Genomic DNA, 72,089 nt, shown 5'->3' with positions numbered 1-72,089 from the left:
ACCCCTTACTGGGGATGAGCCCGTAACCAAGGCACATGCCCCTGACCGGAATGGAACCTGGGATCCCTCAGTCCGCAGACTGACGCTCTATCCACTGAGCCAAACCAATTAGGGCATCATACTGAAAGTTCTTAACTGCTCTATAAAAAGTCTTGAAATTCAGTAGTATAAGACCTTCAGGTTTGTTTTTCTTCTGCAATATCATCTTAATTATTCCTGGATTTTTGAAAATAGCCTTTTATATACAGGCTTTTGAAACTTCAAATATCCTTAAGTTAACTCTTCTATTATGTGCTAAATATTGGGAAAGCAAAGATGAGTCAGAAACAGTCACCTATTTCTCTTGAGGCTATCAGAGTATAAGCTGATAATTACAATGTGAGAGATGAAAAACACCATGATAAAATAAGTCATCAGGGAGACCATTTATCAAGAACTGAGGATCTGAGGTTTTACCTTCCTTGTAAGCTATGACTTTGTCTAGCATAGTTTAATGGAAACTGGCAGAAGATACCATACTCCTGGATCAATGACAAGAACTCTATTACTCATGACACAAACATGAGTTCCTGTTTGCATCAGCTCCTGCTACCCAGCAATCTTCACAAGGTTGAGTTGAAGAGAACCTGTTGGAGGCTGCTCGAGCAGTGGACTTGCTTCACAGCTGAGGCCTGTGAAGATTTAGGGAACCTGAATCTTTTATACTACCAAGAAAACAAACTTGCCATGTCCTTCAGATGGAGGCATTAAATCTATTTCCAAGGCTGCTCTCTGTATAGACATCATTGAAAAGACAGCCAGAAACCAAAGGACAGTTAGTGCCTCACTCACAAGACGTGAAATCAAGGAGGACTTCCTAGAGGAGTTGCCTAATTTTAAGAAGAAATCAAATACCAGGTACAGAAGTAAGAGGAGCGATACTTGAGAGTGGGATCTGAGTGAGTGAGTGAAGAACTGGAAATAGAAGGAGAAAAGCACAGGACAATTTGGAATTACTACAGAGTAAAGTATTGTGCTCAGCTGCAAAGACTTAACCAAATTTTGATCATCATTTAAATTTATTTATGCTATAGTTCATGTCATTGTGGTCACAGATGTTTGTGAGACAAATCATTGGGACATAGATCAGGATCCAATTCTGCGGGGATGAGTACTAGTATGTTGTGTCTTCTGGACCCACACAGAATGAATGCCCCTCCACCCACCCCAGATTATGACAGCTGTGCTGCAGCTGTGTGAAGACAGCCCCTTTCCCATGGCCTGCAGAGCCTTCACTTCTTTCAGCCGCTCCACACATGCCATGGTTTTTAAACCCATCATCATCTTGAGCTTCTTCTTCTGGACCTCTCCGGTAACACTCTAAAAGTGCATTATCTAGAATTGGACAGAATTTTGGGGGTCTTGAGTTAATCTTTTTTTTTTTAATTTATTTTCCCAAAAAATTGCACCCAGGTAAAGCAGAGTTCTAGTCAATACGAATGTGTTCTTTAGGCATCAACAGTACTGCCCTCACTATGTGCTCATTGGACAGTAGCACAACCCCAAGAAAAGGAAGGTGAGTTCATCTTTTAAATTGCTGAGAATTTATTTTATTTTCTAAAACCTTTATTGTTGAAAGTATTGCATAGGTCCTCCCCCCCCCCATTAACCTCTTCCAGCCCACTCCTGTTTCCCCCCTCCCCAAGCCCTCACTGCTGCCTTGTCTGTGTCCACAGGTTATGCATACTAGAATACCAGTATGCATACAAGTTCATTGGTTGATCTCTTTCCACCCACCCTCTCCTGCCTTACCTCTGAGGTTCAACAGTCTGTTCATACGTCTATGATTCTGGGTCTATTTTTTTGGCTTATGTGAAGCACCGAGTTTATTTATTTATTTATTGTTTAAAGTATTACATGTTTTTTCCCCCCGATTAACCCCCCAACACCACCACTCACACCCCCTAGAGCAAGCCCCCACCACCCTAGTGTCTGTGTCCATTGGTCATGCTAATATGCATGCATACAAGTCCTTTGGTTTATCTCTAACCCCCCCACCCCCTCCCCTGCCTTCTCCCCGAGGTTGGACGGTCTGCTCAGTGCCACCTTGTCTCTGGATCTATTTTTGTTCATTGGTTTATGTTGATCATTATATCCCACATATGAGTGAGACTCTGGGTCTATTTTGGATCATCAGTTTATTTGGTTCATTAGATTCCACATATGAGTGAGATCATGTGATACTTATGTTTCTCTGACTGCCTTATTTTGCTCAGCATAGTACTCTCCAGGTCCATCTATGCTATTTTATTGCTGAGAATTTAAATGACTATACCTATTTATTGCTTCTGGTTCTGCTAGAATTCGTGTTGCCAAAGCAGTAAAGGTATCATCCTACCAGCTTAATCAATGCTATATGTGGCTTTGGACTGACATGGCTCTGCCAAGGAAGGTGCTACCAATTTAGAGAAAATAATTCTTGATAGCCTATTAATCCTTCCTGAATTAGGGCCAGAGGATCACTTGCATCAGCATAATGGGAGGAGGAGAACCATGACTGTTAAATGCAGATTCCTGGACACTACCCATGACAAATCAGTCTCCTAGTAGGTGGGGCCTGGGAAATCTGCATTTTACACAAACCCATTCTGTGATTTTTATGCACTCAAATATTAGAAAACTCCTGCTTAAGAAGGTCCTTATAAAATGAGTCCTTTTGTCCTGAAGGAGTTAATAGACATCCCGAGGAGCCAATGCACTTGCCAACCCATGGGAGGAATTTCCCACCTATTCCGGCCAGTCTTCCTCCAACACCCCTCAGAGGAAAGCACCCCTCATAGTACATTCTCCTTATCTCACTATTAGGATGGAGTGGGAGCTGAGATTGTTTCCTGTTGTCCTGAGCTGACTAGCACAAGTGGCTCAGGAGCACAGCCTACATTGATGCAGCTCGAATGTGATAATCCTCAGAAGAAGGTCCAAATGGGTTGTCGGGCTCAATGTGGGTGCACGTGGGCCAGAGAGATGAATGACACACCATGGGCTTGGATGTCCAGAGAAGGATACTAACAATAAAGCGGTGGACACACCAAAAAGTATGCATCACAGTAAGTGCCATAAGAGAAATAAATGAGGTACAGGGAGAGAAGGAATAGATGAATTGGGTTATTTTCCTTCGAAGACAAAGACAAAGATGTCTTAAGAATCCAAATAAAGAAAACACTATATCTGAGAGAAACAAAAAGGCAGGCATATGCCAATATGTCCTGAAATAAGCATTTTATATTATACTAGAAGCCCAATGCAGGAAGATTTGTGCTAGAATGGGCCTTCCTTTCCCTGGCTGCCGGCACCGCCTTTCCACTCTGGCCCAGCCCCGGAGCCGCCTCTTTCCACTCTGGCCCCGCCTTCCCACGCTGCCCAGAGGCCCTGAGAGACCAGGGGTGGGGCGAAAGCCTGTGTTATCGCCATGGTGATGATGCAAGCGTCCCGCCCGCCTCTGGTCACTCAGCGCCTGTGTATGCAAATTAACCGCCATCTTTGTTGGGTTAATTTGCATATCACTCCTGATTGGCTGCTGGTTGTAGCAGAGGTACAATCAATTTACATGTTTGTCTATTATTAGGTAAGACTAGAGGCCCGGTGCATGAAATTTGTGCACGGTGGGGGGCAGAGTGGGTACCTCAGCCCAGCCTGTACCCTCTCATAGTCTGGGACCCCTCGGGGGATGTCTGTACATCATAGTGACTGGTCGTTCTGCCGTATGGTCACTTAGGCTTTTATTATATAGATAATAGAGGCCCAATGCACGAAATTCATGCACAGGGGTGTGTGTCCCTCAGCCCAGCTTGCACCCTCTCCAATCTGGGACCCCTTGAGGGATGTCTGGCTGCCCGTTTAGGCCCGATCCCAGTAGGCTCAGTCCTAAACGGGCATCCAGACATCCCTCTCACAATCCAGGACTGCTGGCTCCCAACTACTCACCTGCCTGCCTTCCTGATTGCCCCTAATTGCTTCTGCCTGCCAGCCTGATCACCCCCTAACCACTCCCCTGACAACCTGATCACCCCCTAACTGCTCCCCTGCCAGCCTTATTGCCCCTAACTGCCCTCCCCTGCAGGCCCGGTCACCCCCAACTTCCCTCCTCTGCCGACCTGGTCACCCCTAACTGCCCTCCCCTGCAGTCTTGATTGCCCCCAACTGCCCTCCCTTGCAGGCCTGGTCCCTCCCAAATGCCCTTCCCTGCTGGTCATCTTGTGGCGGCCATCTTGTGTCCACATGGGAGCATCCATCTTTGACCACATGGGGGCAGCCATCTTGTGTGTTGGAGTGATGGTTAATTTGCATATTACTCTTTTATTAGATAGGATGATTATGTTTAATACATTGCATCATATAGTCCTCACAATATTCCTCTTGGTTAGATTTAATTACACCTGTTTAATAGACAAAGAAACTGAGAGTAGGAGGGTGTCAGTTATTTATTCATTTACTTCAGAAACATTTCAGGATGCAGACTTCCTATGATCTCTGCTGTCAACTTGCTTATACAGCGTGGGGTAAAAGAAAGTTCACAGTTGTGAGTAAGTGAAACACAGAGTTTATTCTTGTATTATTATTTACTATGTAAGCACAATGCACTCCATAAAGGAAAATATAAGCGTTATCTCCAAACTTTCCAAATGAACTGTATGAATTAAAAATGTCAATGTCGGAGAAACCAAAATGGCGGCATAGATAAACACCTATACTGCTGCCTTGCACAACAATTTCAAAACTGCAACTAGAAGACAGAGCAGACATCGTCCAGAACCACTGGAAATCTGGCTGAGTGGAAATTCTACAACTAGAAGGAAAGAGAAAAGAACACTGAGACTCAGAGGAGCTGTGGAGGACAGAGGTGCAGAGACCCGTGCACGCGGAAAGTGTGGGCGGCTGAATACATGGCTGGCTTACTCACGGTGCTTGGAGAGAAAGGGCAGCAAGCATGTGGCTAGCTTTCTCGTTTGGGAGGGAAACAAAACCTCCCAACTGCACTGAACTCCAATTCCGGGTGACACTTTGGGTACCAGACTCATTCAGGGAGAAACTGGACTGTCTGGCAGCGGGCGAAACTCGAGAGCAGCCTTCTCTCAGAGGTGCGTACAGCCATTGCCATGGGACACTGAGACACAGGGGCCTCTTAGGGTGGGGCTGATGGGAAACCAAGGCTGTCTGCTCCACCCTGAGACTCCGCCCCATCCAAGTTGAGCACAGAAGCTCTCCCAGCAGAGACACAGCTGATCCTCACAGATAAGAAAAAGCTAAAGGAGTTCATCACCACCAAACCAGAATTATATGAAATGCTGAAAGGTATTCTTTAAGAAGAGGAAGAAGAAGAAAAAGATAAAGATAAAAATTATAAACAACAAATACATATCTATCAACAAGTGAATCTAAAAACCAAGGGAATAAAAAATCTGATGAACAGTATTAACTGGTAAATATAATAGAATCAGGGGCATAGAAAGGGAGTGGACTGACAATTCTTGGGGGAAAAGGGGAGTGGTGGGTGCGGGAAGAGACTGGACAACAAGCGTACACCTATGGATGAGGACAGTGGGTGGGGTAGGAACCTGGAGGAGGGGAGCTATTGGGGGAAAAAAGAAGAACAATTGTAATAATCTGAACAATAAAGATTTATTAAATTAAAAAAATAAAAAAATAAAAGTAGTAACCTTGCAAAAAATAAAAATAAAAATAATAAAAATGTCAATGTCTGCAGATTGGAGGACTGAAAGCCTTCTTACAGAAGCATGGACTTGAGATGGGCTTTTAAAAATTAATATAATTTAGTGATGGTCTTGGGGAGAGAACGCATTTACTCTGAGTTAATGCAGGAAGGTGAAAAATGCAAAAATATTCTTAATTACAAACATTAAAAATACCAATTTATCCAATCAAGCAACAAGTATTTATTGAAGATTTACAATGTGCACAACATCTCCATTCACTGAGCACTGGGGCTCTAAAATCACACTAACACCCAGGTCTTATTAGAAAATTTACAACCCAGTTGAAGGGATCAGATATAAAATTATAAATGACTAGTGGCCCGGTGAACAAAATTCGTGCATGGGGGGTGGGTGTCCCCCTCAGCCCGGCCTGCACCCTCTCCAATCTGGGACCCCTCGAAGGATGTCCTACTGCTGGTTTACAGGGATCGGGCCTAAACTGGCAGTTGGACATTCCTCTTGCAATCTGGGACTGCTGGCTTCTAACCGCTCACCTGCCTGCCTGTCTGATTGCCCCTAACCACTCTGCCTGCCGGCCTGCTCACCCCCAACTGCCCCCCACTGCCGGCCTGCTTGTCCTCAAATGCCCCCTACCAGCCTGATCACCCCCAACTGCCCCCCGTGCCAGTGTGCTCATCCCCAATTGCCCCCCTGCTGGCCTGCTCACCCCAAACTGCGCCCCTGTTTTCCTGATCACCCCCAACTGACCCCCACTGACAGCCTGCTCAGCCCCAACTGTCCCCCCACCAGCCTGATCACCCCCAATGGCACCACCCCACCGGCCTGATCACCCACAACTGCCGTCCCATCCTGGCCTGATCACCCACAGCTGCCCTTCCCTCTTGTCCTCTAACCACCTCTACCTTGGCCCCGTCACCATGGCTTTGTCTAGAAGAACATCCGGAAAATCTCCTGGAAGGTCTCCCAGTCTAATTAGTATATTACCCTTTTATTAGTATAGATAGAGGCCTGGTGCATGGGTGGGGGCCGGCTGGTTTGCCCTGAAGGGTGTCCTGGATCAGGGTGGGGGTTCTCTTGGAGCATGGGGCAGCCTGGGTGACGGGCTGATGGCTGTTTGCAGACTGGCCATGCCCCCCAGCAGGAGCTCTTACTCCATGGGGGCATGGCCAGCTTGGGTAAGGGGCTGAGGGCTGTTTTCAGGCTGGCCACACCCCCTTCAGGGTCAGGGGGGATCCCTCTGGGGTACCTGGCAAGCCTGGGTGAGGGGCTGATGGCTGTTTGCAGGCTAGCCAAGCCCCCCAGTGGGGACTCTCACCCCATGGGGGTGTGGCCAGCCTGGGTAAGGAGCTGAGGGCCGTTTTCAGGTTGGCCATGACCCTGGTGACCCAGGCTCCCAGCCCCTCCTTAAGCAGAGGCCAGGGCAGGCTGGAAGCCTGGGTCACCCCCGTCAACCCAGGCCCCCAGCCACTTCTTCAGTGGTGGCCAGGGCAGGTGGGAAGCTTGGCTTCCTCTGTCACCTGGGCAACCCAAGCCTCCTGCTCGCTCCTGGCCACCACCATCTTTGTTGGGTTAATTTGCATACTCACTCCTGATTGGCTGGTGGGTATATTGGAGGGATGGTCAATTTGCATGTTTCTCTTTTATTAGTGTAGATTAGTGATAAGACTTAATAGCACTAAGGAGTTATGTAATAGAATATTCAACCATCTTAAAAAAATGATAGTAAATGATAAGGTGATGTTTAGATAGTAAGAGCCAAAGAAATCAGAAGTAAAGTAAATTTGGCCTTTCAGTGACTTTGGAAATTCCATGAAGAAAAAAATACTGGGCAAATTAGCATGTGTGTGTGTATGATTGTATTTTTCCAGGAAACATAGAGGTGTGGTTTAGTCTTTCCATATATTTTTGAAGTAAATTACTTCCTGAAACTCTAAGAGGAAACTCATGATATTTTCCCCTCCTCTTAAGAGTACAGATTTTTCATAATTTCCTATTTCTCAGGAATAGGAAATTATGAAAATTTGAATTATAATTATTTTAGTTTTCTTTTCCTAAGGCTGTGCATCTTAGCTTCCTACTTGATTCAATGTACAAAATTGCATTCAATTCTTAGAATGCAATTTTTCAGTGTGAATATTTTTGTAGTGTGTTTGTTCTGGGTGTATATTTAACATGTTTTCTTTTATTAAAATATCTGAGACACATATGACAAACTGATGATATTTGATACTTGGATAGTGAGTACATGGATGTTTTATTGTGTCATATTCTATAATGTGGTATTATATTACTACTAGGGGTCCAGTGCACGAATTTGTGCACCTTGAAAGGAACTGTGGACCGTGAGGCTGCGGTGGGCACAGGGGTGGATCTTGGCCCATCCCCTGTGCCCCCACCCAGCCCCTCCCGCCATGGCCCCCAGCATCCTGTCTGCCAGCAGCCTGGCTCCCACTGCTGCCACTCCCATGTGCTGATGGTGCCAGCCCCGCTTGCACCGCTGACGGTGTGGAGTGATTTGGGTTAGCACCAACACCAGGTGCGAGTGGGGCCAGTGCCATCAGTGGGTGTGAGCAGTGGCTGCTTCCCCAATCACCCTTCAGGAAAAGGGGGAGGTGGAGAAGCCCTCAGGGGTGATCAGGGGCCAGCAGCCGCTGACAGCACCAAGTGATCAGGGCTGGAGCTGGGTGCCGGCAGTAGGTGCAAACGGTGGCTCCAGTGCCAGCTGCGGGTGCGAGCAGGGCTGGTGCTGGCAGCAGGTGTGAGCACCGGGCAGGATCGCGGCACACTGGAGCAAAGAATTTTCAGTAACCACCAGCGGCTCACCCCAATGACAGCGACCGTGCCCTGCCTTGGTCTGGCACCCCCACTCACCTGCTCCACCATCCCACCATGGCTAACACCCGCCATGTTCCACGCTCTGCTGCCTCCTGCCCATGCCCACCAAGTTCTGAGTGCACCCCTTGGTGGTTAGTGCATGTATTAGTGACCAGTTGTTCGGTTGTTCTGCCATTCTGTCTATTTGCATATTAGCCTTTTATTATATAGGATGGACTAGATATATCCTATATAATAAAAGCCCAGCTACCGAATGGCAGAACCATCAAAATGACCGGTTGACCAGTCACTATGATGCGCACTGAGCACCAGGGGGCAGATGCTCAAAGCATGAGCTGCCCCTTGGTAGTCAGTGCGCTTCCACAGTGGGAGCGCTGCTCTGCTGACTGGGATGAGCGGAGCTCCCACAGCGGGATGAGCCCCACAGGTCATGCCCCCACACCAGTGCACAAATCATAGCACGAAAAGGTGGCAGTTACTAAGCACCGTCCTTGTGGCGGGAGATGGCCCTGTACTCTCCATGGAACCCACCTCATAGGGTTGATCTAAGGTTTTCTATTCAGAGCTTTAAGAATGGAATGAGATCATCAGCTTTTAAGTAGGTGAGGGAAAATATACACTGCTCCTTTTTCATTCTCTTTATCCCGCCTTCTTGCGGGAGAAGGAATACCTGGCTCCCATGGCCCACCCTGAACGCTATGCTGAGAGCTCACTGGCCCTTGGCAACTAGTGAGTCTGCCTTCCAATTGCCTTTACACATAGCGCCGCTGCCTGAGCATCTTACTCAACCCGTATCACTGACTGAGCACCCGCTGGTATGTCCCAGGCGTGCCCCAGGCAGTGTCTGGGTGCTCGCACAGCAGGAAACCAGCTGCCTTGAGCATACGTTCTGCCAGGAGAGGATGGGGGTGTGGGGAGGAAGCAGCCTGGGACAGACGTGAGGTGCAGCCATTAAAGGGCACGGGCACCATGAAAACATGGGAATGAAGCCGCGTGGGGCTCACTGAGGGAAAGTGGACGGATGGAGGAGAGCCAGGCGGAAGCCTGGAGAAGGGCATCGGGTAGAGGGAACAGCCCACAGAGGGGCAGCAGGACAAGCAAGAAGCTGAGTGGAAGGGGGTCAAGGCTGGGTCAGGGGTCACATCCTGCAGGGATTGAGGGTCTGTGAGAACCTGGCGTCCCCTGAGTGCAGGGGGAGGCACCGGGGCTGTAGGTGAGGACCCGCTGGGCTGATGCAGTGGGGACAGACCCTCCGGTTTCTGTGTCAGGAGCAGACTGAGGGGGAAGAGGAAGCAGGGAGACAGCAGAAGGTGACAGCTCCCTCCCCGAGGGCGATGTGGAGATGGTGGAAATTGTGGAAGCTGAAGAGAAGAGGTGGCTTTGGGGTGTGCTAGAGGGAAGGCAGAGTGTGAGGAATGATGAGGGGGGAAGGTGTGTGTGGGGGGCGGGGGTAGGAGGCCCCATGCTCTGCTAGGCCCCTGGGAAGGCAGGGTCTCTGGAAGCTGCCTGTGGGAGATCTGGGGTCAGATCCCGTCCGTTTTGAGGGTCTGACTGTAAAACCTATTAGCAGACCTTAGTTTGAGCTCCACACATGGGACATGGAATGTTCACGACCAGTCTCCCATGGAGACATCCAGGCGGCGGATCATTCCCGTCTAGCTGCACTAATCCCTTCATGTCTCTCCCCGCTTCCCAGTTCAATAATAAAAATACATATAAGTCATTTAAAATATGAGAGCTGGATTTGAATAAACATATGGTCCATAAGCACTGATGTCCAACATCAGTCATTGGGAAGATGCAAATCAAAACCACCATGAGATATCATGTCACATCCACTTAGGCTGACTATATAATAAAAAAAGACAGATAGTAACAAGTGATGGGGAGAATGTGCAGAAATTGGAACTTGCCTTTGTTGCTGCTAGGAATGTAAAGTGGTGAGGTCACTCTGCAAAATGTTGACAGTTCATCAAAATGTGAGACAGTTCCTCATATCACCCACTGGAGCTGAAGAAATAGGAAAAGCCTTTGATGGCACTTCCCTTTCTGCCTGTGCAGTAATTAAAATCTGCAGCGTCACTTGAAGGTTCTTAGTGCTAAGAAATGCACTTTCATGAAAGAAGCCAGGCATAGAAAACCACATGTTACATGGTTTCATTTAGATGAGATATCTAAAACTAGAGGCCAGTGCACAAAATTTGTGCACGGGGGGTGTCCCTCAGCCCCTCCTGCACCCTCTCCAATCTTGGATTCCTCTCACAATCCAGGACTGCTGGCTCCCAACTGCTCACCTGCCTGCCTGCCTGATCACCCCCTAACCACTCCCCTGCCAGCCTGATTGATGCCTGATTGCTCCCCTGCCAGCCTGATTGCCCCTAACTGCCCTCTCCTGCTGGCCTGGTTGCCTTCAACTGCCCTCCCCTGCCATCCCAGTCACCCTTAACTTCTCTCCCTTGCCAGCCAGGTTGCCCCTAACTTCCCTCCCCTGCCAGTCCGGTCACCCCTAACAGCCCTCCCCTGCCGGCCTGGTCTCCCCCAACTGCCCTCCCCTGCTGGCCTGGTTGCCCCCAACTTCCCTCCCCTGCTGGCCTGATCCCCTCAACTGTCCTCCCCTGCAGGCCTGGTTGCCCCCAACTGCCCTCCCCTGCAGGCCATCTTGTGGTGGCCATCTTGTATCCACATGGGAGCGGCCATCTTTGACCACATGCGGGTGGCTATCTTGTGTGTTAGAGTGACGGTCAATTTGCATATTACCTCTTTATTATATAGGATAGTTAAACCCACAGAGACAGACAGCAGATGGGTGGTTTCCTGGGGCTGGAGGGAGAGGAGAGTGAGAAGTGACCGCTAATGGAAACCTGGTTGACTTTGGGAGTGATGAAAATGTTTGGAACTAGATAGAGATGCTGATTGCACAATGTTGTAAGTCTATTAAACCACTGAATTGTGCACTTTGTGTAAATCACTTGTCCATTCAAACCACACAGGGAGCAAGGGACTTTCCAAATTCCAAGTGCTTAAGAAAGTCCTTTCGCAGTGAAAGGATGAGTAAGGTGTGATGCATAGCTCCATCCCTGGAAAAGTCAGGGCTGGCAGAGTGGAGAGAAAGCCCACGGGCAGATGTGCTCTGCACAGGAAGGATTTGGCAGGGTGGGTGTAGAAAGCACTGCATGGAGCTTCCCCTCCCACCCCACCCCGTCACTTACTGACTCAGAGTTCAGCTAATTCAACCAATGGCCTTGTAGACCCTCCAAAGGGCAATTAAGTCCATTTATTGTTTATTGTCTGTCTCCTGATGCTAGACTCTCAGTTTCATTAAGGGCAGTTTTTGGATTATTAACATTTCAGTAAAAAACCTAGAAGGGTGCCTGGCTCAAAAAAATAGCAGTTGTTCAATAAATGTTTGCTGAAAGACTAATAATCCTGCGATTCCATTTAAACACCTTCCTTTCTCTATTGGCGTGACGTTTGAACACAGCCCAAGTGAAGCAAGTTTCTGCAGCCGTTTCTGAAAGCTTTGCTGACAGCACTGTATGCTGTTACCTCAGACGAGAGCGGAACGCCCACGTCTGAGAAAGACATAGTGATGGAGAGCTCCTGAGGGTTCATGCACTTTCCTTGCTAACCCTGCACAGCCACCTGTCTTAGCAGGCCGAAGCCCATGACTCAGTCATTGCCAGAACGCACGAGGTCACTTATTTTGGTAGCAAAAATGAGCTCATTGAGGAACAAAGGCAAACCTCAGGACAATTCTGTTGAGTCTGCCAAGTCCTATTGCCCAAACATACCCATAAATGAGGTGAAATGTCTAGAGATGCTCTGCAGACTGCCCCAGCTCTGGCTGTCACCCAAGAAATATTTCCAAGTACTTGCTGTGAATGAAGAGGGTGAGCAGAATATAGATGTCTGTCCTCTTAATTAATTGAGTAGTGGAGCTCTGGCCAGTGTGGCTGAGTGGCAGAGCATCGGTCAGTGCACCGAAGGGTTGTGGGTTGGATTCCCGGTCAAGGGCACATACCTAGGTTGTAGATTCGTTCCCCAGTCCTGAGGAATGAGTTCAGGAGGCAATCATTGTGTCTCTCTCACATCGGATGTCTCTCTCTCTCTTTCTCTCTCTCTCCCCTGCTTCTCCCTCCATCCCTTCTACTCTCTCTCTAAAGAAAAAAAAAAGAGTAGTGGAAAATTTGTAACATTTTTATTCAAAAGAGAATAGGATAAATTCCAATATAAGGGAAGCTAAGAATCACTTCTGTGCTTTAACCTCTCTCCTTCCAGTGAAATGCATTTGCTCTTAAACTGTGATCCAAGGGCCTTCAGCAAGACAGTTATCAAGAGTGCTGGGTTACATGTGGAGTCCAAGGCAGAGTGCTAGACTTACTGAAACATCTCAAGGAGCAGGGCCTGGGGACATGCATTTTAAAAATGTCCTCAGGCGAGTCTTGCACACGGTAGTGGTTAAGGACCAATGTCATCATGCATTATAATCTATACATTGGCACTAGTAGTTTTTCTTGTTCTTCACAATTATAAGAAGGGGCAGGTGACATTTGTCTTCATTGTTTATATGGAAACCAAAACCTAAGAGATGTGGAGGAGGAGAAGGAGGAGGAGTAAAGAATGGAAATCCGAATATATCTGACAGGGATACAGTGCCATGGGGACAAGTTTAACACAAGCAGGAGAAACACTGCCACCTTGTGGCCACCTGAAAGCAAAGTGTAGCCTTGTTCCTGAACAAGGGCTCATTTCTTTTTGCCTCACCTTGGTGCCTTTCATGAATGGATTTGTGTTGAGTCACCCTCAGTCTCCAATGATGCAGGTGACTGGTCCTTTAGCTTTGGACTTCGGTTTTGTAGCTGAGATTTTTTCCGAGCTGACGTTAATTTACTCATCTAGGTCAGCGACCCGACCACAAGATCATTAGTGCCATAAAATAGCCAGCAGACCCAAGGACCCTGCTGAAATACTTTCTGGAACCAATCTATTCTAGATCTCTAGATCCTTAGTCTTTATTTTTTAACTTTAATGTTAAAAGTTTTTGTTTTCTATGGTCACAAAATATTCCTGACGAAACCAACGTGTGATCTCGGTTTGGGGAGTAGAACCTTCACCCCTTTCTCTTCTCCTCCCTTGAACTCCAGCATCCTGACCTCTGCAAACTCCTATGGAAATCACCACAGGGGCTGTCACAGGGCAGCTACATTATGCAGACCCCAGAACCATCTGGACAGCCCCCAGACAGCTAGTGTTATCTGGTCAGGTAGATATGACCCAATCAGCCTCCCAGATAACCACAAATCTGCTTAAGCCACCCCAGGCATCCATGCAAATTGTCAGTTACAGCTCAGCCCTCAGTTTTAGAAACCCACACATGTGCATCCCCTGTCTCATAAGGCAAACTTCCCCAGCTGCTGCATAGTGGAACCATGGTCTAAACCCCTCTGCCCCTCCCCCGGCTCCAGGCCTTTCTTGATCCCCCTGCTCTACAACTGCTCTTCCTTCCATCTCTCCACTCCTCTTGCTCACTCCTGTCACTGGAGCCTTTAGCACGCTATTCCTTCCTGCAGATTTCAAATCATTAGTTGTTTTTCTGACCTCACACACACTAGGTCAAAACCTCCTATTCTGCTATCCCTTTAACTTTTTCTTCTAATGGCATCTGTCAAAGTTATAATTTAGCACTTGCCTGCGTCACTATCCCATTTATGTCTTCATCTAGACTGAAGCCTCCAGGAGGTAAGTGTTTATAGGCCAGGGCCTAGCACAGTGCCTGGCACCGAGTAGATGAGCAATAAGCATTTATTGAATGAACAAATGAATGAATGAACATATAAGGGAGGTCAGTCCTGGTCCAACAATCTCACCCTAAATCTCCTCAAATCATATCTCCCAAACCATCTTTGTGAGATTGCTGCCAAATATCTCAAAGTTGCTGCTGAACTCTGTTTTCTAAATCCAAATTTCAAAGTCAGGAGAAGTTAGACACCATTTTAGAGTCCTCGCAAGACCTTAAGAGATGACAATCCTGCTTTGACAACAGCCTGGTAATTTCTTAGAATATTCTGGTTCTTATTGCTTGTGTGACTTTGCATGAGTTTACCAACCTTATCAACCCTGATCTCCTTCATCTGTAAAATGGGGGTAACAAAGCCATTGGAAGGAGTCACCAGATAACCTACATTTAAACATTCCACATTAAGTGTTATTTTAGTCACTGGTTTTTCCCAGACATCCTCGCCAGGTGAAAATTTCATCAGGAATAGATGTGGAATTTTGTCAAATGCTGTTTCTCATAAGCATAGAGCATGATTCATAGTACGCACTCAATCAAGCTAGTGCCTCCCTATTTTTTCTTTTCCTCCTTGTAACTTGCTCATTGACTGATTGACCTGCGTTGAGGAATAAGGAAACAATCTCCTGCTCAGAGCAGCTCCAGGTTTGGCAGCTTTGAACTTGGCTAAGTCTTGTATTGGGGCTTGAGAGTGAGAGTGAGAGAGGCCCGAGACGTCAGGCAGGGCTGACCTGAATATGTCTACTTAGAAACCTGTTCTCCTTTAGTCCTACTCCAGGGTCACCCCATTCCTCAGCCACCTCTAGGCACCATGCTTACCTGGGCCTGAACCCTAGCAGTGCCCAGGTTCTGGGCCATTGCTTCCTTGAACTTCCCCACTAAGTCTTCAGTTTAAGGTTAAACAAGTCCAGGAAAAGCTGAAGTGTCAATGGCCATAGTGGTTAAATGTTTTTGCATTCCTATGTAACATTTATATTTTAGCAAAATAAATGATAACATTTGTATTTTAACAAAGCATGATAGCTCAGAATAGTGGGATACTATTCATCCAAATAGGATATTATATTGTAAAGGAATATTAAAAAGTAATTATCTATGTTTGTTTATCAATATGGGAAAGCACCTGTGACCCATTGTTGAGTAAAAAGCAGGTTATAAGCATATTTGGTGTGATCACTTTTATTTAACTGTGTGTGTGTGTGTGTGTGTGTGTATGTATGAGTACCTAGAAATTCATTAGTGTGGTTACCTCTGTTCTGTGAGACTGGTTTAATTGACACTTTATTCTTTAAACCTTTCTGTATTATTTGAACTTTCTAAGTGACTATGCTTTGGCTTCATAATTAGGGAGGAAAAACAATGAATGTATTTGCTGGGTTGTACTTGAGAATCACAATCACAAAAGCACAGGGAGTCATATGCTTTCAAGTTGTTTCAGGAATGAGTTAGGAATTGACTAGCTCACTAGTTTTTGTGGTCATTCATGTAGCAAGCTTTTCATGAATGCTTACACCTGCAACATGAGTCCAACATACCTCCTACCCTCTGCTTTTAGGGCAATAAGCTTCATATATAACTAAGTGCAATGAGAATGATCATTATGACACAGTAACAGGTTCCATGTTTGTGTGAACCAGGCACTGTGCTAGTTCACACAAGCACACTTCTCTCTAATCCACAGTACACAAGTGGAGGGGGCACATGAGCCCTGATACACAAATGGGTATTGGGTGCCACTTTACACAAACGGGTGCCCGATACACTCCACAAATGCTAGAGAAAGAAAGGTGTCTTTGGCCTGAGGTACTAGAGAAGGCTTCATAATTAGAACAAAAGGTGGCCTTCAGCTAAGCCTGGAAAGAGGTTGGCATTTGACCTTTGTTGACGGGGAGAAGAGAATTCCAGGTCAAAAGTAATCCAAGAAAAGGTGCAGAGCAGAGGCAATCACTAAGTCTGGTGGCTGGACCATTTGTTAGAATCGTTGGGGAGAGTTTCCAATGAGATGTGCTTGACTGGGAGCCCCCTGAAGAGAGGGCTTTGGGTGCCAGGTTTAGAAGACAAATCTAAATCCTTGCAATCCCTAGTCTGAGCTGTATACTTCAGACAGCGGGGTTTGTGACAGGAGGTGGGAGGTTGCCACCCAGAAAAGAAACACTTTCTGGCTACTCTCACTTCAGTGGCTAGAACTGGTGGTCCTTCTTTCTTCAAAGTGTTCTTGTTATCTTATTGGCCGGGATTGACTAGTGTGGAAACAATCTCATTCCTTTTACCACAGCATCCTCATTGAGAAGAGAATGAAGGGAAAGCAGTCTTAACCTTTTACTTGGTACCATGTCATCCGTCATAGTGTTTGACTGCCCTCTCGTGGCCATTTCACTGCATTCTACTGCAGAATCCTGTTTATTTCTTTGGGAGGGGGGGTATTTTTACAAAATTATTATCAAATGTACACTTAATGCATCATGGTGCCACTTTACCATGTTTTCTTTTATATCTTTATTATTGAAAGTATGACAGATGTTCCTCCCCTTCTCCCTCCATTGCCTTCCTCCACCCGGATCCTGCCTGCCCCATTGTCTATGTCCATGGGTAATGCATATATGCATGTAAGTTCTTTGGTTAATCTCTTCCCACTCCCTCCCTACTTCCCTCTGAGATTCATCAGTCTGTTTCATGTTCCCATGCCTCTGGTTTTATTTTGTTCATTATTTAATTTAGTTTACTTTGTTCATTAGATTCCATGTTTGTTATTTTGATAGATTCAATTATTGATAGATATGTATTTATTTCTATTTTATTGTTCATATTGCCTCCCTCCTCCTCCTTCTCCTCCTCCTTCTTTTCAAGAAGACCCTTTAACATTTCTTGTGATACTGATTTGGTGGTAATGAGCTCCTTTAGTTTTTTTCTTGTCTGTGAAGCCCTTTATCTGACCTTCAATTCTTTATGAAGCTTTGCTGGGTAGAATAATCTTGGTTGTAGGTCCTTGCTTTTTATCACTTTGAATATTCCTTGCCACTTCGTTTTGGCCTGCAAAGTTTCTGTTAAGAAATCAGTTTGTTTATTTCTAAAGCAGGTAGCCAGAGCTTTATGTAAAAGCTGATGTATATCCAAACATCATCACCTCTTTCTGTGGTCTTTTCAAACATCCATCTTCATGGATGACATATCACTATCCCTTTTGGGCCTGTGGGGTGCTGGAGATGAGTGTAATTATAGGAAAGCTATATTCAACACTACCCCATGTGCTGCAGGTGGATATCTCCTTTAACCCCAGAGCAGCTCTACATAGCAGCTTCTATTATTATCCTCCTAGAAGTGAAGAAACTGAGGTCTAGGGAGGTTAAGTGATTTCCACAAGGTGGCAAGGTCTAAAATCTCCAAATATACTATTTTTGGAGCCAGCCCTTTTAATCACTTGAAGGACCTTACAGTATATCCTACCTAATAATAGACAAATATGCAAATTGACCATACCTCCGACACGCCCACAAGCCGTGCCCACAAACCACGTCCACCATCCAATCAGAGCGAGTATGAAAATTAACCCAAACCAAGATGGCTACAGCCACAGAGAGCAAGGTTTCCTAGGTAACAGAGGAAGCCTAGCTTTCTGCCTGCCCTTGCCAGGCCTAAGCCTCCACTCAAGCTACAAAGTTTCAATTATAACCCCAACACAAATGGCTGCCGCCGCGGAGGGAACCCCAGGCTTGGCTCCGCTCCAGGCTACAAAGTTTCAATTGTAGAAGGAAAATAAATTCCAGATACCAGGGCCTCCGCTTGCATTGCCAGGGGGCGTGGCCCACCTGCAAACCACCACAGGCCCCTCGCTCAGGCCGCCCCAGGCCCCAAGGGAACCCCCACCTGATCCGGGACACCCTTAAGGGCAAACCAGCTGGCCCCCACCCCTGTACCAGGCCTCTATCCTATCTAATAAAAGAGTAATATGCAGATTGATCATCACTGCAACACACAATATAACTGCCCCCATGTGGTAAAGATCCTGCCCCCATGTGGACACAAGATGGCCACCACAAGATGGCCAGCAGGGGAGGGCAATTGGGAGGCACCCGGCCTGCAAGGGAGGGCAGTTGAGAAGGACCAGGCCTGCAAGGGAGGGCAGTTGGAGGTGATCAACCCTGCAGGAGAGGGCAGTTAGGGGTGACCAGGCCGGCAGAGGAGGGAAGTTGGGGGCAAACAGGCTGGCAGCAGAGTGGTTAGGGGGTGATCAGGCTGGCAGGCAGAAGCGGTTAGGGGCAATCAGGAAGGCAGGCAGGCAAGCAGTTGGGAGCCAGCAGTCCTGGATTGTGAGAGCGATGTCTGACTGCCCGTTTACTTGGGCAGTCGGACATCCCTTGAGGGGTCCCATATTGGAGAGGGTACAGGCTGGGCTGAGGGACAACCCCCCTCCGTGCACGAATTTCGTGCACCGGGCCTCTAGTTAGTATATAAGCGGACTATACACACACACACACACACACACACACACACACACACACACACACAAAATAAAATCAAATAATACAGAGTGCTTACTGAAATGAAACTATTCCAGGGGAGGTCCTGAAGACGGTCACAAATAACTTCAGAAGAGACTCGAGGCTTTCAGAGAGTTGGTAATGGCTTCTTGGGGGAGCCAGTGGAATTTAGTGGAATTTGGGGTCGGGGAGTACAGGATGCAAGTAGTCAAGGACAAGATTTGGACTCAGAATAATAGTGTGAGAAACAAGGAGTGTGGGGCAGCAAAGAAGCAGTGGGAAAAGAGGCTGGGATACTACAGAGGGAGAGGAAACATCCTGAAAGGCCTTGGATACATGTGATAAATTTAATGACATGATCATTGTTCATGAAAAAGACAAAGCTCCCCATATAATCAGTTACTCACTATTAACTTTCCTACCAAAAGGCAGCCAACACAAAAGACTAGTGCGTACACTTGTTCCTTAATTAACTGGCTCATTCAAGCAATATTGATTGAATGAGCATCGATTCTGTGAATCATGACTTCTGCCCTCGGGTGGCTTACGGCCTAGCAAGGAAGAGACAAACAACTATATACAAAATGGCATAATATGTGAACACATTAGAGGTCCATGTTTCAGACATCAGGGTGGCATTCCATTGGAAATGGCATTAAAGCTGAGACCTGATAAATTGGAAGTAACAAGACAAAATGGGGGAAGAATCAAGAAAGCAAAAATTCAGTGGCAAGGACGAACAGGATAGCAGTGTTGACGAACAAAGAGTAATTTGACATGGCTTTAGAATAGGTGAGGGGAAAGTGTTGAGAGAAGATGCTAGAAAGGTACATACTAGTAAGCCCGTGGCTCAGAGGGCCTCTTAAACTGAGTGTAGACTCTATTCTAAGATCAATGGGAAACCACAGAGGATTTTAAGCAAAGAAGCAACACAATGAAGTTTGCCATTTGGAAAGATCATGGAGGCTGCTGTTGGGAGTATGGATTGGAGGGGCAAGAGTGAAAAGATAGAAGGCCAGTTAAGAACCTCAAACTCCGGAACATGGCTATGATTGTGGACATGGGAGCGGTCTCACTCAGGTGAAACAATGAGGGACGGAGCCATACCACCGAGTACAAGGACCTTCCCAACTTCTGTCCTCCTCCCAAAGGAACCCCAAGTTCTTCGCTGGGACTCACAGAGTGAGCACATCATGCTCTCTAACCCGACTTCGCCTTGCAAAGTAGGACTTCTGCGTCTGACCATGAAGAATAACCAGTGCCAGACTTGCCCCGTGCTGTCTACCGCTAGCAAACAGGACAGCAGGTAGCACAGACTGTGACCCTTCAGAGAAGAAAAACTAATGAGGTGAGTCCAATCATCACTCAGACTTTCTGCTTAGAGGCACTTTCCAGACCCTGGCCCAGGAGGGGACCCTAAGCAGAGCACTGTCACCTTGTTGAGTGGAGGCACAGAGGTTTGAGTTTAGGAGACAGAGGCTGCCAGACTTTTCAGAAACCAGGAGCTGAAAAGAAGGAAGCTATGCAGAGTGAGAGCTCCAGGAATCTGTACAGAGGTTCCCTGGAGCCTTTGACTGAATACCATGCACAGGGAGGACACCAAGAGTCAGGCAAAGAACTGTAGGGCGCTGTCGGTGAGAGATATTGACTTTCGCACCAACCAGGGTGAAGAGACCTCATTGAACAGACCTAGGAAGTAGCAGGCCTGACCAGCCAGCACAGTCAAGGCTGCCGAACCTGTCCTGACAAAGATATAGACCTGAACCATCTAATGTGCTGGCCACCAGCCACATGAAGCTATTGAACCTTTGAAATGCGGCCAGTCCAAACCGAAACGTGCTTGTGAGTATAAATAAAATACAATCCAGATGTTGAAGACTTTAATATAAAAAAAAAAGAATGCAAACTATCTCATTAATGGTTTTATACTGATTAAATGTTGAAATGATAATACTTTGGGAATAATGGGTTAAATAAATATATTACTAAAATTAAATTTTTAAAAAGAGAGATAGTCAGTGGTCACCAAGTAACCACTATGGAAAGTATGCAGGAAAGAATATTTCAAAATCCCTATTGAGCTTTCTTATGAATAAAACCTACCTTTTGAAATATTTACTTTCTGATCCACATTTCCATTGCCTTACTTATAATCCTATCATAATAAATCCTCACATAATAAAGAATAATGTGGTTTGGGGGAAGGGTTTTTGGGGCAGTAATGGCCTATGAAGGAAATTATTTAATTACCAAAAGGAGTTTAAAAGGTAAATACTCCTTGAGAGACCAAAGAAAGCATTTAAGACTCCTGAACAGGTTACAGTTAGCTGTAGTTAGAGAAATGGAAACAAGCAAGCAAGCAAACAAACAAAAGGCAAGGTCTTAACAAAAAAAGATAACCAGAAATACCAAAAAATGATTTTAATTAAACATTTTTACCTACACTTTACATTTCCAAACATAAGGAGGGGGGAGATTTTCCTTCAGTGGAAGCTATTTAGGTATTTTGAGATATCTGTTTCAGTTTATAACTACCTTCAGTTTACATCTATACAAATATAAATACAATTTGTTAAAATTCACATTAACTTACATTTTCTAAAGTGTCTAAATGTAGAAGTAAGGAAGTGGCGGGGGGGGGGGGAGCGCGGTGCGAGGGGCTTGCTTGTCTAAGATGCTGCAGGAAATAACAAGTCCTAAAACCTGGGTATAAGCTGCATTTGTAGCAAGAGAATATACGGGGAGTCATTTTGAGGGGGACAGGGCAAGATAAGAAACTACCTCATCAGCTTTGGTGGTCCGTGAGTACCACAGAGCTACCTCTTATAAGAGCAGTGAATCTCTCCAAACCAGGCTAGACATTTCTAAGAGCAGCATAACTTACAATGGCTCATCGTGTTTCACAGATAGTGCTTCCAGGTTTGGGTTTGGGAGTATAGAGGCTATGAAGACACACATCAAGGAAAAAAGCGAAGAGGATGCTCTAGGAATACTTCCTGATGGAAATGTTTTGGCACCTGAGAAAGTGGTCGATTATTTTGATCCAGTACGCTGGCATACAAATATAAAATTTCAAGCATAACTGAGTTGGCATTTTCTATGTGAATTCAAAATTGAAATGTTTCACAATGAAATGCCAATAATCTATGTAAACATCTTTGAAGTAGAACCTTATTTAAATTCTGCATTCAGAGGTATACACAAGCTTTCCCTGAAAATGCTCAGAGTTTCAAACAAAGTTGACAAGTATTGTAAAATCTCTAGAATCATCCTGGAACTGGGGAGGTAAATTAAAGGCAAAGTTGCTTTTTCCAGTGATTGTGACACTGCATCAAGAGGTCATAGCTTCTGTTGATTCAGGGATGGGTTCAGCCTGTAGGTAGACCTTTGTATTCTCATACAGTAATTATATTCACATCTACAGAATTATACATTAGATAATAGAGCGTGACCCCAATGTTTTGTCTTTGCAAACACACCTATGTGCATACTTAACATGCCATTGCATTTATTCTTAACCAGGCCTGTCTAGACTTTAAATATTCTTGAAGACAGAATCATGAGGTCCTTGAAACACATAAATATATAGCTCTGCAAGTATAATAAATGTAAAAAGGAAAATATGCCCAGTAAAAAGTTAAGCAATATTTACAGCCCTCACTTAACTTATTCAAACACTAATTTTTTTATCGATTGTCTATACTCAAAACTGAGTTAGTTGTTTTTCACTTTAGACCAAGTTTTGGCTTTCATTTTTATTTGTGAAATTAGTATTTTCATGTTTACTAGCAATGTCCTTTTGGACTATATCTAGAATTTTATCTGCGTGAGTACAAAGTTGGATTTTTCTGAGACCTGTAATCAAAGTGGCAAATGCGTCTTTCTTCCCGTGAACTTGATACCAATTACGGAGCAGCTGGACTTTCTGTTCAGCTGTATTTTGGAGATTGTCATTCTTGATTTCATCTATTTTGGCTTCTTTGAGACCATTCTTCCGAACAAAATCTCTAACTTCACTTATTGTCATTAGCTCAGCAATAGTGCTAATGTAGTCAGTCAAGTCAACGTCTGAAAAAAAGAGAATAGTCTCTGAAAATCGGTTCTGGTAAACAAAATTGCCATGACTGGAAACCATTTACTTCTCCTCTTATAGCACTTAAGAATACAGGTTAGTCCTAGAGATCTAAAGAGCTGATAGGGAAACGCAAAAACAGAAATAACCTTGCCTTCTAATTCCAAGATCTCCTATATCCCCAGTAACTTGCTCTATGACCTGAACAAGATATATAACATCTCTATGTCTTCTTTTCTCATCTATCAATAGGTTGGAAAAGAGCATCCCTAAAATCCCCTATGGGTCTGATGTTCAATGACCTACAAACCTAATAGATATGCAAAGAACTTATGATCATCATATCTCTGAATCACAGCTCAAAAAAGAGAACTGAGTAGAATAATAATTTGTTGTTCCAGAGCTGGGACACACCAATAATAATGAGTCTACAATTCAGATTAACCTCTAAGTCAATTTAGGCAGAAGTTCTATAATACATCTAAATGTTTCTAAGGGAAAAATTTCCAAGGCCTCAGAATATAGTGTTTTATTGCTACCTCATTTATTTTTAACTAGGAATATTAGTTATAAATTTAAACAAACTGCCTGAAAAGCCCTGGGTGGTGAATGGGAAGAACTGTAAGTTCAAAGAATAGTGAAACCCCACAATATGTCACTGAAATTATCTTACTCTAAAATTGGCCTGCTACTCCTATGGAAGCCAGCTCTATGAAATAAAATGATAACAGCCTTACCTGGAGCAATCACTGGGGGTATTTCCTGGATAGAAAAAACCAAACAAACATGAACATAAAGAGAAAAAATAACAATATATACTTAGAATAGTCTAAATGTAATCTTTAAATTTTTCCTTAATACTGAAGGAAATACAGTCAGTTGCTTGATATATAAAATTAGCTAGACGAAGTGATTAAGAAGGATTCTTTCATCATTCAAATTTTTATTCTGAAAGGTTCCAGCATTTCCAGAAACTAAAGAATACTGGCTCTCAAGGAACCTAGGGAATTCAAGGAATGTATTGAGATTATGTTTCAGATAGACTCACGAAAACAAACATAATCATTCAAAAACTCTGTTTATAGTAACTGTTCTTTTGACATGAGAAAATGGTTTAAATTGAAATTATTTTGTACTATATTGATTTAAAAAATGCTTACTCCCACTGAGCCCTAGCCCCAAATGAGAAAAAGTATTATTCATGAAGTGAACTGGTTCATCTTCCCTGTGTAACTTTTGCTATTTGAAATGCTTTGATTCCGTGTTGGAAAAGAAATATAGTGGGAGCTATGGTAACAAGTGGCTGGAGAAAGTTGAGCTGTGCCCTTATAGTGGGCAGTAAGAGCTATGTCTGTTCGGGCTTGGATACCGAATCCATGCTCTGGTAAAGGATGTCTCTGTAGTTTCTCTGCAAGAATAACACAAACGTGGGACATGTTGCTTGGCCGCATCCTTTTTCCAACTCACCTTGAGCAGCCTCCCACTTAAGTCCTGTGTTAACGCTTGTGTTGTATGGAGCTTACTTATAAACTGGGCCTCAGATCTTAATTACTTTTTGATGCCTTCTAACCCATGCACACACAGACACAATAAATGCTTGTTTTTAAAAAAGTAGCGAATAAAAAGTTGAATTACTACTCTGTCTATGTTTTTAAGAAAGCTGATGCATGTTTCAACACTTACAGTATCTGGAGGTGTAGGTTCATAGGAACGATTATTATTCCGGCGCCATCTTTTCACCACTAAAAGATGAAAGAAATTTCTATCAGACTCTGGTCTCAGCCTTGGAGGAAACACTACTGTCACACTAGAGAAGTGTGAGAAAGAAGCAGAAATTCATTGAAACATAAGGTGACCCTAAAAGACAGTACTGTCCTGATTTTGGACAACCTCACCCCACCAGGTCAAGTGTTCTGGAGATATGCCACATCTTTTAAAATATATATATTTTTATTGACTTCAGAGAAGAATGGGGAGAGAAAGAGAGAGAGAGAGAGAGAGAGAGAGAGAGAGAGAGAGAGAAACATCAGTGATGAGAGAGAATCATTGATCAGCTGCCTCCTGCATCCCCTCATTGCAGATCGAGCCCACAACCAGGAATCAAAACATGACCTCCTGGTTTATAGGTTGAGGCTCAACCACTGAGCCATGCCTGCGGGCAATATTCTACACCTTAATTGAGAGGTCCAGTTACCTCACAGTGGCCTAGCCTAAAGCTGGCTTTTGACTTATTGAATGACATCAACATTTCCTCTCATCAACCTAGAGCTACATGTCATGGCTACAGCAGGGTATAGAAGTGCAGGATATAGAAAGCTGACATCAGCTTGCCATGGAGTGGCATTTAATGGCCAGAAATTCAAGTACATGCCCTCACAAATAACTCAAGTATACACACTCAATGAATATATGCCTTGAAGTCAGTATCGGATGGGAGAAAGGAATGTGTAAGTCTGCAAGAATGGTTATGGTATTTGAACATAGAATACTGCATGTATTTTTAGCTGAGCAACCTCTATCTTCAGCTACACTGAAGAAACAGCCTATTCCAATTGCATGCTTCAGAGTGATTGAAAGTTGCATCGCCCTGTGTTTTAGGAATGATTAAAAGGGATTTTTCTGGTGTAATTATGATTACCCTCAATTTGGGCTTATTTGGCTTATCTGCTGATTTACTAGGTAACCCTTGCATAAAATGTATTGCACAATATTTTAAATTATGGTGGATAAATAATAAAATCATAGAGTTTGAGCAAGAATGAGGAGGCACAGAGAGGGACGAATTTACCATGTGTCCCCTGAATGCCTTTCCCAGCAAGACCCTTGCTTCTCGTGTTATCTTAATGCACGGGACAATCTCGATGGACGGTGAAATATTACTTCTGATTCTTGGCAAACTTGGCTGCTGCCAGGATGAAAACACAGTGAGGATGGGAATAGCCACTCAGTGCTCCAAAAACGGTTGCTCAAAAACTGTAGCTGAGGGATAATATAATCTATTCTTTCAGCGTTCATGAGTGCATTTGCATTTGGTGGCAGGAATTAAAAGTTCCTGGGGCTAGCTACCCACCCGGTGGAAGCTTTCTTATAGGTCGGAGACAGAGGGGAATTCTTTGAACAAGTCCTTTCCAAGTTATTTCAATGTGCAATTTGAAACAAGTAAGAACTTACGCCAAAATATTAGTGCAGCTATCGGAACCAGGAGCAGGAGCCACGCCCAGTGTGAATGAGATATGGATCCTGTAGATTGGAACATTGGACATTTTACATGAAAATGAGCGGTCTTTAAGATTAAACAAGGTACTCTCAAAAAATCAAAGGGATTGGCTTTTCTTCATATTTTACTGTGGGAATAGGAGAAAGGAGAGTCTAACTCATTAAAAAAAGTAATAACCTTCTTTACATCTGGTGTCATTGGTTGGTGTGCAATCCTCAATGATTCCATGTTCACACCTAAAAAAATATACAGAGAAAATGTAAAAAGCCTGGTGGGCTAATTCCTTGATCATTTTCAATGACACACTATACATCTCGGGTCATTGTAGTCATTTTTGCATCTCTGGCAAACATATTCCCTCAACTATTTCTAGAGTAGCATGGTAGAGCTGGTAAAAATCTGTAGCATAATTTGGATGTTTGGATGAACAAAGAATGACTATGTTTTAAAATAGCCAGAGTTAAAAGAAGGTAGTAAAGTATTGGCAGAAAAGAAGAAGAATGAAATAGACCCTGACATAAACTTAAAATTGGTCATAAGCTGTGCTCTTAAAATATTAGGAGACAATGATAAACTACCAAAAGCAATTTCAAAGCAGTCCCATAGAACAATAAAAATGGCCAGACAATAGCCACTGCCCATGATGCTCCTGAGGGAGCCTACTCCGCGGGGCCTTAGAGGTTTCGCTCTTTAACACCAAGTGGCCATTAGGATACTCAAGAGGCTTCTGTATTTTTTTTTTTTCAGACAATCAAACACTGACCCAGTCTGAATTAAAGCTTGGCTCTGCCCATTACCTAACTCGGTGAGTTTGAGCAAGTTACTTAACCACCACAAGCCTGTTTTCTCACCAAAAACAAGGAGACAGTATTACCTGCTTGAGAGGGTATGGTGAGAGGAAAATTAAATCAAGATTATTAAGTATTTAGAACTGCTATTGTTGTTATTATTTGACTTATATTAGTCCCACCTCCCAACCCCAATCTCTGCTTCTGTCATCATGAGGGCTGTCTCAGATACTTGGGGCTAGAAAGGAGAGGCTAGGTTAAGTGCACATACCTTACATTTTTTCCAGTAAATAAGAGACATCAAGCATAATGTTCCTACTTTTCATGCCTACTAGGTGAACTCCTAAGTGACTCCTAAGATGATTACAAGTTTAAGGAGAGGTGCATTGATATAATCTTAATTATATTTATATGTATGCAAAACAGTGTCTTACAAAGTACAAGCTATTTTTATAATACATGTTACCCAATCTGATCTTCACAAATATGAGACCCATGAGACAAGTGATGGTTGTCTGCATCCTAATGTGTGAGGAAACTGAAGCTCAGAGAGGTTAAGTGGTCTGCTTACACTTACTCCGTTAATCAGAAGAAAAGTGACATGGCCCTAGCCAGCTTAGCTCAGTGGAGCGTCGGCTGTGGACCAAAAGGTCCCAGGTTCCATTCTGGTCAAGAGCACATACCTTGGTTACAGGCTCCTCCCTGGCCTAGGCCCTGGTCGGGGCACGTGCAGGAGGCAACCAATTGATGTGTTTCTCTCACATCGATATTTCTCTCTGTCCTTCCTTCCCTTTTCCACTCTCCTTAAAAATCAATGGAAAAATATCCTCGGGTAAGGATTAACAACAACAACAACAACAACAAATAATAATAATAATAATAATAATAATAATAATAAAAGTGACATGCACAGTCAGGTGTTCTAACTGTGGGTCAAAACCAAGCTCTTTAGCATGAAAGACAAGACCCTTCATGATCTGGCCCTGGCTCCTTTTCAGTCTTTCCTACATTCCAGCCAGGTACCCTGTTCTCTGGAGCTTCCCCTGTCTCTTTGCACCTGCTGGTTCCCTGCTTGAAATGTCCTTCAGATCCATGCTCACCTTCCTTCAAGACGCAAGCCATGTGTCATATCTTCACTGCATCTCCTCCAGCAAGGTTGAAAAGTTCTAAATAACTCATAACCTACTAGGCACGAGTTTCTTCTGATGCTTGCCACATGGTGTTGATTCCATAACTACGCCTTTTTTTAAATGTCCTTGCCTCTAGCCTGAGAGCTTCGATGCCAGAAATGTGTCTTGCTCATATTGTTAGCTTAAGTGGCCAGAAGTGGCCAGCCCACAGGAGGTCCAATACAAGTTTGGAGCCTGGGTGTCTGAATGAACAAATGGTTATCAGGTTGTTTGGAGGCAAAGCAAGACTAGAACCCAGTGTTGCTTCCCCCTAGGAAGACATTATCTCTCGAGGGATATATAGTGTTTTAATCAGAAAAAGACCAAAACTTACGTGCGGCAAGGGTCACAGTGTTCGCATGGTGGAGTGTTACAAAAATAGTTTGGTTTACATCTGCACTTGGCATTCTGGGTCTTGGTACAGTTTTTTTCCACTTCTAAGCCTAGAAATCCAATTTTCAGACAATTAGTTATAGCAGCTAGTTATACACTGGCTATGGAAATGATGGGCAGGAGCGGCATAGATTTTTGAGATCCGCTGCTTATATGAGCAGTCACACCATCATGACTTTAGGAATACAACTAGTGTTTAATACAAAACAGGCAACCCCAGGTTGAAATGGTTGAAATCATTTAGCAGAGTTTTAAATGGGTAGACAATCCAGCAACCAAGAAAACCCTACCTTTGCTTAAATAGCTCCTCTGTTCTTCTAGTCTAAAGCCTGGCTACTCAAAGTGTGGCTTGTGGACCAACAGCATCAGCATCACCTGGTAGCTTGTTAGAAATGCAAATTGTCAAGCCTCACCCCGACCTGGGCAAGCAGACCAATGCCAAAGCCCGCCCTTAGAGATTCTGATTTAATTGGTCTAAGGTGGACCTACACATTGGCATTTCTCATAGCTCCCTATGTGATTCTAATGTACAGCCAGGGTTGAGAAACATTGCTTTAGTGCTTTAATGGAGACAAGAAAAACTTAAGTCCAGAGATTTCTTAATGTCAAGCAAAACTGGGAGTACATCTGTTATATTTTAACCGGGGCCCTCAAAATAGATTGGGATAGTCATGAAAATCCAGGGGTCCAATTGGAATTATCAGGACAAACTACATCCCGAAAGGAGGTGAAGCATCCCACCCACCTCTCAGGATCTTCTGTCCTTGGATTTGAAGGGTTCTGAGTGCTCTCTGGCCATGAACAAGAGCCACTGCACACGCATAAATCAAGGCAGGAAAAAAAGTTTCTGCACTTTTGACTGGAGCTAATGAACCCTGTTCATAGGGTTCATATTTAGTCCGTCTCCTCATCTGGGAGATTGCCCAGACTTGGCTCATAAGAGTCTAGCCCAGTTCAGTCCCTGGTCCTGCTTTACCCCAGTCAGCCCCATCCTACCCCTTCCAGTATACCAACATAGCACCAGAGTGGGTCCCAAATTCCAATTACAGGTCTATTATGAATGATTTTACATGGAGCATCACATTTAGTCACTTTCAATGGCTTTAGACTCGTACCATGTTCTCCATCACAAATCCCGCATCTTCTGCACTTAGGAGAATAATGTTCCTTGTCTGTGTACTCCTTCCCTTCCGGGCAGGGCTCACAGACTAGTTTGTCCCCATCAGCTTTGCAGTCATCCTTTTTCCGTTCACCTGCCAAAACAAGAGAAAGAAAAATGGAGCAAGTATTTGAATGCAATAGCATGGGAAGTGTGCAGGTATGGCAGCAAAACACTGCTAAAACAGGGAACTTTGGCTAATGATCTATAAAGACAATAGAGGAGATGCTTATTGTAAAAATCATGTCAAGAGACAGAAAGTCTCCCAAGACAAAAGCTGAAAGAGTGATGAAGGATGATTAACAATAGTAACATGTGACAGGAAACGGAGGGGGCGGGGGAGAAGCTGGAATGACCAAATGCACCAGAAAAAAAAAGCCTTTATTAACTTTTTGGTGGGGGAAGGGAGAGGTTGCTAGGAGATGGCTGCTGCTGGCCACTGAGATGACCTAAACTTAGGTCCTAAAGCATTCACTTTTTTCTGGTTTCTCATTTCATTTTCCAAAGTCCACAGATGCTGATAAGAGTACATGTAAGGGAAAGCACATTTGAAGTTCTAAAGACGTTGGTGAAATCTTTAGTAGCCCCATGAGCTTTAACAAGATGCTTCATCTCTCTGAGCCTACATTTCTTCATGCAGACGATGGAGATAATACCTTGCATTGCTACCAGAACTGCACAGGGCCTGCCTAGTAAATGCTCACAGTCCCTTTCTCTCCCTTTTCTTTCTATTCCTTCGCCATTAAGGGTCAGAGTATGTTGTGGGGGGCAGGTATGAGCATATTTATAATAAAATTTATCATCAGATTTGTTGTATTAATGCACACAATTTCAAATGATATTCCCATTCGCTTTCATTGACTTTAAAAATAAAACAAGTCATCATATTGCTATTAGTAAGCATTACACAACAATGCCTTTTCCTGGAAAATATATTTATTTAGCAAGTGTTCATTAAAGGCTATTGTGTTCCAGGCACTACCTAGGAGCTGGAGGTACTACAGGAAATAAGCAAAGCCTCGGCCTCCAAGACCTCACATTCTCAGGGTAAGAGCAGGCAACACACCAATAAATATATGGCATCAAGTGGTGGTAAGTGCTATGGGGAAAACTAGATGAGGGTAAAAAAAGATAGAGAATGAAAAAGGAAGTGTCAGAAAATATAAAGGGGAATGTAAGAGAAAGCACGACTAGTGACTCCAATTACTAATGGTATAAATAAGAAGAATAAGAAAAGTCTAATCTGCCCTACACACATGTATAGCAAACATAATTGATGCTGTCTTTCCTAGGCATATGACTTTCTCAACAACCTCGTAGCATTCTTTTTGACAAAGCAAAGCATTTACTACATAAACAAATTAATTTAAACACATGACATTTTAGTAAACAAGGACACTATTCCGTCAATAGAAAAAAACGACTGGAAACCTGGAATTGAATTCAAATACAGTGCACTGGGGCTTTATAATGCTGTGGCAATACTTAATAGAAAACCAAGCCAAAGTACAATGTTATTTGCTTGCCAGTGGTATTATCCTAGTTTCTAAATGAACTGTCCTCTTTGATGAACAACCCTGCAGAATATGCCTAGCACAATGCCTACAAGACGACAGGGAGAGAATAAATCACAGGTTTTTTCTTTCCTCCAATGTACACAACCTAAATTTATCAAAATATAAAAAAGTAGCTGTTTTCTTGAACATAATACATTTTTCTTCTGAGTATAATTGTACATATGCTCATTGTAGAAAATTTGGAAAAGGCAGGAAAGTACAAATAGCACCTATATATTAATTAGCCTGAGATATTAATTTTTATCATTTTGGTGCACTCTTATAATACCAATGTATACATATATACATGTGTGTATATGTATATGTAATATGTATGTGCATATATGTATATGTTATAGTACACTGTAAAATTCTTATTGGATATGGTATGTGGCAAGGACTTTTATGACAGAAAATCACTAAAAAAATACTGTTTTTGTTTTTTGTTAATCTTCACCTGAATCCTCCCAAATCCTTTTTTCCATTGACATTTTTTTTAGAAAGTGGAAGGGAGGGGGAGAGACAGAGAGAGGGAGAAACATTGATGTGAGAGACACACACTGATTGGTTATCTCCTGCATGTGCCCCAACCAGGGCCAGGGATCAAACCTGCAACAGGAATGCCCTTGACCATAATGAAACCTGAGCAAATTTAAAGACACCAATAATCTGTATGAGAAGCTTTCGAGATTTTTATAATTTGATAATTTTTCCATTGATTTTGCCCTCACCTAAGTCATCAACAACTCAGTTTAGCAGCTCACCTTTACTGAAGTTCTCCAAAGCATTCAACTAATTTTCACAGAAATAAAATCTATCTTCTCTTTGTATTCATATACCATTGATTACATGATATTTAATGAAATCATATCTATATCACAGATTTGGAAGCAATTTGAATATTAATAAAGCCTAAAATTCAACAGGAGGGACTAGAGGTGGGTGGAGTGTTCAGCGTGTGTTGGATGCCATCCAGGACATTTTAGAGATGGAGCAGAGAGAACCTGTTAATTCAGTTAGAAATTCCAGCAGATCAGTTAGAAATTCTTTAAGGAAACACTTTCAACAATAAAAATTAAAAAAAAAAAAGAAATCCCTTAAACGAATTTGTGTATATTGAGGAATATATTATAAATATATCAGAAACCAAGACTTGGATTGACCATAATATTCTAGCTTTGGACTACTCCAAAATTTACTTAGTTCCACATCGTTGAGTATCATAATGAAATGTCACACATAGAGCATTTCCCTTTATTTTGACCATTTTCTTAAGACATTTTCCTATAAATTGATTTCTGTACCAGTAGGTAAAAAGGTCTTCAAGTTTTTGACCCACATACTCGAATTAAAAAAAAAATGTACATAAGCATTCTTAGCTCATAAGCAGGATATATGCACCCCATGCTCATAGCAGCACCATTTACAATAGCTAAGATAGCCCAACTGCCCATCAGCAGATGAGTGGATTAAAAAACTGTGGTACATCTACACAATGGAATACTACGCTGCTGTAAAAAGGAGGGAACTCCTACCATTTGCAACAGCATGGATGGAGCTGGAGAGCATTATGCTAAGCAAAGTAAGTCAGTCAGAGAAAGATAAATATCACATGATCTCACTCATTGGTGGATTATAATGAACAACATAAACTGATGAACAAAAACAGATCCAGAGACAGAGAAGCATCAATCAGGTACTCAAACCTCAGAGGGAAGGTAGGGGAGGGTGGGGGTTAGGGGAAGAAATCAACCAAAGGACTTGTATGCATGCATATTAGCCTAACCTATGGACGCAGACAACAGGGGGTGAGGACATGATGGGGGGGGTGCGATGAGAGGGAAATGGGGGGGATAAGGACACACATGTAATACCTTAATCAATAATAAAAAAATGAAAGATTTAAATCCACAGGACAAGTTGAGGTGTTTAGCAAGTTATCAAAAGTCAAGAGGCATTCATTTTTTCCCATTTGGAGAAGAGTAAATAGCCTTAAATATAAAGGGTTGGGTTATAAGGGAGATCGTCTATAGGGTTATTAAAACCTGGAGAGAAGGCCAGGGAAGACTAGTAGAATCATAATAATAAAAGGCCAAGAGGCATCACGACCAAATCGACCAAGCAACTGGTCGCCATGAGGTGGCATTGAACACTTCTAGGTCCCTCCCCTCCCCCCACCCACGAGTGGGGATGGGGCAGGACCGGGGACTGGGGACTGGTGAGCGGGCTGAACTGCTGACCTCTTGGTCCCTCCCACAGCCCGCAGGCTCTGATGGATCAGCAATGATGAACGGGAAAATCGGGGTGGGTGGCAGGTGGACCAGGCTGTCAGGCTGTCAGGCTGTTGGGATCACCAGCTCATTCCCGGCTGCTCAGGGGCTCAGGCCTGAGGGAAAGCGGGCGCCGACAACTTCACCTCCATGCGTGTGCCGCTGAGAGAATGTGCTGCCTGCTGGGGGCTGCTCACGCCAGGATGGGTAGGTTGCGGGCACGCCCCGCAGCCTCCATCAAGGGCCTCAAGCCCCAGCGGCAGTGATGGCGGCAGCGCCAGCGTGAGCAGCCCCGAGCAGGCAGCATGTTCCATCAGCGGCCAGCCCAGCGCACACGCATGGAGGTGAATTCTCCAGTGCCCGCTTTCCCGCAGGCCTGAACCCTGGAGCAGCCGGGGATGAGCTGGTGATCCCAATGGCCTGACAGCCTGGCAGTGGAAGCCTGGGGACTGCTTCGGCCTGGGGACTGGCAAACAGGCAGAAGATGGCCCTGATCACAGGAGGCTAGGCCTAGGGACCCTACCTGCACGATTTAATCGTGCGCTGGGCCTCTAGTCTTCTTATAAACAGGACACGTGCCTGTTTAACAGCTTAAGTGCTGGGATTCTGGGAGGCCAACCATGAAACCCTACACAATCCTTTATGATTCTGCTAATCTGTAACATAAATCCAAGTGTTGTTTTCCTTTATCTTCCTGTCTTACTTCACAAAGCAGCAAGAACTTATTCATATCTGTATGAAACAGTCATCAGTCTACTCCATGTTGAAAAACAGCTTGCACAATTGCAGTCTGCTTAGCTTCCAATTTGCTGGTGTTAGAAGGATTTCCGATCTGAAACTGGTTTGTATTTCAAAATACTGACGTTTAAAGACCGTTGGTTTTTGTCTGTTGCTTTTCTAGCTTGGCTAGTTATTAAGCTGCAAAATGCAAATGCTGTTTGCAGGCTTCAGGGTTTCTAGTTGAGCAGAAGTACTGAAATACTTGCTTTCAGAGTACCACAATTATTATGAAATATTCTAATCCGTTCTGAAGTGATGAGCTTTAATACCCACAAATGAGTCTTCTTTTGCTAATGAAAAATGCAGCTAAATCCTCTCATTTCAGAAGTACATAGCATTTGTAAATTATACTTATTTATACCCACATCCAACAAGTGTGATAAAGATGAATTAAACGTGTCTTTTTTTTTCTTTTAATCCTCACCCGAGGATATTTTTTCCATTGATTTTTAGAGAGTGGAAGAGAGAGGGAAAGACAGAAAGAAGTATCAATGTGAGAGAAACACATCAATTGGTTGCCTCCTGCATGAGAGCCCGGGCCAGGGCCAGGGAGGAGCCTGCAATCAAGGTACATGCCCTTGACCGGAATCGAACCCAGGACCCTTTGGTCTGCAGGCCGACACACTATCCACTGAGCCAAACCGGCTAGTGCTAAACGTGTCTTGGGAAAATAATTTCCTAGTTGGTTTTTGTTCTTAGTAATGCAATTATACAGGAGAACCAAATGCTGTAAAAACCTTTTCTTCATCATTATGATGCTATTCCTCACCCTGATTCTCACTCTAATTGCTGCATGTGTGTGTGACATACCAGGAAGACATGGCAGGCAGCAGAAACTGCCCTGACGCTGTTGGCCTTCCGGGCACCCGGACTCCCTTTTGGTAATGTTCTTACTCGATTTCAACAGCTTAGAGTAGGTATTAGTCACTTGGGCATTATCGTCTTTAGTCGATGATTCAGCGAGAATGCCAAGTATCTGCAAAAGAAAAGCATGAAGAGAATGTTACTGACTTCTGATCTAAAGAACTTGGTAAGCAAGGATAAACTGCCCCAAATGGCTGTATTTGCCACGGCACACGGGCAAAATCGGTGTGGGGCTCCATCCTCCTGTTGTGTTGACCCATCTCCAAAAAAAGGAGCAGGCCCACTGAAGGACGGTTCAGATGTCAGGTTCTCCAATCTGCCCTGGAGACAGCATCATGAATGGGCTCTGGGCTCAAAAGTAAACACTGGCTCCCACTTACTGGCCTGGTGACTGTAAGTAAAGTCACTTGTATTTTTTAAAAGTTTTTGCATTAACTCAAGATTGCAGTATGCAAAGATGTAACCCAAACTTTACAGGCAAAAGCTGAGGCATTTTGACTGTGACAAGGCAGGAAACCCACAAAGAACTAAATGAGCTGAATGCTCAAAATTTTTTTATCAGAAAAGCTTTTGAAAAGGTGAGAAAATAGGTTAAATCAAACTCTGAAATGTGAATAAACTAAAACAAGTATCGAACAAATGGGGGGAAATGGAGGAATTGAAATAATTTTAAGTCTCTGTCATAACAAAGATTAAAAATCAGAGAAAACTCAATTGTATATTCTGCTGGGAATAATAATATTAGCTACTCCATTAATCAACTAATAATTAAGCAAATACTTTGTTGAGTACCTAATACGTGCCAGACAGATACCTTGGAACACAGCAGTAAACAGATAAGGATTCTACTCTCAAATAGTTTATATGTGAGTGAGTGGTCTACTTCTAACCAAAGCCCAGAAGGGAGTTTATTCAAGACAATCACTGTGCTTAGATCCTGCAGGAAGATGATGTGTTCACCAGGGAATATAGTGGCCATCCAGAGGGTTCAGTGCTGGAAGGTCAGGGATTAAGAAAGTAGAAAGAAGAGGGAACATTTCAAGAACAAAGAAATGTTTCAGCAGAAAATTATTTTAACCAACAAAATGTTGAGTGCTTATTTCTAGTTGCCAAGACTATGAGTGAGTTGTGATTGTGTGTGTGTGTGTGTGTGTTTTGCTTAACTCATCTGTTTTTTCTATATTTGACAGATGTTAGTTGTATAATAAAAATAAAATAAAAAGGGACAACTGTAGAGGTAGCAGGATTGTGTTAAACCTAAAGATCTTTGATTTATCATTTGTGCTATTCTTTTTCAATAAGAATAGACAATCTGGATAATAACAGTGGTTATAATAGCAGCCTAGAGTTTGGAAGGTGGAAAATATTCTAAATCTTTGAATTATTAGCACTTAATCCTTCATATAAATTTTCTATCTTTTGCTGTTCTAGGTTTCCATAGTAGTCCTATAATTTTACTAAATCCAACATCATAACCACTTATCTTTAATTGGATATATTTCCTTAAACTAGTGTTATTATCCAGTATAATAAAATAAAATTCTTAGTCACTTAAAAATGCATGTTAATGACGTGACTTAAAAGTTAGATATCTCAAGTTGAAAGTGGACATTTTAACTCCTCGTGGGGAACTTCAAACAGATTGATGAGAGTAAGTGGATGATGGGGTTCCAGGGAAAAGAGTCCCCCTCTACCTACCATGCGAACTCTCTTTCAAAATTCAGCTAAGAGGTAACAGAAGGCAATGGGTTACTTGTGAGGATGGTAGAAAGAGAAAGTGAGATTTTTTTTTTAAGTGTTGACACCAGCAGTCTCTAGCTAATTACTAAGATCTTAGTCATATAACCTGAAATTTGGTATTTCACGGTATTTACCATTTTAGAACAGAAAGGGTTTTAGAGATGCCCCAATTCAAGCCCCTCATTTGATAGAGGAAGCTGTGCCCCAAGCTCGTGTGGGGATTGGTCCACGGCATACTGCCAATTCAAGAGTGTCAGGACTCTTATGGGCTGAATCGCATCTCCCCCACCTCTAAATTCTTACGTTGAAGCCCTAACCCCCCAGTACCCCAAGGTATCACCATATTTAGAGATCAGGTCTTTAAAGAGAGAATTAAGTTAAAAATGAGGTCTGTAGAGTATGCCCTCACTCATAGGGACTAGGGTCCCTATAAGAAAGAAGAGGACATTTGGTCACAGACACCAAGGGAAGAAGGTGTGAAGACAGGAAGAAGGGCATTCATAAGCCAAGGAGGGAGGCTTGGAACAGGGCCTTTCCTCATGGCCTTTGGAAGGATCCAACCTGGACAACAGCTTGACTGCAGATGTCTGGCCTCCAGAACTGTGAGAAAATGAGTGTCTGCTGTGTAAGCCACCAGTCTGTGGTACTTGCTTTGTAATGCAGCCCTAGGAAATAAATACAGCCTCTTGATTCCCTCCGATTCTGAACCGGAAGGATGTTGTGGTACACAAGCACTTGGGACTCCTCATAGCTGAGCACAAGCAGTTCTCATCTTGCTCTAACACTGGGCTAAATAAACAAAAGATTTCAGATGGTTTTTGGAACTGATACCATCAGGGGCTGATAGGAACCTGAACCGCTTCTTCCCAGCCTTCCAGGCCCCACTAGGTGGGTTGACATATCGTTGTCCTCTGCTGCTGAGAGCACAAATGGAAAAATACATGAAGCTCAGCTGGTTAATTCTGCTCACTTGCTTTTTAGACTTATAGTTACTTATCAACACTAGCAGAAAAAGAAATTCTAAAGATACCATGAATAGTTCACTATTTCCAATTATCCTCTAACATATTTGTGTAAAAAATAAGGAAATAGTAATGACATTTTGAGGTAGGTACATTATTGAAAAACTGTCATAAAAATAGGTAAGATAAAATTTTCTACATGAAAAAGGCAAGTGAAGATTCTATTCATTCTTAAAAAACAAAAAACACAAAAAAAAACACATGTAAGTAAAAATACAAGGTAATCTTATCCTAATAATGTCTTCTTTCTTCCTTAAGATCAGTTTCTGGGAAGACCAGGAGAGAGATAGTTGTGGCAGGTTAGACCCCTAACCAATCAAGCAATACATAAAATAATAAAATGAGGAACCTAGAAAGTTCCGTCTGGGATTAGATTTTGAGTTCAGTGCTAGCATTTGAAAAATAGTTCTCAAAACCCTGACGGACATCAGAATCAAGTAGTGATGCTTAAAAAAAAAAGTGTGTAGGTCCCTCTATAGACCCAAAGATTCAGGATCTCTGAGAATGAGGCTCTCCTTGTGATTATCTTCAACAAGCACCCCAGTTATTGTGATATTCACCGCAGTGGAGAACAACTGTGTGACCGGGGTGACTCGGTGGTTGAGTGTCAACCTATGAACCAGAAGGTTACTGTTTGATTCCAGGTCAGGGCATATGCCTGGGTTGCGGGCTTGGTCCCTGGTGTGGGGTGTGGAGGAAGCAGCCAATAGGTGGTTCTCTCTCACCATTGATGTTTCTCTCTCTCTCTCTCTTTCTGTCTCTCCTTTCCTCTCTGAAATCAATAAAAAATTTTTTTTAAAAAAGGGAAGTAAAATAAAGGTTAGTAAGTTACACTTACATGTGAGGACATAAGAGCTTTATAGATTAACAACATTTGCAAGTGTTCTGCACTTGCAAATCAGAATTTGACTTTTCATGGAGAAATCATGACCCTTCTAAAAATAAGCCTGAATAAAACAGGTCATCTTTGGTGGGAGAAAAGTATAAAGGAAGGGCTATAAAATCCTAAACTAGAGCCCTAGCGTCCTCATGCCCAGAGGAGCCACAGTGGGAGCAGAGAAAGAGTAAAGCATTCAGGTGGAGCAGAGAAGAATGAGTAGGAAGGGCTTGTCAAAGGGGATGCCATTTGGTTCAGAGGAGTGAGGGCCACGTGGCATGTGGGCCTACATCTTCTTTCTAAGAGAAACCAAAATCCTCCAACATTTAAATGGTGGCAACTAGTATTAAAAATATATACATACACATACATACATTTTCTGTGTGTTAATACCATGCAGTCTAAATAAACCAGTCTGAAAAAAAAATACACAAAACAGTCTGGGGCAATGTAGGCCCAACTTTTGAAATTAGGCCTAAATCCATACAGACACTTACATGAAAAAAACAGTCTACGGTACTAGGATCTAGAAACCTTTTGTGAGGATGGCTAGAAGCCAAAGCTCAATTTTCAGCAGGGGCAAGAACCTTAACCCACTTGCTCTAAATTCATTCTCTATCTTTATCTCTCTCTGTCTCCCCTCCCCCACCACCTCCAAGATCTTTGCCCTCAGAAATCAATATTGATCTTTTTCACATCTTATATTTTTATGGCCTCCCAGGACACAGAGGGGAGTAAATCTACAATGCTGCAAGTTTTAACGAAAGGACAACCTGTTGTTAATGAATCCAATGCCGAGTTTATTATAAATATGCAAGTTTATCCCAGCCCACAGCTTAACAAAACCTGCAGTAGGCTTGCTCACTTTGCTGGGCTGAGTACATCCACCAGCTGGATTTGTAGTAAGATTTGCAAATTTATGAGATTTCCTTGCTCAAAATGCATAACTTCATACTAAATTCACTGTCATACCCACTTAGTGGAACATGTGCTAGTTGTCAAATATTGCTGTGAATGCTGATGCTAAATACCACAGGTGGGAGTGGCCTGGTTGCCCAAAAGGTCATTCCAAATCAAGAATGGAGCTGTGATCACAGGGGACATCTTTTCAGTTCCTTCTATGGGAGATGAAGTCACCGATCTTACAACAATCAGCTTTCTCATTTAGGCTTTACTACTCATGCTCTCACTTCAAAAAGAAATTTAGCAAAATAATTTATCGAAATGAAATTTAAAAAAAAACACAGTAAGGTAGGCAAGTAGATTGAATTACTTGTTCTTGTTTAAGACTGAATTAAAGAAACTGTACTTAATTGGTATTGGGAATCCAACAACATAAAAAGCCAAAAACACTTTATTTTTCTTTTTAAAGCCAGGGTCTTCCAGAAAATGATTATAACTTATGAGGTAGTTAAATGCTGTTTCCCCACTTTTGTGAATGGATGCACACACACACATAGCATAAAAAGTACAATGCATACATAACACACGGGCTAAACAAAACGCAGACTGGGGTAGTGTAGGCCCAATTTTTTTAATAGGCCTAAATCTATACTCATGTGAAAAAAACAGTCTACTGGATCCAGAAACCTATGTAAGGTACTATGTAAGTTCTAAAATAATTTTTAGGTAATTATATATACATACACACACATATACATATATATATGGCTTTGATAATAATAAATATATATGTATATATGCATATATGTGTGTGTATGTGTATATACATATATCTCCCAGTACATTTAAAAAATGTTTCCTTTAGAGTAAATTATAAGTAATAAAATAATGTGACAAGAATTATAGTAATATAAGGTCATTTAATAAATGCACTCTCTATAATGCATCCAATAAATGTTATGATATAAAAATTATGTAGAAATAGAAAAAGATTGGTGAATACACAAACTGACAAGAGGCAGACTATAAAAAGTGCTGAATAAATATGCAATTTTGTACATGTGTATGCAAGGCTAGGAGGCTGTAAATAAAATAAAAAACACTTGTATTAGGTGGTGAAATAATGAGTGACTTCTTTTTCAAGAATTACTTTTTGTTTTACATCATATGATCAATGTCTCTATATTTACTTATTTAAAAAGAAAAAGGAGATGGAGTCACTGTCCTAATTTGGGTTAACTTGCTTTTAATCTTATGGATCAAATTTGAAATTATGTCCTTGTTATTATTTTTTATCATACGTAAATAGTCTTTAGTACCTATTAGAAAACATGGGACTCATTAAGGGACTTTTGAAACCCAAGATAATTTGCCAAAAGGTATTTAACTCACAAGGGGTTTTCAAGAGGGGAATTTCCTTATTCAGGTTTTTGATCATTTCTTAAAAAACAGTTATTCTCTCCAACTGACCTTTGTTCTATAGTGATCCAGCTGCCATTCTCATGGCCTTCAGAGAGATTCCTTCAAAATACTGACACTTCCACGATAAGAACTATTTAGAAGGAAATTACTAGTGTCCCAGAGAGATTTACTTAGAAACAGCATCAACCCCAAACAGTCTCAACCCCAAACCAAGCTCCCCAGCTTAGAGCACCGGAGCTGAGAACAGGTGCCCACAAAACATCTGGCTATGAGTATCAGTGGGGATTCTGCCCACCAGGGAGAAATGAAAGTCTACTAGAGACACAGGTACCCTCCTAAAGGGTCACAAAATCTCACTCACAGCCACTCACCCTGGCATCCGGTGGAGTCGATTAGAGTCACTGGAGGAGAGACTGGGGTTTGTGACTCTGAAGAGAGAGCTGAAGGACCATCCACCAGGATTCCTGTATGGAGTCCTTCTCCCATACCATAGACCTCATCTTTCTTGGGTGGAGCTCTCCCCTGCAGATGGCATCAGCCTGGGGCAGTGGTCGGCAAACCGCGGCTCGCGAGTCACATGCGGCTCTTTGGCCCTTTGAGTGTGGCTTTTCCACAAAATACCACGGCCTGGGCGAGTCTATGTTGAAGAAGTGGCGTTAGAAGAAGTTTAAGTTTAAAAAATCTGGCTCTCAAAAGAAATTTCAATCGTTGTACTGTTGATATTTGGCTCTGTTGACTAATGAGTGTGCCGACCACTGGCCTGGGGGAATGCAATAGCTCACTGCCTGGACTCCCTGTTGTCCTACCCTGTGGAACTTATGCCTTATTGAGCAGTCAGCTGCCTGGGCTGGGGTGTAGGCAGACTCAGGGGTGTCAGTGACTACGTTGTGTGGCTTTGGGATGGGGGACATGCACCCTAATTTTTCATGAACCTGACTGGCAATGCCTCCTCACCATGGATAATCTGCTGTCACCACACTTGGGGCTCCTGGCAAATCCAATCTCCTGTTAGTGGCTCCACCCAGAATCCAGGCAAGACTGAGTTGTGTGACTCAGGAGTGGGAGCCACTACCCCCAACCCCCAAGCCTGATGGATACCTCTCCCTCATGGGAGATCCACTAACCCTATCTTCCTGACTCCTTATGTCCCCACCCTGCTGAGATTGAACTCCTGACAGAATCTGGGAAACACTGAGATGCATGGCTCTAGGACAAGAGCCATTTTCCCCTCACATGCCAGACTGGTGCAGAGCCCTCCCTTCACACGGCCAAATCTTGGTCTCTTTGGACCTGATAAACTGCTGGCCTGGCACTGGTGACTCCCTGAGACCCTTCCACACCACAAAGGTGTGTGAGCACCCAGCAGGTGGCAGCTAGGCTTGGTCTACCCTGGGACATTTGCTGAGTAGCCTCAGACCCAAGTTTAAACCTGTATCAATCTGCTGAGCAGCACTCACTGAGAATGTATCTCATGTAAGTTGAGTACCACCAGAGGTTCTGTGACTGAGCCTAACTGGCAGCTGGCAGGCAGAGGCAGGTGGAGGCAGATCTTGGGGAGCCTTGGGCCTTTTGCCACTGGGTTCGGTGCTGGTGGAAAGCAACTTGGTGTGCAGCTTGATCCAGTCCTTCCCATATACACCAAGGCCCACAAACTGTGGATCACTTTGTATCTCCAAACAGGTAGCCCAGGGCTAGTCACAGGCAGTGTCTGACATTGACCTGCACCAGAGTCCCTCCAAAAAGACCCTAGAACAGACACATCCAGTGGCCAGCTTCAGACAGCATCAGAGCAGGATCCAATTAGCTTCAAAAGTGGTACCAGACCCTGCTGAGGTGTAATCTGCTTCCTATGGTCAGCATCTGCACAGCAGCTTGTACACTGCGGTCGGGGTCAATCCTCACAGTCACCCAGCCTGAGGGATGGCCTCATGCATGAATGGGGCAGTAACGATCAAGATTCATTTACAACAGGAGGGACCACATAACCCAACAAGGGACATTCCTGGAGCACCCAACGCAGCTGATCAAGGAGACTGTGCCACTGGCTCCCCCAGGACACCTACTACATAAGGCCACCATACAAAGGCTAAGAGATGTATCAGATCAATCTAATACATAGAAACAAACATAAAGAGGCAGCCAAACTGGGGAGACAAAGAAACAAATTCCAAATAAAAGAAAAGGAAATCTCCAGAAAAAGAGCTAAATGAAATGGAAGTAAGCAATTACCAGAAATAGAGTTCAAAAAAGTGGTTATAAGGACACTCAAGGAACCTAGTGAGAACTTAAACAGCATGAAAAAATGACACAGAAAGCATAAAAAAATAACCAGTAAGAAATAAAGAATACAATATCTGAAATAAAGAATACACTAGAGCCCTAACTGGTTTGGCTCAGAGGATAGAGTGTCGGAATGTGGACTGAAGGGTCCCAGGTTTGATTCCGGTCAAGGGTATGTACCTTGGTTGTGGGCACATCCCCAGTAGGGGGTGTGCAGGAGGCAGCTGATCAATGTTTCTCTCTCATCGATGTTTTTAACTCTCTAACTCTATCCTTCTCCCTTTCTGTAAAAAAATCAATAATATATATATATTTTTAAAAAAGAATACACTAGAAATAATAAACAGTAGATTAGATGAAGCAGAGGATCGAATCAGTGATTTGGAAGACAAGGTAGCAGAAAATACCCAGTCAGAGCAGCAAGAAGGAAGAATAATTCTAAAAAATGAGGATAGTTTAAGGGACCTTTGGGACAACATGAAGCATAACATTTGCATTATAGGGGTACCAGAAGGAGGGAGAGCACAAGGGATTGAGAACCTATTTGAAGAAATAATGACCAAAAACTTCCCTAACCTGGTGAAGAAAAAAGACACACAAGTCCAGGAAGTGCAGAGAGTCCCAAACAAGATGAACCCAAAGAGGTAGGTGAAGGTGAAAGAGGGCATAGAGGGGATAAATGGTAATGGGGTGGGGGTGGGGGAGAGATGAGCTCAAAGAGGCTCACACCAAGACATATCATAATTAAAATGACAAAGGTTGGCCTTGGCTAGTGTGGCTAAGTGGTTGGAGCATGGCCTGTGCACTGAAGGGTTGCGGGTTTGATTCCTGGTCAAGAGCATCTACTGTGGTTGTGGATTCACTCTCTGCTCCTGGTCAAGGCGTGTGCAGTAGGCAACCAGTTGATGTGTCTCCTTCACATCAATATTTTTCTCTCTCTCTCTCCCTCTCTCTTCCTCCCTTTCACTATCTCTGAAAAGCAATAAAAATAAAAAACCTTCAGGTGAAGATTAAAATTTAAAAAAATGGCAAAGGCTGGGCGAGGCCGTGTGCCCCTGGATCCGGGTGAGGCCGTGGGCCCCTGGATCTGGGTGAGGCCACGCGACCCTGGGTCTGGGAGAGGCCACGCGCCCCTGGGTCCGGGTGAGGCCATGCGCCCCTGGGTCCCGGGGAAGCTAGATCCCGGGTCCGGGTGAGGCCGTGTGCCGCTGGATCCGGGTGAGGCTGGGTCCCGGGCCCGGGTGAGGCCACGCGCCCCTGGGTCCGGGTAAGGCCACACGCCCCTGGGTCCGGGTGAGGCCACGCGCCCCTGGGTCCGGGGGAAGCTAGATCCCGGGTCCGGGTGAGGCTGTGTGCCCCTGGATCCGGGTGAGGCTGGGTCCCGGGCCCGGGAGAGGCCACGCGCCCCTGGGTCCGGGTGAAGCTGAATCCTGGGTCTGGGTGAGGCCGTGTGCCCCTGGGTCCGGGTGAGGCTGGGTCCCGGGTCCGGCTGAGGCCGTGGGCCCCTGGATCCGGGTGAGGCCACGCAACCCTGAGTCTGGGAGAGGCCACGCGCCCCTGGGTCCGGGTGAGGCCGCGCGCCCCTGGGTCCGGGTGAGGCCATGTGCCCCTGGGTCCGGGTGAAGCTGGATCCCAGGTCCAGGTGAGGCCGTGTGCCCCTGGATCTGGGTGAGGCTGGGTACCGGGCCCGGGTGAGGCCACGCGCCCCTGGGTCCGGGTGAGGCCACGCGCCCCTGGGTCCAGGTGAAGCTGGATCCCGGGTCCGGGTGAGGCCGTGTGCCCCTGGATCCGGGTGAGGCTGGGTACTGGGCCCGGGTGAGGCCACGCGCCCCTGGGTCTGGGAGAGGCCACGCGCCCCTGGGTCTGGGTGAGGCCATGCGCCCCTGGGTCCAGGTGAAGCTGGATCCCGGGTCCGGGTGAGGCCGTGTTCCCCTGGATCCGGGTGAGGCTGGGTCCCGGGTCCGGGTGAGGCCACGCGACCCTGGGTCTGGGAGAGGCCACGCGCCCCTGGGTCCGGGTGAGGCCACGTGCCCCTGGGTCCGGGTGAAGCCTTGCCCCTGGGTCCGGCCGAGACCAAACCAGAGGGAATCGGACCTGCATTACCACCATTTGTCCACCATCCAGAGCTGAAAAGTCAGTGCCGACATGTACACATAAGGAACTGGTGGACATTGATATTGGGTCTCAAAAGAACTGTTGGTCCAGAAAGAAACTCACTACAGACTGATTCATTTGCCTGTCAGCATAACTATTATTGCTCGTCCCACATTCAGTTCTTATAAGTATATCTCTAGTGACACATGATCTCGCTCATCTAGGGGAAATGATGAACAACATAGACTGATGAACAAGAACAGAAACAGAAACAAGGAGGCATCGATCGGACTATCGGGCCTCAGAGGGAGGATAGGGGAGGGTGGGGGGAGGGGGGAGAGATCAACCAAAGGACTTGTGTGCATGCATATGAGCCTAACCAATGGTTAAGTTCAACAGGGGGTTGGGGCATCCGTGTGGAGGGGTGTGGGATGGGAATGGAAGGATGAGGACAAATATGTGACACCTTAATCAATAAAGAAATTAAAAAAAAAACAACTGGAAACAAAAGTAAAAAAAAACAAAAAAGAATGTGTACTAATGAAATGGTACTATACCCGAGTGAGCCTGAAAAATAATTAAAACTGGCAGCTCTTCCTCTCATCTCTGCCGGATGTGAATTTAATGAAGTCTCCTCCTGTCAGAGGATTTCATTGGTTTGTTTAAAAACAAAACTACAGGCTTGCTGTTTTTACTTAATTCATTATGATAATCACAAAGCATAACCTTCCCCACCTCCCCCCAAAAACACTTTATTTAAATAAAAAGATGAAGTAAAAAAATAAAAAAATGGCAAAGGTTAAAGACAAAGAGAGAATCTTAAAAGCAACTAGACTACCTTCTTACACCAAACAGAAGAATAAACTCAAAATGGATTAAAAGTAAGACTCAAAACTATAAATATCCTAGAAGAAAACATATGCAATAAAATCTTAGTCATTTCGTGTAGCAATCTTTTCTCTAATGTCTCCTTGGGCAAGTGAAACTAAAGAAAAAATAAACAAATGGGACTATATCAAACTAAAATATTTTGCACAGCAAAGTAAACCATCAACAAAATGAAAATACAACCCTCTGATTGGGAGGACATTCACCAATGATACATGCCAGCCTCATTAGTCAACAGAGCCAAATATCAACAGTACAACGATTGAAATTTCTTTTGAGAGCCAAATTTTTTAAACTTAAACTTCTTTTAATGCCACTTCTTCAAAATAGACTCTCCCAGGCCGTGGTATTTTGTGGAAGAGCCACACTCAAGGGGCCAAAGAGCCACATGTGGCTCACGAGCTGCAATTTGCCGACCATGGATACATGCAATAAGGTGTTACATGCAAAATTTATGAAGAACTTATATAATTCAATACCAAAAAAACAAACAACCTAATTAAAAAATGGACAAAAGACCTAAATAGACACTTCTCCAAAGAAGATATACAGATGCCCAATAGACATATGAAAAAATGTTCAACATCACTAATCATCAGAGAAATTCAAATTAAAATCACAATGAGATATCACCTCACACCTGTCAGAATGGCTATCAATAAATCAACAAATAATAAGTGTTGGTGAGGATATGGAGAAAAGGGAACCCTTGTACACTGTTGGTGGGAATACAGACTGGTGCAGCCGCTGTAGAAAGCAGTATGGAGTTACCTCAAAAAATTAAAAATGGAACTACCTATGACTCAGCGATTCCACTTCTGAAAATATATCTGAAGAAAACTGAAACAGTAATTCAAAAGAGTATATGCACACTACTATGTTCATTGCAGTGTTATTTACAACTAGAGGCCCAGTGCACGAAATTCGTGCACGGGGGTGTGTGTCCCTCAGCCCAGCCTGCACCCTCTCTAATCTGGGACCCCTCGAGGGATGTCCGACTACACGTTTAGGCCCGATCCTACCGGGATCACAATCCTGGACTGCTGGCTCCCAACCACTCACCTGCCTGCCTGCCTGATTGCCCTAACTGCTTCTGCCTGTCATCTCATCACCCCCTAACCACTCCCCTGCCAGCCTGATTGATGCCTAACTGATGACCTGCCAGCCTATTTGCCCCTAACTGCCCTCCCCTGCAGGGCTGGTCACCCCTACCTGCCCTCCCCTGCAAGGCTGGTCACCCCTAACTGCCCTCCCCTGCAGGCCTGGTCACCCCTAACTGCCCACCACTACAGGCTTGATCACCCCCACCTGCCCTCCCTTGCAGGCCTGGTCCCTCCCAACTATCCTCCCCTGCTGGCCTGATCACCCACAACTGCCCTCCCTTGCAGGCCTGGTCCCTCCCAACTGCCCTCCCCTGCTGGCCATCTTGTGGTGGCCATCTTGTGTCCACATGGGGGTAGCCATCTTGTGTGTTGGAGTGATGGTTAATTTGCATATTACTCTTTTATTAGATAGGATAGCCAATATTTGGAAACAGCCTAAGTACCCATCAGTAAATGAGTGGATTAAAAAAAAAACAACAACAATAAAATTGTAGTACATTTACACAATGGAAAACTACTCAGCCTTAAAAAAAAAAGACATCTTGCCGGCCAGTGTGGCTCAGTGATTGAGAGATGATCCATGAAACAAGAGGTCACCAGTTCGATTCCAGGTTAGGGCACATGCCAGGGTTGTGGGCTCAATCCCCAGCAGGGGCATGCAGGAAGCAGCCAATCGATGATTCTCTCTCATTGATGTTTCTGTCTCGCTATACCTCTTCCTTCCTCTCCCTCTAAAATCAATAAAAACCTTTTTTTTAAAGGAAATCTTATTTGTTGTGACAATATTAATAGACCTGGAGAAAGAAACTAGTCAGAGGAAGACAAGTATCATGTGATTTCACTCTTATGTGGATTCTAATGAACAAAATAAACTAACATACAAAATAGAAAGCGATTGACAGAGAACAGATTGACAGCTGTCAGAGGGGAAGGGTTTGGGGGTTAGGGTGAAAATGTAAAGGGTTAAGCAAAAAAAGAACCAAAAAACCCCACAAAAAACCTCATAGACACAGAAAACAGTGTGGTGATTACTGGGAAAAGGAGGTAGGGAGATATAGAAGAATGTAAAGAGGGGATAAATGGTAAGTTGGAGTAGTAAACACATAATATAATACACAGATGAGATATTATAGAATTATACATGTAAAACCTACATAATTTTATTAACCAATGTTACTCCAATAAATTCAATTTTAAAAAAAGAAACTTCAGAATAGAGGCATGATATTAGGCAAGTGGTGGGTGCAAGGCAGGCCTCTGTGTAACTAAATTTAAAAGAGTCACTTTAGAAGGAAGAAATGGAGGACAGACTACAGAATGTAAACGATTATCTGGGTGACAGGGTTATGTCAGTTTTTGTTTCTTTTTACTCATCTGCATTTATAAATTATCCTATCTAATAAAATATTAATATGCAAATTGACCCTACCTTCACTACACCCACAAGCCATGCCCACCAGCCAATCAGGAGCGAGTATGCAAATTAACTCAACCAAGATGGCTGCAGCCACGGAGCAAACAGGAGGCTTGGGTTTCCCTGACAGTGGAGGAAGCCAAGCTTCCTGCACAACCTGGCCAGCCCAGGCCTCCACTCAAGGCTACAAAGTTGCAATTATAGAAGATAAATAAATCCCAACAAAAATGGCTGTGGCCATGGAGAGAGCAGAAGGCTTGGGTTTCCACAGCAATGGAGGAAGCCAAGTTCCTGGCCTGCCCTGGCCTCCACTCAAGGCTACAAAGTTTCAATTATAGAAGATAAATAAATCCCAGATACCAGGGCCTCCACTTGGGTCACCAGGAGGCATGGCTGGCCTGCAAACCCCCACAGGCCCCTCGCCTAGGCCGCCCCACGCCCCAAGGGAACCCCCACCCTGATCCAGGATACCCTTCAGGGCAAATCAGCTGGCCCCCACCCATGCACCAGGCTTCTATCCTATCTAATAAAAGAGTAATATGCAAATTGACCATCACTCCAACACACAAAGATGGCTGCCCCCATGTGGTCAAAGATGGCTGCCCCCATATGGACATAAGATAGCCGCCACAAGATGGCCAGCAGGGGAGGACAGTTGGGAGAGATCAGTCCAGTAGGGGAGGGCAGTTGTGGGTGATCAGGCCAGCAGGGGAGGATAGTTGGGAGGGACCAGGCCTGCAAGGGAGGGCAGTTGGGGGTGATCAAGCCTTCAGGGGAGGGCAGTTAGGACTGACCAGGCCAGCAGAGGAGAGAAGTTGGGGGCAACCGGCCTGCAGGGAAGGGCAGTTGGGGGGGGGTACCCAGGCCTGCAGGAGAGAGCAGTTGGGGGCAAACAGGCTGGCAGGGGAACAGTTAGGCATCAATCAGGCTGGCAGGGGAGTGGTTAGGGGGTGATCAGGCTGGCAGGCAGAAGCAGTTAGGGGCAATCAGGAAGGCAGGCAGGCGAGCAGTTGGGAGCCAGCAGTCCTGGATTGTGAGAGAGTGTCAGACTGCCCATTTAGGCCTGATCCCTTGAGGAGTCCCAGATTGGAGAGGTGCAGGCTGGGCTGAGGGAAACACCCCCATGCACGAATTTTGTGCACCGGGCCTCTAGTATTTAATAAATCGTAATTTTCTAGGCCACATACTATATAAATAACGGGTGTCCCAAAAATGTATACCTACACTTTGAATAATTATAAAGTCCATGTTTATTAAAAAAAGCATTTCATTTTCAAAATTGAACTATCAGCTGTTAAAGTGTGTATACATTTTTTGGAGCACCCTGTATAATAAACAAGTTGTATTTAATTTATGATATTGTACATAATACAACAACATGAATATATAAATAAATGTATGCATATAGATGAATGTATGTGCATACATTATTTCAGAAAAACAAGGTTTTCTTTGTGCTTTAAATATGCTCCTCTTGTAAAGGTGCTATAGTATAAAGTTAAGTAAGTATAGCTCCCTGCTTTGATAATGTTGCTACATGTACTAGTATTGCTGTCCCTAGAACTAGGAGGGATTTCCAAAGCAAACAACATTGCAATAATGTAGTCATTAATTATAAGGAAGAGAAAGGATGTGGGCTTTTTAATTTATTGATTGATTTTAAAGAGAGAGAAAGAGAGAGAGAGAAACATCGATTTGTTGTTCCACTTATTCATGCATTCATTGGTTGATTCTTCTTATATGCCTTTTCAGGGGATCAAACGCACACCCTGGGCGTATCAGAATAATGCTCCTGAACTACCCCGCCAGGGCAAGAAGGATGTGATTTGAGATTGTATAAATGGTTTCTCAATTTTGATTTTTAAATTTTCTCTAAGGAAGTTTCTAAAGGCCCCAAATATTGCACCTTATTTCTGAAGGAACCAGGGAGAATTAATTTTTCCAATCTGGGAGATTTTTTTTCCCAATCATAAGATGGTGCCAGACATTATTGTGTTTGATTTTCTTTCAACTTCTGTTTTTTTTGTGTGTTTTTTTTGGAAATGGGTGCAATCAACAAACTCCCTGGGCTTTGCAATTAAGTTAAATCCCAGCCTTGTCACCTATTAGCTGTGTGAGCTCGGTTGAAAAACTTTCCAAATGCCATTTTGCCATCTGTAAAATGGACACGAGGCCATCCTGCTCGCTACACAGCTGTTGTGAGAACTGCTTGAGATCATGTTATTAACACTCCTAACAGTGCCTGGAACTTCGGTGGGACCCAATAAAATAAGAATCGATTGGCTTTCAGAGGCTTTGAGACTCGATGAGCCTGCTGAGGCCACGATTATTCTATTAGCCACGAGGAGCTGGCATTTCTGAGAAGGGGACTCCAAAAGAGGTGGGCTTCTTAGGCCAAGTGCAGGCGCCAGGGCACGCGCGCTGTGGGAGCCGGCGCCGCAGCGCTGAGGCCGACACTCCCTCCAGCCCCGAGGTCAAACTCGCGTGGGAGTGCGTGCACGCCAAGAAAGTTTCCAAGGAGAAAATGAAAAGCAGGAAGGAAAAAAACAACACTGAGACAGTGACTTGCAGTCTTAAGGAGAGGGATTTCCGGAAGCAAACAAAAACAGTTTCTTTTTCTGCGACACGACAAGAGAGCAAACCAGACGTAAGCAGCGCCAAGTTCACTTTTGCAAAAAGAAACGGTGCGGCCGAAAGCCTCAGGTGCAACCGCTGCCTCGGGCTCATTCCCTAACGTTGCGGGAAACGGGCGATGCCGGTTCCAGCCCGCGTCCCCCCTCCGCCGGGCGCGCACTCCCACGGCCCGGAGCGGACCTGCGGCTGGACTCGTAAGGACATGTTCGGAAGACGCCCCTCGTCTCTCCCGCCCAGCGGTCCCTCCAGCGCCCCCCAGACCTCCCAGGCCCCGGCGCGGCGCACAGAGGTTCCCCGAGAGCACCCGGAGCGAAGGTCCTAGCAGCCCCGGGGACGCTGGGGATCGCCATCCCGGGGCGCGGCCGCCCCTCCCCGCCCCCGCCGCGCGCTGCAGCGCCCGCCCCACCCCGGCGGGGAGGACTCACCAGGAGCAGGAGAACCCCGATCCGGGGCATCGCTGGGGAGCGATCCGACGAAGTTTAAGAGCTTCTCGAGTCCCGGCAGCGCGGGTCAGCTCCCGGGGAGAAATGACAGCCCCGCCCGGCCTCTCCCGGGGCCCAGCACTGGGGCGGGGTGACTCACAGCTCCCTGCTTCTCTCTCCAGAGTGTCTCGGAGCACCTGTGCGCGGTGCTCCCTGAAGCGACCAAAGGAAATGCGCCTCCTCCCTCCCGGGCCAGGGGGAGGGGAGGAAGCCTTGCGGGGAACTCCTGGCTGGGGAGAGCGCACTGATTCGGCCCCTAGCCGGGGTGGGGAGAGGGAGGCGGGGAGGAGGAACGCAGAGCCGGGGGGTGGAGAAAGTGAGGTTTATTGCACAAATGGGCATTCCCCATTCGGGGGCATTTCCACAGTCGTCCGCCTTGTCCCGCTCAGACGAGGACACCGAGTTGCTGTCCTATGGGAACTCCTCAGCAGTTCTAACTGGGAAGGTTGGGCAGGATTTGAGCTCTGGCTGGGAGCTCTGAACGCTCAAGTCCTGTGCGGGCCAGGAGCCTTGGCTGGTTGCCGAGAACACCGGGCCCTCGCTCAGCTGGGGGGGTTGGGGGGGGGCGGGTCGCAGGAGTCCTGACTAGTGTGTGCAGTGACCGTGATCCCCCGAGAAGATCCAGGCGTTGTGCTGTGGGGATTCTGCAAGAGACGGAGGACTCCTTAGCTTTTGTTTCTCAAGAGGAGAACAAAGCTTACTTTCTACTCCTGATACATCCCCCAGCTCCGGCTGTATTTAAGGTTCATAATAACTTCCCCTCCTTTCCTTTATTACTCATTTCCTGGTCGATTTTCTTTAAAAAAAACAAACGGGGGGGGGGGGGGTGTTAGTAATTCTTTGGTGCTCTGGTTAGCACCTCTCAGTTATTTTGGAAAAAGTAGATCTGTCTGTTTAGGTAGTTTGCAAGAATTTTGCAGGAGGGGAAATTTGTATGATGACTTGTGGTTTGTGTGTGTGTGTGTGTGTGTGTGTGTGTGTGTGTGTGTGTGTGTGTTTAAATATATTTTGATTGATTTCAGAGAAGAAGGGAGAGGGAGAGATGGAAACATCAATGATGAGAGAGAATCATTGATGGGCTGCCTCCTTCACACCCCCTACTGGGGATCGAGTCAGCAACCCAGGCATGTGCCCTTGACTGAAATGGAACCCAGGACCCTTCAGTCTGCAAGGCCACAATCTATCCACGGAGCCACACCAGCCAGGGCATGACTTGTGTTTTGAGCTGCACTTAATGACCAGTCTTGTCTATGCCTCGCCTTCCCGGGAGGTTAGTGAGAGCTGCAGGAAGACCCTGGCTGTGCCGGTTCTGTTCCTACAGTTCCCAGCACAGAATACACACAAAAGGAAGGGAAGGGGGCTAGGGCTGTTGGTGTGTTATCTCTGCAACTTTCCTGTAAATCTAAAGCTTTTATAAAATAAAAAGTTCATTGAAAAGAAAAAAATTTATAAGAAGGAAGGAAGGGAAGAGAGAAAAGAGAGAGGACAATTGACAAAATCAACATCCTTTAGAGTGAATTATGAACCAGCAACTTTCAAAAGTGGTTCTTTCGTACTTAATATTTATCATTTTAGCCCAGTGAGGTGAGTAAACTTACTTTACAAATAAAGTATTGTAGCCAAAAGAGTTGAAGCAACATTGGCAAAGTTGGATAGTTGATAAACAGCAGAGCTGGGAATTAAACTTTGATATTCTTGCTCCTGAGGCCCTCTCCTTTCTAATCACACCCCCCCCCCCCACTTCCAGACCTAATTCCCCCAAGTTCAACAGGTGTTTTGTGGGGGGAAATGTTTCATGGTCAAATGATTTTAGACAATTTGGGGTTAATTTAATTGAAAGGGGCCCCTTAATCCAAAAATTCTCAGAGCTCTTAAAATGCTAATATGCATTGTGAATATCTAAGAGGGGGGCTATGATATGAATTTCCCCCCAAACTTCCTTGTCTTCTTTGTGGAGTCCTTTGAAGAGGACCTATTGAATGATCACTTCATGGATGCTGGTGTTCTGGGGAAAACAGTTTGGACATCTTTAAAGGCCATTTTTACTTTCTTTCTTTATTTATTTTTTATATTTTGTACTTTTTATTTCAGAGAGGAAGGGAGAGGGAGAGAGAGAAATATCAATGTATGTACCGGGGATCAAACTCACAACCTAGGTATGTGCCCTGGCTGGGAATCAAACCCACAACCTTGTTTTTTTTTTTGGTGTACAGGATGACATTCCAACCAACGGAGCCACCTAGCCAGGGCAAAGGTCATTTTTACTTTAATAATAAATTCCTAAGACCTCCAATCCTTCAAGAGCAAAAAACAAACAAACAATTTTTTAATCCAGATGTGGGAGATATTTTGGACCCAACCATCCTGATTGTACTCAAAACATGCCACATAAGTTAAAGCCCGCTTCTATTGTAAAAATACCCTGGCCATTGAACACGTCATTCTGAATAGCACTTAAACACGTATCTAAATATGTAAAAAGCTGAGGGAAGAAAACCTTCAATACCTTTTCATCACCAAATTTATTCCTTCTCTCCATGGACCTAATGTTCAAAAAATTTTTGTCAACCAAATTGCCACCCACAGCAATAAGTTGACTGTTAATTCCCACCTGTAATGAGCATCTATGACTGTTTTTCCTACATCTTCTCCCCTTCTTCCTGGTAACAGCACTTCCAAGTTGCCTTTGGGAAAATTGACCCACTTCCCTCTTTTTAACTCTTTGTAGTAGTTGGTTTCAGACAAACAGGGCCATTAGAATAGATAGAGATAGAGAAGTACCTATTATGCTTAGATAGACAGATGTATTTTCAAAAACTGGCTTATGTGAGTGTGGAACCTGGCAAGTCCCAAACTGCAAGGTCGGCTGGCAGGCTGGAGACCCAGGAAAGAGTTGCAGTTTGAGTCCAAAGTCAGTCTGCTGGCTGAATTCCCTCTCTCTCCGGGTAGCTCTTATTTAATTATTAATCCCATCCAAAAAGAAAATATATACCTTCACGAAAACATACAAAGTGGAACCAAGTATTGGGGTCCTGTGGCCTAGTCAGATCGACCATCACCGGAGCATTGACACCAATCCCAGGGCTTTTGTGTGTATGTAGGTGGGAGGAGGAGGAGGAGGACAGAAAACTCCACTTGGTTAAGGCAACCAGCACCCCACATTCAATGGGGGTAAGCTTTGTGACTTTTGCTGGAAACAGGAGGACCTGATGCCTGCTCCATTGGATTTGCAGTGGGACAATGTGAAGTGTGGAACTGATGTGGTTGTGAGGTGGGCCTGCCCGTGCTGAGGACAGAGTCGGCCCAGGCTGAGAAGAAACTGTGCTGAGAGGCAAAGCCTGATAGTGCCACCTGGGTCCTGCTGTCATCTTGAAATCAAACCCCAGACTCCCACAGTTACCCAACTCCGTACAGTCTCAACTTTTGCTTAACCCCGATTCTTACAACTAATAGAATTCTAATTTATATATCACCAGAGCTTATGATCAGCATAAGAAATCCTGTTACCAAAAGTAGTTGTTACAAGTTAACTATTACAATTTCAGTCTTAAGTAAAGATAATTGTCTACCCAGGCCCGAGGAAATAGCAAAATAACTAGGGACATTCTTTCTACCAAAAAAAATTTTTCTATCACTAGAGGGTGCCAGATACCATCTCAGCCAAGTAAGGAAGAAATTGAATAATTTAATGCCTATCAATGAATCCTATCTTATAAAGAGATAATATGCAAATTGACCATCACTCCAAAACAAGATGGCCACCCTCATGTGATCAAAGATGGCTGCCCCCATGTGGACACAAGATAGTCGCCACAACATGGCCAGCAGGGGAGGGCAGTTGTGGGCAATCAGGCCAGCAGGGGAGGGCAGTTGGGGGTGATCAGGCCAGCAGGGGAGGGCAGTTGGGAGGGACCAGGCCTGAAAGGGAGGGCAGTTGGGGGCATCAGGCCAGCAGGGAAGGGCAGTTGGGGGTGATCAGGCCAGCAGAGGAGGGCAGTTGGGGGCGACCAGGCCTGCACGGGAGCAGTTAGGCATCAATCAGGCTGGCAGGGGAAGGGTTAGGGGGTGATGAGATGACAGGCAGAAGTGATTAGAGGCAATCAGGCAGGCAGGCAGGTGAGTGGTTGGGAGCCAGCAGTCCCGGATTGTGAGAGGGATGACCCAGATTGGAGAGGGTGCAGGCTGGGCTGAGAGACACCCCCCACACATACACACACACACACACACACAAACAGGCCTCTAGCATATATATATATATATATATATATATATATATATATATATATATATATATATATTGATTTCAGAGAGGAAGGGAGAGGGACTGGGGATCAAGTTTGAAACCCAGGCATGCTCCCTCAACCAGAATCAAACTTAGGACCCTTCAGTCCGTAGGCCAACACTCTATACACTGAGCCAAACCAGCCAGGGCAAGGATCTATATTTAAGGCCCTTCAGGGGTGTGAGATCCAAGCCATTCTGACCCACTCCTGATAGCCTCTGACCTATAGCTGCAGAATCCTGGGGTAGGAATCACCTTTGGAGCCACCAGCTCAACACCTCCCTCTTTAAACCAGACTCTGTTCTACCAGCCCCACCAGCCAGGCACCAGCCTAGCTTGAATCCTTCCAGCGCTGGCTCCCACGGCCTTTCAAGGAGGATCATTCCATCTCAGAACACTTTCTAGTGGTTAGATGTTCTCCCGGATAGCATAACTTCCTGTAGTTTGACAAGCGTTTGTTCAACATCCACTATGAAAGCACACTACTTATAAACAGTTCTGGAAGAGCCCCGTGGAAAACAGATGATAGTAGTCAATCTCCCCTCAACCCAAGGTTGGAAAAGGCATTTTTGCCATCGGAAAACTCCCCATAGCCCTTCACAAGCATGTGTCTTACGAGTTATTTTTAAGCCAGGCAACAAGGACAATGAGTCAGCCTGACTAATCATAGTAAGCTAGGGGGAATTGAAACTTTTTAAATCTTCACACCCAGGAAAGGCATGAAGCAGGAATCCCCTCCCCCACTCTGGCTTTGAAATCCCCTTGGAATTTCCAAGGTATCTATGGCATTTATCAAAATTCTTTTATAAAATTATCTTCAAATTTATTTTTACTTAAACTATGAAAATATATTGGGAGGAATAATTTAAGGAGCTAGAATTGTCAGGTCAAACAAAAATAAAGTATCATCCTAGCTAATAAAAGAGTACTATACAAATTGATTATCACTCCAACACACAAGATGGCTGCCCCCATGTGGTCAAAGATGGCTGTCCCCATGTGGACACAAGATGGCCGCCACAAGATGGCCAGCAGGGGAGGGCAGTTGGGGATAATCAAGACTGCAGGGGAGGGCAGTTAGGGGTGACCAGGCCGGCAGAGGAGGGAAGTTGGGGGCGACCGGGCTTGCAGGGAAGGGCAGTTGAGGGGGACCGGGCCTGCAGGGGAGGGCAGTTAGGGGTGACAAGGCCTGCAGGGGAGGGCAGTTAGGGGTGACCAGGCCTGCAGGGGAGCAGCTAGGCATCAATCAGGCTGGCAGAGGAATGGTTAGGGGGTGATCAGGCTGGCAGGCAGAAGCAGTTAGGGGCAATCAGGAAGGCAGGCAGGCGAGCAGTTGGGAGCCAGCAGTCCTGGATTGTGAGAGGGATATCCTACCGGGATCGGGCCTAAATGGGCAGTTGGACATCCCTCGAGGGGTCCCAGATTGGAGAGGGTGCAGGCTGGGCTGAGGGACACCTGGGTCTCTGGTTAATAATAATATCTAATGCTACATAGTGCTGGGGAACTTTGTGTGTTCTTTCATACCTGTTAACTCATCTAAGCCTCTTAACTGACTCATGAAGTAGGTCCTGTTCTCATCTCATTGGACAGATGAGAATTGTGGAGTGACTTACCCACAGTCACACAGTTGTTAGATAACAGAAGTGAATTTCTGAAGTCTGGGCTGAATCCACTTCCCCTTCAAAAAACTTGCATCAGTGACCTTATGATCAAATCGTCAACGCCCTAAGAAAGTACAAAACCTCGTTGTTTTGTTGTTCCGTTGAACATATTGTTTACTAGAATGGATAAATATCATACTTATTTACTAAGATGGCAATTTTGTGAGCTAAAGAAACTCTGTGTTGCATTGAGCAAGAAACTTGGTTATTTACATTCATTCTTCCTTCTAACAGTCTTGCCCATGCGAATTGGATTGAGATAAAGATTGCAATCGTTAACATTGTGTGGCCATAACTCTACTCTAACTCGGTGCTTTCCAAACCTTAATATGCAGATAAATCACTGGGTGACATTATGAGCATGTATATTCTGATTCAGTAGGTCTGAAGAAGAGCATGCAATCCTGTATTTCCCACAAATCCCCACGTGATGTCACCGGCAACATCTGGAAAGATCACTGTGTTGGCAAAGGTTTAACCAGCTCAGGGAAACCAGCAACCCGTGCAGTTTGATCGCATACAGATAGACTAGCTGTCTCTACTTTTAACATCGTGGCCAGTTGTATTCTTATTCACGGATCTCTTCTGTGGTAGTAGGTAGGAAATGTAGGAAAATCAACAAACTAAATCCGCTCATAATAAACACATTTTTATCCAGTGCACATTTAGCTTATGATAATACTACTTAGGCCTAATTTTCACTTAGCAGAAACAAGTCTGCCTTGACTACATAAATAAATTCTTCCTGTCAAGAAAAAAAAGAGAAAGAAACAACTTAGTTCATTTTCAAACACACTGAGATTTTATTTCTGTGAACAGAAGGAAAACTGGCCAGAAGCCTGCTGATTCCCTCAGCCAATCAGAATAATGTGACCATAAATGTCCATGAATTCCCCCCTCCGTGAATCTCTGCCTTCTTTATTCCTGTCGTGGGACCATGTAGCTTCCAGTCCTGTGCCACATACTCTGCCTTTTATGTCTAACTTTCCTCTCCTTAAAAAAAAATTAAATTTGGTGGGATCTGTCATCTAAAAAATCTATTGTTTTTTTTTAATGTTAAAAGCTATTAACTTAGGATGCATGCAGCTTTAGATTAACTTTTAATAATAATACCGAACACATTTAAAACACTTAATATGAGCTGGGTATTATTCTAAGGGCTTTAGAAATAGGGTTTCATTTAATGCTCATACAAATTCTGTGAGGTAGATCTTCTTATACCCATTATACAGGCGCAATAACTGAGGCTTTGAGCAGTTATGGTTCTTGTCTTTGTCATACAGCAAGTTCCAGAGCTGGGATTTGAACCAAAGAATAACTTTTCTTATTCAAATAAACAGGCAACTAAGGGAACCAGTTCTGTCTGACTCTAAAGCCTGTTTTTTTTGCACAGTATCTTGATATCTCCTGCCTTTTTAGGTGAATGAGACAGTTTTCCTGGTGTTTGTTCGTTTTTAAATAGAGGCTTCATCTGCAACTTTGCAAACATTCGAGCATAGAATACTTATTATCAAGGGCTGGGACACTTTCTGGAAGGGTCTAAAACACGTTGCCTAACCTTTTCCCACCCTTTTCCCCATCTCACCTTTCCCACCTCTCTCACAGTTCCCTCTTCCTATGACACCATGTCTCCCACCCCTGCCCAGGGACCTCTGTGCGGCTCTAGTGACACAGTACACATGGGATAGAATTGGAAAATGCCCCTCTGGCCTTCCCTGGGCACCTCCTCAGATCGCATCTCTTCATTTTGTTTTTCTTTTCTTGGATACTAATTTGGCCCTCACCCCAAATAGAATTTCGACCTTTTCCCCATGTTGTGCAAAGTCCATAAACCATGATGATGAAGGGTAAAGCAGGGGGCAGTTCCTTCAAAGAGAGCCATTCGCCCCGCAGTGATGAACACATTGCGGCCTTCACGTTCACTTCCCCTTCTTTTTAGGGTTATTGATGCTGCACCAGAGTTTACTATCATCCCAAGTCGAGTAGCGTATATTTCAAGGGATCTTGACAGTTGTTTGACCAGCCTCTCCTCCCTCCTGAATGTTGGCAACTTCTGGTGAACATCTCTCTTTGAAGTCAACGAGAATCTGGGCTGTGATGAATCACAAGACCTGGCTTCCGTGGGAGCCCGGGCTGCCGAAGCGGCACCCTTTGCAGAGCCTGGAAACTTGCTGACCTCGTTTTTTTCTTTTCTGTATCTCAGCTCTCACCTCCCCTCCTCTCTCTCTGTCTCTCTGTCTCTCTCTCTGTCTCTCTCTCTGTCTCTCTCTGTCTCTCTGTCTCTCTCTCTGTCTCTCTCTCTGTCTCTCTCTCTCTCTCTCTCTCTCTCACACACACACACACACACACTAGTGTAACCCATGTTAGAAGCAGCTTAACAGCAGTGGACCATGTTCTTAAACATAAAACAACATGGCATTGCTTTTTTTTTTTTTCACCAATGCCTATTTTTTATGCACATTTATTCTTTATTTCTTTTTCTCCTGCCTCTGGTCATCCTGTTATTTCCTCCAATAAACAGCGGAGACAGAAGGACTTGTTTAGTGTGGGTGTAGATCAGGACAGGGGGGAAACTGTGCACAGATGTCTCCACGGGGAGATTGTCAGGGGTCAGCATCATCTGAGGACCGAGCCTTCTGTCTGTAGGAGCCACATTTCCCCCTCTCTGCTTTTAAAGGCTCACTTGAATGGAAGCAACTTCCTCTACTGTCATCTCATGGAAGATGGTAGGATTCTAGGTGTAGACAGTGGGGTGGCCATGGAAAACAGACTGGGCTTCTTAAACAGGATGAGGGAGAAGAGGAACATTCTAGGTTACCGCGGTTTGGCTTTCACTTGGTTTGTAACTCTGAAGGTATGTGGTATATGAAGATGGTTTTTCATCTTCTGTTCTATACCTATTGCTATATAGCCTTTTCATATCCTTCAGTGAGGAAGCAATAACAGACCAGCCTATCCTAGCCCAGAAGTGGGCCTGAAGAGCAATTCGCTTCTGGGCTTTACTTGCAAAAATATTTATGGAATTTTTGACAAGTCACTATCTTTGCATGGACAGAAGAAAGGGAAGATTTAGGGTACAGAGGTGAACAGGATATGGGCCCTGTCCCCCGGAAGAACACAGGCAGGCCCGAATAATCTATGGGCTAACAGCATGGACTCTGGAAATCAAATTCTGGCTCCACACACATTAGTTACATGGGCATGGAGAAGTTTCTTAGTTTTTCTGATATTCTCGTTTTCTGATCTGTATAAAGAAGATGATATCAGCCCAGCAGGTGTGGCTCAGTGGTTGAGCATTGACCCATGAACCAGGAGGTCAATGTTTGATTCCCAGTTAGGGAACATGCCTGGATCACGGGCTCGATCTCCAGTAGGGGTGTGCAGGAGGCAGCCAATCAATGATTCTCTGTCATCATTGATGTTTCTCTCCCTTCCATTCCCTCCCTCTCTCTGAAATCAATAATAAAAAATGATAACAGAATGTACTTTATATGCTTATTAGGAGGGTATCAGTAATTCATGGCAAGGGTATTGTACAGTATTTGACACATAGGAATTTCTTGATGAATATTAGTTCCTATTAGTGTTATTACTAACTAGAGGCCCGATGCATGAAGATTCGTGCAAGAATGGGCCTTCCTTCCCCTGGCTGCGGCACCACCTATGCTCCGGCTGGAGCTGCCTTTTCACTCCAGCCCAGAGCCTCCTTTCCGCCTTCCCATGCTGCCCAGAGGCCCAGAGCAGCTGGGGTGTTCTGCACTGCCCCCGGCCACTCGACACCTGCATATGCAAATTAACCCACCATCTTTGTTGGGTTAATTTGCATACTCACTCCTGATTGGCTGGTGAGCATCACGAAGGTACAGTCAATTTGCATGTTACTCTTTTATTAGTGTAGATGTAGGAGAGGCAAAATTGCTATGAGAGACACAAGGATAAAGGGTCGCTTCAAGCTTTAGGTATCACAGAAGGCTTTATGGAGAAGCTGTCCCTGGGGTTGGGACAATTTAACATGCAGAATTGGGAGAGAAGACCCACTTTAATAAACTCCGCCCTTGGGATGATCGCCTAGGTTCCCTGGCAGTTAGGTGAACTGACACTCCAGACTGCGCATGGCTGATGACTAGAACCAGCTCTCAGCATGAGCCTGGCTGGCTGTCATTTCTTCTTTGCTCTGTGGTTAGGTTCCAAGAGAATAGAATCTTGTTTCTCCTGTCACTTGCAGACTGGTTAGAGCAGGCCTGACAGAAGCTCTCCCAGGGTCCAAGAAAACAGGATCTGTAGAGTTATGACAAATGCATTGACAGCTATGTTTTTTCAGTTTCACCATTTACGTGAAAGGAAATGTAGGAACTTTTAAAATAATCCAGTCCACAAAAGTATTAATTCATTAGATGCCAGACATGCAGGAATTAAGTTTCTCCTTTGGGATCCACAGAAATACAGTTTGCTGTTTATCCAAAGGAATCTGGGGACCTAGGCAACACTCCCTAAACCAGAGTTAAGCACCCGAGACAATGTAAACACCCTCCACAAACACTGCTATAGTAAGGTCTAATAATGTTTAATAAAAGAAAGAATTATCTATTAATATATTAATTATATATTATCATTGCACACTATATAATTACTATAATTATTTATTAATAAAAATTCCTAATCATAATCTATGAAAGAGTCCTAATCTCGAAAGGACATTAGATTTACAGCTGGGTCATTTGGCTCTGGCCTTATGCTTGAGAGGGACCACAGATCTTGGAAACAATTTGAGAATCTAATGAAAAGGAGCTAGATGAGGCCTCTGTCACAAATATTGATTCTAAATTAAACTCATTGAATTATAGCTCTATGGTACTGTGGTGTTACACTGTAGTATTAGGACTATAGTATTTGTCTCTACACTAATACCACACTAACCATTCTCCAAATCTAAGGCAGGCTCCTAGTACCGGAACAGTTCAGTATCTCCCAGCTTATGTCCTTGTTTTTATCCTAGAATATTTATCGAGAGCCCACTGTGTGCCAGGCATGGTTTTATGTCCTGGAGATGCAGGAATGAAAATAAATTTCCTACCTTTATGCAGCTTTCAATCCAGGGGAAAAGCAGGCCAGGCCCCAGTTTCACAGAGTCCAGAACCCACGAATTGGTTTCCTAGTGACTCCATTCTCTGTATGTCCTTGTTCTCTCTGCCTTTCCATCTGAGATGCTTGACATATCAGAGTTCTGGGAAACTAAGAATGACAGAAAAGGTTTTGTTATCTGTAATCCGTAACAAACAAAAAACCAAACCCTTGTGTATTATCCATTTCCTTAATAAAAATCACAGAACTTGTGTCCTTAACTGATTTCTCTTCACAGGATCAGTACCTCACTGCAACGTGAGGCTTCTTCTGCCTCTGACTTACCACCCCCCTTTTTATAAAAAATCTTCTTCACAAACCTGAAAATACCCAAATGTTCAAAGGTTTAGAAAATGCAGAGGCGATGTCATTGCTTGCTCTTGCTTGAGAGTTGTCTTTTTTAATGGGTGACTTACAACATTGTTTCCCTTTGACTGCAATTGGTAACTTAACGTGATACCAATACAATCTGTAATAATAGTTAAGTGCGTGAGCATTAATTATATGCTGGACATTGCCCTAAACAAAGTGCATTATCTCATTTAATTGCCCAAATAACCTTATTCCCCCCCACTTTAAAGATGCAATTTGAGAGGTGAAGTAAATGGTCCAGGGCCACATAGCCAGCAGGTTGCTGATCTGGGTTTGAAACTGGCTCAGCTAACTCCAGAGACTGAGCTTTAGACTATTTATAACCCTCTGCTGTTTGTCCCAGGACATTGCCCTGCTCCTGCTAATCACTGAGAATATTATTGAAAAGAGGGGCCACATTCCACATATAGACCATTAGTCAGGTTCGCTAAAATGCTTCCTAATTAAAAAGAAAGATTTACTTTACCAAACCGAGTCTTCAGTGAGCTATGCCAAGGTCAATGGTCAGGTGGAATCCACGAAAACAGTTTTATTAGCTTAATAACCAGAAACTGATCTATCAGACTACCAGAGAAATTCATTTTGGAAAAGATCACCTACGTTTAATAAATTACATGCTATGACAATTGCTTTTCTCACATTTTAAAAATTAATTGGGTAGGGCTTTAGCTTCAATCTCACATTTAATACATAAGGCATCCCATTTAAAGGGCAAATTCTTTGGACATCTATTTTGGGAAAAATACCAAGAACATTTTTCTATTTGCTGTTGGTTTCCTAAATAGGGGTTTGGGAGCCCGGTTTCTTTAGTAGAGATTCAAGCCAAATGAAATATCACTGTAGTCAGGCTATATTTACAGTTCATCTCAAGGCCTGGTTTAGTCCTAGTTTTAAAATTTAACAAAAAACTTATAGCTCTGATAGTATGTTTATATATCTTTGAAAAACAAGCAAGTAATTATGTATGCAAGTGTATGGATACTTGTTTATATTTGGCCTGACAAAAATTAGTTTGCCAGGTGAGTTTGGTTCAGCTGCAAAAGAAGAATATAGATTTTGTTCAAATGTCTGTAAAAGAACGAGGAGCAGCTGGGATTCGTTCAGTTAAGCACTTTGTATCTGAAGAAAGAATGGTCCATTTTAAAGAGGATTGTGAGGTGAGGGAATGGGGAACAAGCACAGCATTGCATCCTAAATAAGGCCTACAGGGCTCCTTGCCTTACATCCATGAGTTCTTGATAAATTGATGAACCAGGATGATTAGAAAGGGGGAGAGAGACACCATTTCTAATAAGGGGGAGGAAGACAATTTCTAATAAAGTGTTCTTTTTACTGTGAATTTATGAAAAGATTTCTTAATTCTTCCCCTCCCCCCAATCTGTGGTACTCCCCCATCACTCTCCGCATTAACATATCCCACTTCCTGAGTCCCTTAATGCTGTTCTGTTTGATGGTGACGGTAGCCTGGAGGTCCCCAAGGGTGGCCATCTATTAGGTCTAGGCAGGGATCTCCATAGTCAATCTTCAAGGGCTCTGTCTCCAAAACAGTGCCAGGAATTAGCCCAATACAGTGGAATTTCTGACTCTATGGGTCACACAGAGGAAAGGATGAGGGGGATGGAAGGGAAGGTCCAGGCAAAATAAAAATAGAAAAATGAAACTTAGAAGTTATAATTTATTTTGGGAAAGACTAGAGACTTACAAAGTTAGCTATTAAAATAAAACAACAAACTCCATATGGGTTCTATCTGCTTTAGTATTCTATAATGGCTCTTTTCAATAGCTCAGCGCGCGCGTGCACACACACACAAAGTAATCATATCTGCCATGTAAAATACCTAGAATGCTATATGAAATTGCCTTTAGGGTTCTCAGTGCAAATAATGATTGGGGAAACAGGTCAAAAGATAATGGAATGCTCATTCTGAGAGCACATATACTAAAATATAAATAATGTAGAGAATATTAGAGCAAAAATTATACCATTGTGTGGAATTTACAATGTACATTGCAAAAAAGAGAGGAGTAAATATACACTTGTCAGGTTTCAACATTGTCCATGAAATGGTACAATAGTAAGTCTAAGTTGACTGAAAATTTAAGGATGTATATTATAATCCCAGAGCAGTAATAGTGACATCAATCATTATTAAAAATTAGAGGCCCCGTGCACAAAATTTGTGCATTAGGGGTGGGGGTCCCTCAGCCTGGCCTGCAACCTTTCACAGTCTGGGAGTCCTTGGGGGATGTCTGACTGACGGCTTAGGCCCGCTCAGGAGCGGGCCTAAGCCGTCAGTCGGATATCCTTAGCGCTGTTGCAGAGCCCAGCTTCTGGCTAAGTAGCGCTCCCCATGTGGAAGCGCGCTGACCACCAGGGGGCAGCTCCTGCATTGAGAGTCTGCCCCCTGGTGGTGAGTGTGTGTCATAGCGACTGGTCGTTATGCAGTTTGGTTGATTTGCATATTAGCCTTTTATTATATAGATTAATAGTAGCCAATCCTTTATTTTCCTGATGCTTGAAGGCCAGTCAATAGCTGAATTTAAAATCCTCTCCTCTTAACTGTTAGCAATGGACAACATTGCTTCATTTAATTAAAAATGGATAATTAATAAGTGGTTCCATTGGTAGGACCTTTTTTGTTCTCCAGAAACTACAGTTCTGGCTAAAATAAATTATTGGAGAAGCTACAGATCAGCTCGCCATATGAATGCCCCCCCTCTCTGAACACCCATTCTTGGCTATTTTCTAGGGGGAAAATGGTGCAACCAGGGCATGGCAGGAAGAGAGATTGAACAAATTGCTGAAGATGCTACATGCTGTGGTGCTTGTCTGTGTTATAGTTCTGCTTTTACAAATGTCCTACTAGTGAAAACAAACCACCAGACAACTCTTCAAGTGGTTAGCATTGTCCCTTCTGCTTCTGGAAAGCTCAACTGGAAAAATTCAAACCCAAATCATCTAGAGAGGAAAGAATTAGTCAAATAACAAGATTTGGACCTAAACCTGTAGCAGATGAGCTTGAAGGACATATGTCTCCCACTCATTCTTAGGCTTATACTGTTTACCCAAACACCAAGACCCTAACTTGAATTTAAATGGGACGTGTGGACAAAGACTCAGACAGAATTTTATGGTTTCATCCCATTGAGCCTTTACAGAGCATCCTGCATGGGGTTGGCTCATTCTATGTTCGTATTTTTCTTTAGCTTGAATTAATAATTTGAGGGTACAAAACAAATATACCTGCTTGGAAATGAGATACCCATTCAAGCAGTTGAAGTTTTAAACTTTAGGAAAACTGAGGGTAAGAAAAATGTCTGCCTTCTCCAACTTAGGTGTTCTAGAAAACCCTTTCCTGCCCAAATGCACAATTTATCTGGGAAGTACTTGAAAATCAGACTCCATTATTCCATTACTCCATTACTCTGTATCCTGTGAAGGATACGGATAAAGGAAGACAAAGTTTGTCTTTATATTCTATCTTTTGGTGATGGAATCCTAATGACAGACACAAACTCAGACATCTCTTTGTCAGATTTTGGATTCATCAATATCAAATGAGAAATTCTAGAGCTGTTTAGACTGTCTAATTTCTGAATTATCCAAATGCAATTTTAATGTGCTGTTATTATGTCCTTCCTGCCCCCTAGTACTCACTGCTGGTCTGAGCTGTGCGTGGCTAGAACTAGATCTGTTCAGATGGTCCCAGCATTGCTAACTGAACGCCCTCTCTGATGAGCAGGGGTCTGAGCTCCCAGGAAACCTTGGGGTAAAAGTAGTGATGGAAATCCAAGGGAACGCAAAGGCTAGAGAAAGCAGGCCAACAGGACTATTGGGATTTCGAGGTGTTTCCTGAAAGTAGAATAGGAGGCAGAGAGATGCTTATTGGAGAAATAGGTCTACTTAAATGGCATGATGACTTTGCCTATAAGTGAGAAGAAGCTGGTAGTGTATTTTTCAAACAGTGCCTATTTCCTGAACAACTAGAGGCCTTTGTTCATCATAAATTATGGTCCAAGAAGAGTTTATCATTTATCAGCATCCACATGTGGGATAGTTGCTGAGCTCCTGTTAGTGGTGAGCCATCAGATCCCTGCCCTCGCCTAGTGAGGAAAGGCAGATGGTAATGAAATAATCATTTGTAAACATACTATTACAAACACTGATGCGTACTACGAGGGGAAAGTGGAGTGCTATTAAAATTTATAACAAGATCCAGCTCAGAGGGTGTGTGGTGGTCAGGGAAGGCTTCCTTGAGCAATTATCTTAGAGGTCAGAAAATCTGAGCAGAAGTAAACCACCTACAAAATGAGCAAAACAGTGAAGCCAAAATCTGAGAGTCCTTTACAGGACAGACAATCTGCCATTCTGGATATGTATTTTCCTTTGTAATGGAACATCAGAGGCACAGCGTCCTCTCAGATCACAGCATGGGCTCAGGCACAGCCTGAGAATGTGGAATACTCATTTCTTCCAAAGAAGTTGTCTTAAGGATGGAATATTGGCACTGAATTCAAAATATTTATGGGCAGGAGAGTGAAAGAAGTGGCAAGTCAAACGGAGCATTAGAAATATCTATTTCTATCTGATGAAAACAACAATGTGTTCCAATTCCCCCAACTCCCACTACTTAAGAGTGTACTTCCTGGTTCAACAATCAAAACCAGGCCTCTAACATTGTCTGGAGTACTATTCAATGTGGGAGAAAAAAATAAAGTCCTAATACAACACTGATAGCAGCTTTCCAAACTCTGAACACTTGATATTTTCTGGGATGTTTCTCTTGATTTAGAAAAATCTACTCAGAATCCATCTGTATGTAGTCTGGGGGGCAAATAAAATAATGCAATGTTGTACCCCAAATACCAAACCTACACACAAAGTTCTGACAGACTGAAACATTTCCTTCTCAAAGTCTGGGAACTCTTCCATCCACATGCATTTTCCAAGAAGGAGACTCTAAAAGGGGTGAGTGAGGTCTAGGGACCTGCAGGATCTCCACAGCAGGCACACAATCTGTTACTAGAAAAGAGGACAGAAATTCCTAAGTCAACAGTCGCCTGAAACATTTTTAGCAGAGCCTCCTTCCAGGCTAGCCAGTGAGGATTAGGCAGGAGCAGGCTTTCTGTGACTCAGAAGCTGCCTTCCCTTATAAAGTCATGGTTCTCTGGAGTGGTATTTTGACTACTTTAGGAGGAGGGATTGCCCGCACCAGTTCTCTGAAGAAGCCAGGATTTTCTGTTCCTCTCTACCAAAAAAAGTCCTCCATGGACAAATATGTGTGTGCAGTACAGACCTGGCCCGAATTCCTTCAGGCCAGTGGTGTGCCCAGTTACCAGCATCCACAGCTGGTTTTTGATTAGAGTTCTTGTTGCCATGGATTCAGGATAACAAACATGTTTTTAATTCTGTTATGAATTTTAAGCCCTAGATGACCAGAGACCCTACATGTAGTTTGCTGAGTTTCTGTACCTAAGAAAAATTACCTATATTACATAAAAGGACATTGCTGCAAAATAAGGAAGTTAATTAAATGCATAGATGTGACAATACAAAAACATACATACCATGGTTAGTCAGATGTTCTGGATAAATGAGAGTTACTAAATCTAACATATCTGAGTTATAAGTTTACAAATTTAATATATGACATACATGTTAAATACAAAAACCTATATCTATAATAATAAAAGCATAATATGCTAAATAGACTGGATGTCCTTCCGGACAACCTTCCGGATGAAGCCAGGGCTGGAAGGGAAGCCTGGGTCCTGGGTGCCAGAGGGAAGCCGGTGCCGGCAGCTGGGAGAAGGAAGGCGTACGCTTGCACAGATTTTGTGCATCGGGCCTCTAGTATTATCCTACATAATAAAAAGGTAATATGCAAATTGCATCACTCCGCTACTCCCACGATTGGGCCGGCTGGAGGCGCGGGGGGCAGGACTCAGGGTGGCCGATTGGCTGGCGGTAGGAGCGGGGGTCGGGGACTCACGAGTCCCCGCCCCCCGCCAGCCTAAACGGCCGGCGCTGCGGGAGGACCCATGGGGCTGGCGGAAGACGCCTATGGCGGAACTCGGGGTGGCCGATTGCGTGGCTGCCGGCACCAGTTTTCCGCCAGCACCAGTTTTCCTCTGGCCACTCCCGATGGGAGCACCTCCCGAGTCCCGCCCTCAGCCTTCGGGAGGCGCTTTGATCGGCAGGTGGCCAGAGGAAAACTGGTGCTGGCGGAAAACTGGTGCCGGCAGCCAGGTGAAGGAAAGTCTATTGCACGAAACTTCGTGCAACGGGCTTCTAGTATATTTATAAAATACTATTGAATTGAATATTTTAGTTCTGAGAAAATGTCACACATGACACACCTTAAGGTCACAACTGGACAATCTCAATTGTTGTTATATGTTACAGCAGAAAAGCAATTGTTTTCTGGGCCCTATAGTTGTTTGAATTCTGGATAAAATATAAGCGTGTAGTGTGATGATCATACCATCAAAATCTTGTCATACCATTCATTAAAAAAAATTAAAATTTATATTTATTTCAAGTAGTGTCCCAAGATGAAGGTGGAGGTGGGGTGGGGGAAGGACAACTTCGTTAGCCATCTCCCTATCTTTAATTTAGTGATGATCAAAATGTGTTCAGGTGCCCTGGTTGATGTGGCTCAGTTGGTTGGCCATTGTCCCTTGCACTGAAGGGCTACAGGTTCTATTCCTGGGCAGGGCACATGCCTGGGTTTTGGGCTTGATCCCCTGTAGGAGGCATGCAGGAGGTAGCTGATTGATGTTTCACTGTCACATCAATGTTTCTCTCTCTCCCTGTCCCTTACTCTCTCTCAAAAAAAAAACAACACAATAAAACATCTTTAAAAATAAATAAAATAGGTTCAGGGGTGTGAACCTTCATTGCTTCTGGACTGGCTGAAGTAATTCACAGAGATTCAGCCTGTTTTTGTTTTTCAGTTGGCCTTAAGACATGGCTTATAATAAGAAAACTATGAAATAACTAGAGGCCCAGTGCACAAGATTTGTGCACTTGGGCGGTAGGGTGGGGGGTCCCTCAGCCTGGCTTGCACCCTCTCGCAGTCTGGGAGCCCTCGGGGGATGTCCAACTAATGGCTTAAGCCCGCTCCCCATCACCACCACTGCACTCACCAGCCGTGAGCCTGGCTTCTGGCTGAGCAGCGCTCTCCCTGTGGGAGCACACTGACCACCCGGGGGCAGCTCCTGCATTGAGCCTCTGCTTCCTGGTGGTCAGTGCGCATCATAGCAATCGGTCGGTCTTCAGTTTGGACAATTTGCATATTAGCCTTTTAGTATAAAGGATATGTCCTACTTTATAAGTTTACTTTTCTTCTTCGAAAATTTAAGAAACAAGGGTTCTTATGCTTATTTTTGTTTGTTTGGAGGTTACCAGGATGTGCTGGGTTTAGCAATTTGGGTTTAGGCAATATGTATTATGATAAGATGCACGTAAGAATGGAGTCCTGCTGAGGAACATAATATTGAAAGTCACCAGAATTCAGTATTCCATTGTGTTTTCTCATCAATTCTCACAACAACCTGGCCAGATAGATGTGACCCCACTCTGCTTTACAGAGGAGAACACCGTGTAGCTGAGGTGCTGGATGATTTGCCCAACGACTCAAAATAAGTGGTTGAAAAACTGGCAGCTGAATCCAACCTGATTCCAAAGTCGCCACTCTTGCTCCTGCTCTATGATGCCTTTCGTGACAGAGAATCAGAGTCTTGGCCCGTCCCAAGGACCTCAAATTCCAATCAGCTTTTAAAGAAGGGGGAGCTCCTCAGTAGGAAATTACCCTATAGAGTCTCAATTTTAGTGGAAAAGGAAGTGAATGCCTCGAATTCCAAGTTGCAGCTTTTAGGATTCTTGAAGCGACCAAAGATATCTCGTGGGGCCCTTTCTTTTCTAGGGGCTAAAATATGTCTGAGGCTAAAAAAGAGTGTTGTGTAAACTCCCAGGCCAACCTTGCCACACAGCCTGCCCTCCCTCAGTGCCCATCAGGCCTCTTGACGGGGTCTTCTCGCTCAAGCCTCGGGATCTTCTAATGGAAACCTAAGGCCCCAGAGCCTCCACATCACTCTGGACAGCGGCATTTAAGCATCTCCCAGACACCTGATTAATTCAGGCGACAACTGATAATGCGCATTTTATGGTTTTCAAGACACTTGAGAAGTTTATGTCTTTGTGTAAATCCCACAAGCTCAGGGGCCCTGTGAGGGGGTTGAGCAGGTGTCACTGTCATTTTGCAAAGGAGGAAACCGACACAGCCAGTCTATGACAAGGACTGACTCCCGGGGCAGAATTTCAACACCGTATCTAAATCTCAGGTTCTTTTTGTGAAAACTATCAACCCCTTTGGCCTCGTGCCTTATAGATGTCACAAGGAGAGTTTTTATTTTAATCAGAAATAGGCAGAGGTAAAAAGGGCTTAGAATATATAGGCCCCCACACTGACAGTTACAGCGGTTATGATGACAAAACCAAAGCCGGAGGAGCTAGTAGGCTGCTGAAAGCTACAAAGACAATTAGTGGAAGAGCCTAAAACAGAACAAAAGCCTCACTCTTTTCCTACACTTTCGAGCCCTATGTCAGATTCTCCTCCTGCCCTCTTTCCCAGTGCTTCTGGGTGGCTTTTGTTTACATGCACATCCCCGGGCCCCAGACCAGAGAATTGGGCGCAGGTGAG

The 72,089-nt window shown here is 44.2% G+C and overlaps 1 protein-coding gene across 1 annotated transcript; it reads right to left on the bottom strand.

The window, feature by feature from the left end:
* Positions 1-21,227: 21,227 nt before the first annotated feature.
* Positions 21,228-52,228, bottom strand: FAS (Fas cell surface death receptor). The gene is made up of 9 exons (XM_079793334.1): positions 51,892-52,228; positions 35,036-35,201; positions 29,576-29,713; positions 28,402-28,510; positions 26,288-26,346; positions 26,065-26,133; positions 24,577-24,635; positions 23,631-23,655; positions 21,228-22,889 (listed from the first exon to the last, which is right to left on the bottom strand). Exons 1-9 carry the CDS (start codon positions 51,919-51,921, stop codon positions 22,552-22,554), a joined length of 993 nt encoding a protein of 330 aa, XP_079649460.1. The 5' UTR covers positions 51,922-52,228; the 3' UTR covers positions 21,228-22,551.
* Positions 52,229-72,089: the final 19,861 nt, after the last annotated feature.

This window comes from Cnephaeus nilssonii (assembly GCF_951640355.1).
Source record: "Cnephaeus nilssonii genome assembly, chromosome: 16".
NCBI lineage: Eukaryota > Metazoa > Chordata > Mammalia > Chiroptera > Vespertilionidae > Cnephaeus > Cnephaeus nilssonii.
The sequence above is the reverse complement of the archived record's forward strand: the minus strand, read 5'-3'. Positions and strand labels throughout refer to the sequence as shown.

What these genes read in the sequence shown, in the direction of transcription:
- FAS (XM_079793334.1), bottom strand. Translation starts at nt 51,921, where the DNA reads ATGCCCCGGATCGGGGTTCTCCTGCTCCTG. An exon ending in AACCTACACCTCCAGATACT is followed by an intron (nt 23,656 to 24,576) that starts GTAAGTGTTGAA and finishes TTTTCTATCCAG; the next exon opens with GAAATACCCCCAGTGATTGC. An exon ending in ACCCCCAGTGATTGCTCCAG is followed by an intron (nt 22,890 to 23,630) that starts GTAAGGCTGTTA and finishes TCTTTTTTTCAG; the next exon opens with ACGTTGACTTGACTGACTAC.